This window comes from Neoarius graeffei, chromosome 13 (assembly GCF_027579695.1).
Source record: "Neoarius graeffei isolate fNeoGra1 chromosome 13, fNeoGra1.pri, whole genome shotgun sequence".
Taxonomy (NCBI): domain Eukaryota; kingdom Metazoa; phylum Chordata; class Actinopteri; order Siluriformes; family Ariidae; genus Neoarius; species Neoarius graeffei.
In genome coordinates, this window is record NC_083581.1 from 46,633,500 (window position 1) to 46,705,588 (window position 72,089).

General features: G+C 43.0%; 3 protein-coding genes across 7 annotated transcripts in view; all 3 read right to left on the reverse strand.

Annotated features, from left to right (window-relative positions):
- Positions 1–8,516: 8,516 nt before the first annotated feature.
- Positions 8,517–14,197, reverse strand: trappc1 (trafficking protein particle complex subunit 1). Its single transcript, XM_060936866.1, has 5 exons — positions 14,094–14,197; positions 9,531–9,629; positions 9,372–9,442; positions 9,160–9,298; positions 8,517–9,029 (listed from the first exon to the last, which is right to left on the reverse strand). Exons 2-5 carry the CDS (start codon positions 9,627–9,629, stop codon positions 8,901–8,903), a joined length of 438 nt encoding a protein of 145 aa, XP_060792849.1. The 5' UTR covers positions 14,094–14,197; the 3' UTR covers positions 8,517–8,900.
- Positions 14,198–23,053: 8,856 nt separating this feature from the next.
- Positions 23,054–28,056, reverse strand: LOC132896146 (platelet glycoprotein Ib alpha chain). Its single transcript, XM_060936867.1, has 3 exons — positions 27,963–28,056; positions 26,770–27,044; positions 23,054–25,268 (listed from the first exon to the last, which is right to left on the reverse strand). Exons 2-3 carry the CDS (start codon positions 27,041–27,043, stop codon positions 23,284–23,286), a joined length of 2,259 nt encoding a protein of 752 aa, XP_060792850.1. The 5' UTR covers position 27,044; positions 27,963–28,056; the 3' UTR covers positions 23,054–23,283.
- A 3,188-nt stretch (positions 28,057–31,244) lies between these two features.
- Positions 31,245–72,089, reverse strand: part of si:ch73-375g18.1 (kinesin-like protein KIF1C) — a 41,263-nt gene continuing 418 nt past the window's right edge. For 2 of the 5 annotated variants that reach the window (XM_060937882.1, XM_060937880.1), the window contains exons 2-23: positions 66,485–66,600; positions 66,235–66,311; positions 60,090–60,269; positions 59,830–59,895; positions 59,498–59,676; positions 59,219–59,330; positions 51,377–51,454; positions 43,772–43,837; positions 43,500–43,578; positions 42,464–42,542; positions 42,065–42,207; positions 41,825–41,982; positions 41,665–41,744; positions 41,490–41,565; positions 41,249–41,328; positions 40,635–40,729; positions 40,471–40,554; positions 38,533–38,704; positions 38,355–38,427; positions 33,424–33,522; positions 32,693–33,229; positions 31,245–32,581 (exon numbers count right to left, since the gene is read on the reverse strand). In XM_060937882.1, coding sequence (XP_060793865.1) covers positions 31,619–32,581; positions 32,693–33,229; positions 33,424–33,522; positions 38,355–38,427; positions 38,533–38,704; positions 40,471–40,554; positions 40,635–40,729; positions 41,249–41,328; positions 41,490–41,565; positions 41,665–41,744; positions 41,825–41,982; positions 42,065–42,207; positions 42,464–42,542; positions 43,500–43,578; positions 43,772–43,837; positions 51,377–51,454; positions 59,219–59,330; positions 59,498–59,676; positions 59,830–59,895; positions 60,090–60,269; positions 66,235–66,311; positions 66,485–66,587 — 3,579 coding nt within the window. In that variant the 5' untranslated portion in view covers positions 66,588–66,600 and the 3' untranslated portion in view covers positions 31,245–31,618. Of the gene's footprint in view, positions 32,582–32,692; positions 33,230–33,423; positions 33,523–38,354; positions 38,428–38,532; positions 38,705–40,470; positions 40,555–40,634; positions 40,730–41,248; positions 41,329–41,489; positions 41,566–41,664; positions 41,745–41,824; positions 41,983–42,064; positions 42,208–42,463; positions 42,543–43,499; positions 43,579–43,771; positions 43,838–51,376; positions 51,455–59,218; positions 59,331–59,497; positions 59,677–59,829; positions 59,896–60,089; positions 60,270–60,355; positions 60,589–66,234; positions 66,312–66,484; positions 66,606–72,089 lie in introns of those variants that run through there. The other 3 variants (XM_060937881.1, XM_060937879.1, XM_060937883.1) reach the window with 2 other exon arrangements.

A 72,089-nucleotide genomic window follows, 5' to 3' on the forward strand; every position in this document is an offset into this window, starting at 1 on the left:
CTTATCATTTGGTTCAATCAGTTGCACTTGATTAACCAAGTACCATGTAAGTATACATTTAACAAGGAAAACGAAGATCTATGTTATAAGATATACACACAAGATCATGTTGGTTAAGAAAAACAAAACTAAAATTTGGTTACTGAGATGGCTGATGTCAGAATCCGATGTCATTACTGTGTACCTTTGAATGTCTTTGACATAACATTTGTGCTTGGTAATTGCTCTTGATAGCTGTGTAGTCACTGTAGTGTGTTTGTCTGTATGGTGATTGGTGAACCATTTTGCATCACAGAATATGCCGCAGCGGTGCAGCCGCATGGACTCTGGGGCCTGTGATTGTATTGGCCAGACCAGTTGGTCTCCTAGTGGAAAATCCTTTAAAAAATGCTCTGGTTATAGCTGCAAAGAGGGGCAATTCCATACGAATTCTCATGGTTTTCCAATGTGATCTCCAACAAGTTCTTATACACTCACCAGCCACTTTATTAGGCACACCCATACACCTACTGTTTTATGCAGTTATCTAATCAGCTAATCCCTTGACAGCAGCACAGCGCATAAAATCATGCAGATACAAATCAAGCACTTCAATTAATGTTCAATTCAAACATCAGAATGGGAAAAATTGGGATCTCTGTGACTTTCACTGTGACATGGGTGTTGGTGCCAGATGGACTGGTTTGAGTATTTCAGAAATTGCTGATCTCCTAGGATTTTCACATACAACAGTCCATCAAGTTTACACAGAATGGTGCAAAAAACAAAGAACGTTGAGTGAGCAACAGTTCTGTGGGTGGAAACGCCTTGGTGATAAGAGAGGTCAGAGGAAAATGGCCAGCTTGGTTTGAGCTGCCAAGAAAGACATAGCAACTCATAGCCACTCTTTACAACTGCGGTGAGCAGAAAAGCATCTCAGCATTCAACAACAGAAGACCACATTGAGTTCCACTCCTGCCAGCCCAAAACAGGAATCTTAGAATCAAGAACAAGCTCCTATTAAAGTGGCCAGTGAGTGTATACCAACCAGCTATAACAATTAAATCACCTGCCTAATATTGTATAGGTCCCTCTTTGCTGCCAAAACAGCTCTGACTCACTGAGGCATGGGCTTCACAAGACCTCTGAAGGGTTGTGGTATCTGGCACCAAGACATTACACTGGAAAAAATTTAAAACTGAATTTGAAGCAAGGCAAGGCAAGTTGATTTATATAGCGCATTTTATACACAGTGGCAGTTCAATGTGCTTTACAGAGGTAAAAGCAAAACAGTAAACAATAGAAAATAAAATTACATAAAATAAAGGGGGAAGAAGAGAGAAAAAATAATAAGAATTAAACAATAGTAGAAATAAAATAATAAAATGAAGTAAAAGTTCAGTAAAAAAACAGCAGAATAAAATAGAATAAAAGTTAAGTAAAGTTTAAAACATGCAGAGACTGTAAAAGTTAAGTAAAGTTTAAAACATGTAAAGATAACAATATTAATCAGTTAGCAGAAAGCATCTGAGAACAGCTTGGTCTTTAGTCTAGATTTAAAGCTGCCAACAGCAGGAGCATTTTTGATGTCCTCTGGGAGTTGATTCCATAGCTGTACTGCATAGTAGCTAAAAGCTGCTTCACCACACTTTGTTTTAACAACAGGTTTTAACAGTAAATTTTGCTGCTGCGATCTGGTAGATGTGATTGGGTTAGGCCGCTGCAACATATCAGAGAGGTAATTGGGCCCTGTACCATTTAGAGATTTGTACACCAGCAGCAATGCTTTAAAGTCAATTCTGTAGCTTACTGGAAGCCAGTGAAGGGACCTTAGAATTGGAGTAATGTGCTCTCTTCTTTTTGTTTGTGTGAGAACTCTAGCCGCTGCATTTTGAACCAGCTGAAGTCGTTTGATGGTCTTTTTTGGCAGGCCTGTGAAAAGGCCATTGCAGTAGTCAACCCTACTAGAGATGAAGGCATGTATAAGTTTTTCCAGATCATTTTTTGACGCAAGTCCTCTTAGTTTGGAAATGTTTTTTAGGTGATAAAATGCCGATTTAGTGATTGCTTTCATGTGACTGTCAAAGTTTAGCTCTCTGTCAATGGAAACACCAAGATTTTTAACCATATCTTTTGTTTTAATCCCCTTTGTGTCAAGAATAGTGATAATCCTGAGTCTTTCATCTTTTTTCCCAAATAGAATTACTTCTGTTTTATCTGTGTTCAACTGAAGAAAATTTTGTGACATCCAGTTGTTGATTTGGTCGATACACTGGTAGAGACATTCAAGGGGGGCATAATCATTAGGTGATAGAGCAAAATAAATTTGGGTGTCATTGAGGAGAAAATTACTTAATACTAGTGAAATTATCTTGCTGCATGGACAGATTTTTTTATTTGATAAGACATCTTAGAATAAGTTGGTTGCAATCTAGAACTAGATTTAATAATCTCAGAATTGGTGTCTTCTATTCTTCTAATAGGAAATGCTAGATCGTTTCAACTATTTTCAAGATATTTTCACTTGGTAAGATTTTTTTTTTTTTTTGCAGTGTAGCAGCAGATCCTTTAAGTCCTGTAAGTTGTGAGGTGGGGCCTCTATGGATCTGACTTGTTTGTCCGGCACATCCCACAGATGCTAGATCGGATTGCAATCTGGGCAATTTGGTGGCCACGTCAACATGTTGAACTGTTTATGTTCCTCAAATTAGTCCTGAATATTTTTTGCAGTGTGGAAGGTGCATTAACGGTGGAATGGCTGGCTGCTCTATGTTCCAGGGCTCCGTCATGTCTGTGTTACCTTCTGGCTCTCCCTTTTAGTTATTCTGTCATAGTTAGTCTTGCCGGAATCCTCGCTTGCACTCAGTGCACAGTGTATACTGTTCTTAACCATTAGGTGACACTAGACATACCTAACAACCTGTGTTTTCTCTCCATCTCTCTCTGTTGAGTTACATGTCGATCCTGAGACAACAGTGATTCTGGCCTCTCCTACTCTTCGGACCTGTCTGATCCATCCTGATGCCCTACTTTTGGCTAGAGTCTCATCACATCAATCCTTTGGAGGATGGCCCCATATAGACAGTCAAAAGATAGATTTAGAAGATGGCTCTGGACACTTACAGTTTTGCTACGATGGTTTAAGACTACAATTGGCACGATAACTTTAGGACAGCAGTGGTCATGAATAGTTTTGCACTCAAGTCTCCATCAGTGAACAATTGATTACTTTAACAAAATAGACTTCATGTTAAAACTACAATGAATTTCCTGGCTGTACAATTGTATTTTGAGACTATATAGGACACAGTTATAGAAGCGAGTTATTTATAATCACGCTATCTGTTATCACCCAGATGAGGATGGGTTCCCTTTTGGGTCTGGTTCTTCTCAAGGTTTCTTCCTCATATCGTCTGAGGGAGTTTTTCTTTGCCACTGTTAGCTCAGGCTTGGTCATTAGGGATAGATTAATAAATTTATTAGGGATAACATTAGTTCATATGTTTAAAAGTCTATTTCTCTGTAAAGCTGCTTTGAGACAATGTCTGTTGTTAAAAGTACTATACAAATAAACTGACCTGACTTGACATTATCCTGCTGAAAAAGGCCACCGCCATTAGGAACATTGTTGCCAGGAAGGGGTGTACTTGGTCTGCAACGACGTTTAAGTAGGTGGTACATGTCAAAGTAACATCCACATGAATGCTGGGACCCAAGTTTTCCCAACAGAACATTGTCCAGAGCATCACACTGCCTCTGCCAGCTTGCCTTCTTCCTGCAGTGCATCCTGGTGCCATCTCTTCCCCAGGTAAGTGACACACACCCAACCTTCCACATGATGTAAAAGAAAACATGATTCATCAGACCACACAACTTTCTTGCACTGTTCCCTGGTACAGTTCTGATGCTCATGTGCACATTGTAGGCACTTTTGGCAGCAGACAGGGGTCAGTATGGTCACTCCGACTGGTCTGTGGCTACGCAGCCCCATACACAGCAAGCCATGATGCACTCTGTTCTGACACCTTTCTATCATAGAGATGAGTTACCGGTAGCTGGTCCTCATACTGAATAAATGAAGACTTGGTCAGGTGGAAGAGGAGAGACAATTAGTACCAGGAAGCAATCTGAAAACTAAGTAGACATATAGGAAATAAAGATGATGGTGTAACCCTACCACATCATAAAAAGCAGCTATAGTTCAGAACCACTGAACCAGTGACAGGGTCACGGGTATTGAAGACTTATTGATTCGCATGGGGCGCAAAGGTTAGCCCATATGGTCCAATCCTACAGAAGAGCTATTATAGCACAAACTACTGAAAAAGTTAATGCTGACACCTTTCTGTTTTAGCCAGCATTAACTTTTTCAGCAGTTTGTGCTGCAGTAGCTCTTCTGTGGGATTGGATCATATGGACTAGCTTTCATCCCCTCTTCATGCACGAATGCCACTCAGAACACCTTACCTGGCTCAATGCTTCATTGCTGTAGGCTTGCTTAAGTATTTCCATGATCTCTGTTGCTGATTCCCCAAGTTTGACACAGAATTTGATGTTTACTTTCTGGTCCATAATAAAATTGCAAATGTGAATGTGCATGTTGTCACAAAACACATGTGTAACACAGGTCCAGATGTTGACAGGGTGACATCATGTGACATACTGACTCACAAGAGTTACTGCTCGCTCCTACTGCATGTGCATGACCTTGCTGCATTTTGTTGGACTGCAACAGGAACAGTCCCAGAACTTTTTGATCACGCTTCGTATTTAAATTTAAAGGCACAGCCACAAATTGGCACAGCCATAGCCTGAAGATCAGAGAAGCAGCCTTGGACCTAAACTGTCACCGGTTTGATTCCCAGGACTGGCAGGAAAAAAAAAAAGGAGGGGGGGTTTGAATAAATGAGCAGCACCTTCTCCTCCTTCTGTATCATGGCTGAAGTACCCTTGAGCAAGGCACCTAACCCCCAACTGCTCCTTAGGTGCTGAAACATAGCTGCCCACTGCTCTGGGCAGGTGTGTGTGCTTATTGCTCACTTGTGCATGCATGTGTGTGTGTGTTCACTGCTTCAGATGGGTTAAATGCAGAGGAGGAATTTCGCTGTGATCATGGGCGCAGATAGAGGGGGGGACGGGGGGGATTCGTCCCACCCAGATTTAAATTCACCTCGTTCGGTCCCCCCCACTTATAGGGAGGAAAAAACATCTATGCTGTCTTTCTTTGCATAAGGCAAACCTCACGGAAAAATCAAAAGACTAATTACCATTCGGTTTATTGAGGTGCACAGCAGTACATACATAGTTGCAACTGCGCAGACTGCACAGGTTGCGAGCTCGAGCTTGGTTGCTATGGTTACCCACAACAAGTTTGACAGGCATATCGGGGACAGCTCCTCCTAGTTCAGGACCCCAACACAGCATGATGAAGGGTGCCAAAAGGCAGAAAACGATTGCATCGTTTTTTCAACAAAAAAAAAAACGACTAAGTAAACTGTGCCTTACTTTATCATATCACCTTGCAATTTTTTGATAGTCTGTTCAAAGTAATGTCGTAGTGAAAGTAAAATCGTACGGAGTAGAGAAGCCTTTCTGGTAGCCTCCTTCTTTCGGTGGCAGCCTGTAGATACAGTGCTCAGAAGGCAGTTTTAATGTTTAATCTGGCGTTCCCTGCCATCATTTCAGCGAGCATATTGTTTCATAAGGAAACTTTGCGAAGAGTTGTTGACTGACTGCCGCTCACGCAACACACAGGCATAGTTAGAAAGTCAGGATGCACTGGTTTACACTTTACACACACACACGTAGCCCAGCCTCTTGCTATGTTTAACAGTTGGAACTTAGCGGTTTTAAAACTAGTTTTGCAGTTTTGCAATTTCTGTGCGTGATGATAATGTATAAACTTTGGATTTCCATAGGCTATGTTAAAATGTTATCATTGTCCTGGCCTGCAGGTAGTTCCTGGTGATGGCAGTGAGGGAGGTGAAATAACATGTATACACACTACTGTTCAAAAGTTTGGGGTCACCCAGACAATTTTGTGTTTTCCATGAAAAGTCACACTTTTATTTACCACCATAAGTTGTAAAATGAATAGAAAATATAGTCAAGACATTTTTCTGGCCATTTTGAGCATTTAATCAACCCCACACATGTGATGCTCCAGAAACTCAATCTGCTCAAAGGAAGGTCAGTTTTATAGCTTCTCTAAAGAGCTAAACTGTTTTCAGCTGTGCTAACATGATTGTACAAGGGTTTTCTAATCATCCATTAGCCTTCTGAGGCAATGAGCAAACACATTGTACCATTAGAACACTGGAGTGATAGTTGCTGGAAATGGGCCTCTATACACCTATGGAGATATTGCACCAAAAACCAGACATTTGCAGCTAGAATAGTCATTTACCACATTAGCAATGTATAGAGTGGATTTCTGATTAGTTTAAAGTGATCATTGAAAAGAACAGTGCTTTTCTTTCAAAAATAAGGACATTTCAAAGTGACCCCAAACTTTTGAACGGTAGTGTATATTATATATACATATATACACAAAATGGAATCATTTGCTGACAGCTCAGTCCCCCCCAGTTCAAAAATCCTATCTGCGCCCCTGGCTGTGATTAAGTGTACATGTGACAAATAAAGGCTTTTTCTTTCTTCTTCAAAAGCAGCCTGTCTTATCAAAAAAAAGAACCAAGACATTTTTTTCAAGAAAAAAAAATTACAAAAGTATCTCATGTTATTTAAGAGTGGTGATGAAGTTCATATTACAGACATTCACCTAACAAAGTAGGGCGGCACGGTGGTGTAGTGGTTAGCGCTGTCACCTCACAGCAAGAAGGTCCGGGTTCGAGCCCCGTGGCCGACGAAGGCCTTTCTGTGCGGAGTTTGCATGTTCTCCCCGTGTCCGCGTGGGTTTCCTCCGGGTGCTCCAGTTTCCCCCACAGTCCAAAGACATGCAGGTTAGGTTAACTGGTGACTCTAAATTGACCGTAGGTGTGAATGTGAGTATGAATGGTTGTCTGTGTCTATGTGTCAGCCCTGTGATGACCTGGCGACTTGTTCAGGGTGTACCCCGCCTTTCGCCTGTAGTCAGCTGGGATAGGCTCCAGCTTGCCTCTGATCCTGTAGAACAGGATAAAGCGGCTAGAGATAATGAGATGAGAATGAGACCTAACAAAGTAAATGTTAACGGTATTGTGAATCCTGCAGCAAGTAACTTTCTAGAAAATTAGCATACGTCTATTACCTCAGCTGTTAGCATTAGCTAGTATTAATGGTGAAAGAATCACACAGAATGATTATTTTAAAAATACATTTCCCTCATCTGCAGTTTTGCCATGAACAGTTGGTAATAATCCCTCTTTTGGGAACAATTTCATCACCAGTCCCGCACTCTACTGGTCCAAGTTGGAATAGTAGTCAGACACAAAGTGGTTACCACACATGAAGAGGTACAGCAGACAACAGAGCAGTTCCCATGCTTAGCACGGTCTGACATAATGCTCGCAGGTCCTGCACTTGTGAGAAAAAAAATGGTGCACCTTCACAAAGGTGGTTCTCCCAAGCCATGGGTGGAGATATTCAGATAGGGGGTGGTATATTTTTAATGAGGTCCTCTCTTTATGTAAGAAGGGGAACCAAATTTGAACAGCTTGTTGAAGCTCATGTTTTCTGAAATAAGCAGCCCGAAAAACCCGACTCGACTGTCTTATTTCAAAGTTTGTGGGTTGGGAGGCACTCCAGATGCCCAAATATATGAACACAAGCACTGAACAAGTGAGTTTCTCATAACATGTCCCCTTTAAACTCAAATTCTTTCCAATGAATAGCACAGCTTGTGTGAAAATCCCCTTTGACAGCTAACACACAAGTCCGTGTGTCAAGTAGTGTCTATTAGGTGCTCATATCCTGTTTTAATGGGACGAAAGATTGATGCTCACTGGACAGCAGGCTTTTAATGCATTATTGAGCTACGCCCAGCAGCACAGCTTTACTGGGAGTGAATGGAGAGTGGGTGGGGGCGTTCTGCACAGAAAAACAAAATAAAACCAACATCTTGACGTATATTGGACAGTGTGCTCTTCGTTTGTCCTGCCTTGATACACGGCTTCTCCTTATGACGACTGGTGCTTATCCGTAGAGAGGTGGAACCTCTGCACCAACTGCCCATCAGTAAGTCAGGACTGACATCTCAAACGTTAACCGATAGTATCAGCACCAGTCAGAATCATTTGGAGCCTGCAGTAATGGTGTAATTTGTAAATATTGTTAAAAAAAAAAACCTAAGTATAAATCTGAGTATTTACTTTCATTTCTGAAATGCGTTGTTGATAAATCTAGCAAGCTTCCTTACAATCTTCAGTGAGCAGCTCAGCTGCTTTTTGCATTGAAATGGTAGATACGGTTAATATTGACCCGATTGTAAAAAAGTCTTTTGATGCTCATACTTATGAGGAGAAAAATAAATAAGATGGCAGACCCATGCCCAATTCAAAAAGCACATTTTAAAATAAACTTCCTTTGAGCCATCTGGGTACAGTAAGATTGATTGGCTGTGTTTATTATTAGTTTTAAACTCCAAACCCCTGTGAATGAGCGACATTGTTTACAACAAGCACACAGATAACAAACCTACTGCTTATGTTACATACAAGAGAAAATTATGCTTCCCCTATTTTAATAACTACAAGCCATCACTGGCGTGTGTGTAGCTTCTCCCACTGACAGACACACACGCGCCTAAACTCTCAATATCATTACTTTATCATCTGATCAGTCATCAACGTCCAGTGAAAACTGGTGAAAGAATAACACAACAGTTATTATATTTACAACCAATATATTTATCTTATACACAACAGTATATTTCTCTCTCTCTCTCTCTCTCTCTCACACACACACACACACACACACAGTGTTTATGCAGCACGGACACCGAAGAAAGGCAGTGCTCTGACGAATGAGTCGAGTCTGTTGGAGAACAGTTCACTCTGTAGAGTTCCTCCCAGCTCACACAGTGGGTTCTTCACTATACACTCCACATAGACCTGCACGTGCGCGCACACACAGAGTATTATGAGTTGTATAGGATTCGTTTCTGCACTGGCCAGACTCCTTGTTATTATTTGCATCATTCTGTTTTTTTTCCAGCTCACGTTACCACTCACACACACTCACCGTGCTATAGATTTGATGCAGGACATCTCTGCAGTTAGAAACACCCAGGTCTGTGTTCATCACCACTTTAATTCCTGTTGGAGTTTCATAGTAATGAAGTTTATAACGACTTGTCTGAAATGACACAAACCCATCCTTCCTGATGCACACATCAAGGTTAAGGAAATACACACACACACACACACACACACACACACGATGTTAAAGGATACATGTCGAGTGGAGACATCTTACTGACGAAGGAACGGATGGAGAACAGCATTCCATACATCAGCTTAAACTCCTAAAAACACACACACATACTAATAGATGTTACTCTGAATGTCTGAGTGTGTGTATGTGTGCCAGTGTGTGTGTGCACACGCGCTGACCTCCTCTTTAGAGATCCCTGCTTGTTTTTTGCGGTTCCACTCACTGTAGTGTAGGCAGGTTCCATTACGGTCAAATATGTACAGATTATACACAGTCATCTGCAAACACACACACAATGTTATTATGAACAATGACACCCAAACCATTATTTTTCTTGATACAAAAATCAAAGTTTAACTGGCTTTGACTAAACCTCCGGTCAATGTTGATCCTTACATAGACAGAGATGCCGTGTTGGCCTCTGGTTTGTACATCAGTGACGCCACCATATTGTTCCAGGAATGTTTTTGGTGTGAATGAATAAAAGTCAATGGTCGCTAAAACCCTGGACAGAAAATGATCAAAAATGCCAGACTCTTGTGCTGCATGGGGTTGTAAAAACCATCGACGGTAGAAACACGTTGTACTGAAATAATCTTTTACACGTAAAACAGAATCATTGTTTTTTGGTCTTTAATAATTACAATGTTATTTTGAGTGCAATTGTAACTCGGCCATGGCTGTAACCAGTCACAGAGTAAGTTAACATTACGCTAGTAACATTAGCTGTCGAACACTAATATCCTTCCAAGTTAATGGTGAAACTTTCAGAGTAACTCATTATAACTACTTTCTCATTACATAATGAAAGTAGACCTAAAAGTAAATGTAGAACATATATTATACTTATCGATTTACTGCAGTATTATTTTACCCATCAAGCTCGCACTAGGTGATGGTAGCCTTACTCAAATACTGTTTAAAAAAAATAAGGCAGTTTAGTGTCATGAATAGCAAACTGAGTCTCGTTTTAAATTTGGAGTTATACATCATTGTACTGGCTCAGGATTTAGCTACAACCCCGATTCCAAAAAAGTTGGGACAAAGTACAAATTGTAAATAAAAACGGCATGCAATGATGTGGAAGTTTCAAAATTCCATATTTTATTCAGAATAGAACAGAGATGACATATCAAATGTTTAAATTGAGAAAATGTATCATTTAAAGAGAAAAATTAGGTGATTTCAAATTTCATGACAACAACACATCTCAAAAAATTTGGGACAAGGCCATGTTTCCCACTGTGAGACATCCCCTTTTCTCTTTACAACAGTCTGTATTGGCCCTTTTCCACTACCCTTTTTCAGCTCACTTCAGCTCGCTTCAGCCCGACACGGCTCGCGTTTCGACTACCAAAAACCAGCATGACTCAGCTCGCTTCAGCCCTGCTTAGCCCCTAAAACTCGCACCGTTTTGGAGTGGGGCTGAAGCGAGCCAAACCGAGCCGAGTGAGGCTGGGGGCGTGAGCAGACACTCCCCTGTGCACTGATTGGTGAGGAGGAGTGTCCTCACATGCCCACACACGCCCCGCGAGCGCGCTGGGATCTGTAAACACCGTAAACCCGGAAGAAGGAGAATTACGAATTACGAGAATTTCTGAAGCCTTATGCGCCTCGCCTCATCTATACGCTCTTGCCAGTATCTGTCCGCATTGTCGGTGACAACAAGCCACAGCACCAAGACCAGCAACACTAACGACTCCATGTCCTCCATGTTTATTGTTTACTATTCGGGTCGTGAGACTACCGCTTAAAAGATCACTGATGTCACTGTTTGCGCTGCTTAACGACATCACCTGACGTCCACCCACTTTCGCTAACTCCACCCAATGTGTCCACCCACTTCCAGCCAGCACGGTTCAGCGCGGTTGTAGTCGAAATGCAACTCCAACAGCCCCGCTCAGCTCGACTCAGCATGGCATGGCTCAGCCCGACTCAGCCGCGTTTGTAGTGGAAAAGCGGCATAAACGTCTGGGGACTGAGGAGACAAGTTGCTCAAGTTTAGGGATAGGAATGTTAACCCATTCTTGTCTAATGTAGGATTCTAGTTGCTCAACTGTTTTAGGTCTTTTTTGTCGTATCTTCCGTTTTAAGATGTGCCAAATGTTTTCTATGGGTGAAAGATCTGGACTGCAGGCTGGCCAGTTCAGTACCCGGACCCTTCTTCTACGCAGCCATGATGCTGTAATTGATGCAGTATGTGGTTTGGCATTGTCATGTTGGAAAACGCAAGGTCTTCCCTGAAAGAGACGTCGTCTGGATGGGAGCATATGTTGCTCTAGAACCTGGATATACCTTTCAGTATTGATGGTGTCTTTCCAAATGTGCAAGCTGCCCATGCCACACGCACTAATGCAACCCCATACCATCAGAGATGCAGGCTTCTGAACTGAGCGCTGATAACAACTTGGGTCGTCCTTCTCCTCTTTAGTCCGAATGACACGGCGTCCCTGATTTCCATAAAGAACTTCAAATTTTGATTCGTCTGACCACAGAACAGTTTTCCACTTTGCCACAGTCCATTTTAAATGAGCCTTGGCCCAGAGAAGACGTCTGCGCTTCTGGATCGTGTTTAGATACGGCTTCTTCTTTGAACTATAGAGTTTTAGCTGGCAACGGCGGATGGCACGGTGAATTGTGTTCACAGATAATGTTCTCTGGAAATATTCCTGAGCCCATTTTGTGATTTCCAATACAGAAGCATGCCTGTATGTGATGCAGTGCCGTCTAAGAGCCCGAAGATCACGGGCACCCAGTATGGTTTTCCGGCCTTGACCCTTACGCACAGAGATTCATCCAGATTCTCTGAATCTTTTGATGATATTATGCACTGTAGATGATGATATGTTCAAACTCTTTGCAATTTTACACTGTCAAACTCCTTTCTGATATTGCTCCACTATTTGTCGGGGCAGAATTAGGGGGATTGGTGATCCTCTTCCCATCTTTACTTCTGAGAGCCGCTGCCACTCCAAGATGCTCTTTTTATACCCAGTCATGTTAATGACCTATTGCCAATTGACCTAATGAGTTGCAATTTGGTCCTCCAGCTGTTCCTTTTTTGTACCTTTAACTTTTCCAGCCTCTTATTGCCCCTGTCCCAACTTTTTTGAGATGTGTTGCTATCATGAAATTTCAAATGAGCCAATATTTGGCATGACATTTCAAAATGTCTCACTTTCGACATGTGATATGTTGTCTATGTTCTACTGTGAATACAATATCAGTTTTTGAGATTTGTAAATTATTGCATTCCGTTTTTATTTACAATTTGTACTTTGTCCCAACTTTTTTGGAATCGGGGTTGTATTTAGACGGGACAATGCGTATTAAATGAACACTGCATACATGAGATATGCAGTATAAATACACCGGAATTAGCAAAAATGCTAAATTCCATCACATGCAAACTCCACACAGAAAGGCCCTCGCTGGCCACGGGGCTCGAACCCGGACCTTCTTGCTGTAAGGTGACAGCGCTAACAACTACACCACCGTGCCACCCCCAAAATAAAACTTTTTGGCTTAAATGAGAAGCATTATGTTTGGAGAAAGGAAAATACTGCATTCCAGCATAAGAACCTTATCCCATCTGTGAAACATGGTGGTGGTAGTATCATGGTTTGGGCCTGTTTTGCTGCATCTGGGCCAGGACGGCTTGCCATCATTGATGGAACAATGAATTCTGAATTATACCACCAAATTCTAAAGGAAAATGTCAGGATATCTGTCCATGAACTGAATCTCAAGAGAAGGTGGGCCATGCAGCAAGACAACGACCCTAAGCACACAAGTCGTTCTACCAAAGAATGGTTAAAGAAGAATAAAGTTAATGTTTTGGAATGGCCAAGTCAAAGTCCTGACTTCAATCCAATCGCAATGTTGTGGAAGGACCTGAAGCGAGCAGTTCATGTGAGGAAACCCACCAACATCCCAGAGTTGAAGCTGTTCTGTACGGAGGAATGGGTTAAAATTCCTCCAAGCCGGTGTGCAGGACTGATCAACAGTTACCGGAAACGTTTAGTTGCAGTTATTGCTGCACAAGGGGGTCACACCAGATACTGAAAGCAAAGGTTCACATACTTTTGCCACTCACAGATATGTAATATTGGATCATTTTCCTCAATAAATAAATAAATAATCAAGTATAATATTTTTGTCTCATTTGTTTAACTGGGCTCTCTTTATCTACTTTTAGGACTTGTGTGAAAATCTGATGATGTTTTAGGTCATATTTATGCAGAAATATAGAAAATTCTAAAGGGCTCACAAACTTTCAAGCACCACTGTAGTTGGCATTATTTCCATGGACTTTAGATTACCGGATACCTCCTTTTTATTTTATTGAGCTGTCAAAATATTAGTGATATTTAAAGGCATCTTTCTAGGAAAGTGGTCACACCTTCTCTGATCATTTTCCTTTTATGTAGAACAATTGACCAAAATTAACTGGATTCTTCAACATTGAAAGCAGCACAAATTTGTTCCTATTTGTCACAGAAAGAAAATTTAAACAGAACTCTAAAGTTTACTTCAAGTCCTTTTCAGGGGTACCATTTGATAGGCACATTTTGTGGCACATATCTAATTAAAGCCATTTATTTAAAAAAAGAAGAAGAAACAAATAAAATAAATAACCGCTGAGTGAAACGTCATGAGCTTACATAACAGCGATAAAACTAATTTATATGGCTGCTTATTTCAGGGCTTGCGTGCATTAAAGCAACAAAACACATATTTACCTTGGATTTAGCTTTTAGCAGTTTACTGAACACTTCCGTCCTCCTGCATCAGGGTCCTTCATTAATGTCTAACATTCACCACCGCCTGTAGAAACACCATATTGTACCGTAATATATGAAACCTCCGATATAAAAAGTAAAACCAGAAAATTAACTACAATATTCGAACCGTTTCAACAGTTACTTATTATTATTATTAGTATTATCTTGTCCAAAACATATTTAATCCCTCAGATTTTTGTAACAGGCATAGAACTAGACACCTCTTCCCTTGTTGAGGACCCTAACAAGTCACTATCGTTAAAGCGCATGCGCTACTCTTAGTTCAGTTCTAATGTATGAGTGTTCGAAAATTGTTTTGGTGTTTTCTCAGAATGGTTCCTACAGAGGAGCAAGAGTTAAGCTTAAACAAGAGCCACTAAAGCTCTCAAAATATTCACAAAATGTCAGAAAACCAAAACAATTTTGTTTTTTTATTTCCTTTTCCTTTATTTAAATTGAATTTTCTGAAAGAAAGAAGAATAAAAAGCAAACTTTGATATACGCTCACAGTCCACTTTAATAGGGACACCTGCTGCAGTTATCCAATCAGCCAGTCATGTGGAAGCAGAATAATACACAAAATCATGCAGATACAGGTCAAGAGCTGCAGTTAATGTTCACATCAAACATCAGAATGAGGAAAAAGTGTGATCTTTGTGACTTTGAGCATGGTATGGTTGTTGGTGCCAGCAAAACTAGTTGAGAACAGACTTTACACAGACTGGTACAAAAAAAAAAAAACAACAACAACAACACCATCCTGTGTGTGGCAGTTCTGCAGGTTGAAACACCTTATTCATAAGAGAATTTTGAGGAGAGTGACCAGACTGGTCTGAGCTGACAGAAGTTCAAGTTCAAGTCAAGTTCAAGTCAGCTTTAATGTCAGTTTCTTCATATGCACAGGTCATACAAGGAAATTGAAATTACGTTTCTCTCTATCCCATGTAAAGACATAGACAAACATAGAACTGACATTAACAAGACAAACATTAAAGCGCAAGACAGGACCAATAACAGTGTAACAAGCAATAAGTAATAATAAAGTAATGATTAAAAAAATATATTGAAACATGGGCGGCACGGTGGTGTAGTGGTTAGCGCTGTCGCCTCACAGCAAGAAGATCCGGGTTCGAGCCCCGTGGCCGGCGAGGGCCTTTCTGTGCGGAGTTTGCATGTTCTCCCCGTGTCCGCGTGGGTTTCCTCCGGGTGCTCCGGGTTTCCCCCACAGTCCAAAGACATGCAGGTTAGGTTAGCTGGTGACTCTAAATTGACCGTAGGTGTGAGTGTGAATGGTTGTCTGTGTCTATGTGTCAGCCCTGTGATGACCTGGCGACTTGTCCAGGGTGTACCCCGCCTTTCGCCCGTAGTCAGCTGGGATAGGCTCCAGCTTGCCTGCGACCCTGTAGAAGGATAAAGCGGCTAGAGATAATGAGATGAGATGAGATGAGATGAGATATATTGAAACATTTAACATTTAGAAAAATAACCTAGGCTAAAGACAGGAAGATTAGAACAAGACTAGTATACAGTACAGCACAGTCCAGGGCAGTCCAGTTGAGGTTATCACAGTAGCAGCATTATGTAGAATAATGTGTTAAATAATAATGTGTAGCAGCATTCAGAAGCAGCATATGGTAAGTTGTTATCTCATAATCACTCTTTACAACCAGGGTGAGCAAAAAAGCCTCTCAGCATGTACAGCATGTTCCTATTAAAGTGGCTGGAGAATGTATGTAGTTATGGTCCAATATGGTATGACCTCAACTCTATTTAATTGCTAGTCTCCTCTTATTTCCATTTTTAAACTTATTTTTTAACATCAATTCTATCATGTTCTTTTTAAATTAGACTTTTGAAAATTAAAAGATTAATTAGAGATGTCATGGGTGTGTGAATACAGAACTGATGTTAAGAGACTTTACCAGTCAGTATAGGCATGTTGGGGGGATTAACTGTAAAGCCCCCTCCCCCATGTGCCTCACAGATGAAAGATACATCGCATGGATGCACTGGGACGCATCATCAGTGATGTAACCTGGAGTCATCGGGTGTTTCAGGTCTTTCAACATCATACACCCTCTCCCAGGCAACCCAGCCAGGGTTGATCAAACCCCAGCTTGCGTACCAGCAGCATTCGTCCACGGATCCGCCCTCTTAATCCAAAGCCACTTTGTGGCTTTTTCTGCGGCTTCTGCTGCATTCTTCGTGGCTTTTTTCTTTGCCTGCCCTGTGATACCCAGCATTGTAAATCCCCTGCAGAGGGACCGCCCTGCAAAGCCTCGGCAACCCACTTCCACTGGCTTACATTGGACCCGCCAGCCTTGCCTCTGGCATATGTCCACAAGCTCCTGGTACCTGGTGCGCTTTCTCTCGTTGGCCTTGTCCACACACTCTTCCCAGGGTACAGTTAATTCCAGCATGACCAGTTGCTTGGTGGATCTTGAGACAATGATTATGTCTGGCCACAGACACGATGGTACTATCTGGGCTGGGAACTTAAGCTGCTTGTCAAGGTACACTTCCAAATGCAAGTCGCTGGCAGTGGTGAGGAGGCCAACCTTTGGTCCTGAATGTGGGTGCGGCTTCTCACCGGCTCTCACAAAGACAATCCTCTTGGACTGGTGGTGGCCCTTGTTGTTGTGGCCCTTGTTGTTACACTGTCTGCAATTGCCTTAAGGACCTGGTCATGGCGTCAACGGTAGCGACCATCTCCCAGGGCTTTTGGACAACTGCTGAGGAGATGTTCCAAGGAACCTCTTTCACAGCATTGAGGGCAGGTAGGTGTTTCGCTCTTGCCCCAGACATGGAGGTTTGCTGGACTTGGTAAGGTGTCATATACAGAATACAGAACTGATGTTAAGAGACTTTACCAGTCAGTATGGGCATGTTGTGGGGATTAACTGTAAAGCCCCCTCCCCCAAACAAATGTGCCTCACTAATGTAATCTTTCAAATATTTTGTATAATTTGTTATTCAAAAATTGAAACACAATTGTTCCAGTGAACCTGAAAAAGATTATATTCTGTCTTAATGTTGATTGTTTTTACTGTTAAACAAATTGAACAATCACCACAAACAACATAGAATTACAACAGATACACCTTCACAATGGAGCATCTGTTGTAACTGGAAGTGTTAATGCAGAGACTTGGCATTCAGTGCACTCAGTGAACTGGAAGCCTACATTTTTAATTTCTGTGCCATACAATCTATAAAGTAGGGATGCTTAGCTTTTATCACAGTTCATGTGGGATATGGATAAGCTGCAACAGTAAGTACTTAAGTTAAAAAGCCTGCCTAATAGATTGATTTGTGGCAGTGACGGTTTTAGCTTGTATGGTGCCCTGGATGATCCCTGCAATGCCCCCCCCCATAAACAAACAAACAAACAAACAAACAAATAAATAAATCACCATTCTGCATTAGCTGTCATTTTTATTCTGAAATTTAGAGATTATATATGAACAATATCCAGGACATTGAGTAACACATTTTCCAGGATCTAACCCTAAATCATTGAATTGTTTTGATGCATTTGGGTACTTTTTGTTTGTGAATGTGTCGATATAATAAAAAGAAAATCACACGTTGGCTTGAAGATACTAAGTATTGTACTTCTTCCCACTCCTTTTTCGAACATTGTGCAGTGTATTGTAATGTCTTAGCTCTTTGTTATTTTATTTATTCTTTTTTTGTCACTTTCTCGTTTTCTTTCTTTTGTATGTACAAATAGTTACATACATTTTTATACATGTTCAAAATGTTCGAAATAAATAAATAATTAAAATAATAATAATTAAAAAAAAGTTTATCTTCTCATTTTGAAAAACTCTCATTTTTCATACGAAATACATCATGGATTTGAGTCACATATTTAAATAATATTGGCTGGCGTTGAGTGGTATATTGAAAACGAGTTCAATATCATGCTAGCTGAATGGAATATATCTGCTATATCACGAAAAAAAGCCAGTCAATATTTATTATTATTATTATTATTATACATACACATTCGATGGAACAAACCTGGTGGTTATGTTTGTTTACAAATGATCACAGTCGTTCACTAATGTGGAAGTTTTACGTGTAATATGTATCTTATGGCATTTTCAATTCACTGCGACAGTTTACTGCAGGCGGCACCAGCGAACAAAAAAAATGCTTCTGCGCATGTGCAGCAGAAATCTACTATTATATCATATCCACTACGTAATACACGTAGGATAAGCGATATGATAAGAATATTGCATGCTATCAAACCAAATAAATGAAACCCACTAGAAGGGAATAGAATACATATATGTTATTTACCAGCTGGGAGGTCCGTATGGTGAAATACCGTGACCAAGGTCTTGAAAGTACTGACCGAGTTCACGGTATTTCACCATATACGGACCAACCTTAAGCTGGTAAATAATATATTAATTTTTTTCTTTACCAAATTCTAACAGAAAACGAGAGAGCCCAAAAGGGAAAACCGAGCCGAGCCAAGCCGCCATTTTGAATCCTCATTCACGGCTGTAATGCAAATGGCTTCCTCCTCGGTATACAAGTGCACTTCCATGGCAGGAAAAAAGAAACTACATTTTGCCGCCTGTGTAGTCCCCTATTTATACAAAATTGAGTCACTCAGGATTCAGCCATGTTTTTGTTCGGCGTTAGCAAGTTAGAGGTTTTTAGCTTTCTCCTGAAATGTTTTATTTCTTTTTCCTCAGGGGAGTAAAACTCGCTTTCGCTGTGAACACTGTTGTTATCGCTATCCATGCTGTAAAATTAATGCTATTCTCCTGAGAAATGCTGGCAAAAATTTATAAGATTTTTGATAATCTTATAAATAAATTTTATTTAAAAAAAAGATAAATGTTGACAAAAAATGTTACTATGTTTGTTGTTGTGAATGAGCGAGTCGACTGGGGTCTGTACCGTAGGATACAGACCCACTTGCCAGCCAATCAGAGCACAGGATTTGATGGAAACCGCACCGTGAAAAAAATAAATGTTTTTATTCCCTCGATAAAAGTGTTCTGTATGTATAATAATTTCCAAACATTCTTTTGATTAACTTGCATAATTTTTTGTGTGGATGTGTCTATATAATAAATAGAACATTACACGGTGGCGCGAACATATGAAGTTTATCTTCTCATATTGAAAATATTTCACTCTTTCACTTTGCTCACTCCTGAAATATACATTCACCACGTGAAAATAAACTTCATATCTTCGCGCCACCAATATCCTCAACATCCTATCTCTCTCTCTCTCTCTCTCTCTCTCTCTCTCTGTGTACAGTGGTGGTTGAAAGTTTGTAAACCCCTTTAGAATTTTCTGTATTTCTGCATAAATATGAGCTAAAACATCATCAGATTTTCACACAAGTCCTCAAAGTAGATAAAGAGAACCCAGTTAAACAAATGAGGGAAAAATATTATACTGGGTAATTTATTTATTGAGGAAAATGATCCAATATTACATATCTGTGAGTGGCAAAAGTATGTGAACCTTTGCTTTCAGTATCTGGTGTGACCCCCTTGTGCAGCAATAACTGCAACTAAACGTTTCCGGTAACTGTTGATCAGTCCTGCACACCAGCTTGGAGGAATTTTAGCCTATTCCTCCATACAGAACCGCTTCAACTCTGGGATGTTGGTGGGTTTCCTCACATGAACTGCTCGCTTCAGGTCCTTCCACAACATTTAGATTGGATTAAGGTCAGGACTTTGATTTGGCCATTCCAAAACATTAACTTTATTCTTCTTTAACCATTCTTTGGTAGAACGACTTGTGTGCTAAGGGTCGTTGCCTTGCTGCATGGCCCACCTTCTCTTGAGATTCAGTTCATGGACAGATGTTCTGACATTTTCCTTTTGAATTTGCTGGTGTAATTCAGAATTCATTGTTCCATCAATGATGGCAAGCCATCCTGGCCCAGATGCAGCAAAACAGGCCCAAACCATGATACTACCACCACCATGTTTCACAGATGGGATAAGGTTCTTATGCTGGAATGCAGTGTTTTCCTTTCTCCAAACATAACACTTCTCATTTAAACCAAAAAGTTCTATTTTGGTCTCATCTATCCACAAAACATTTTTCCAACAGCCTTCTGCCTTGTCCACGTGATCTTTAACAAACTGTAGATGAGCAGCAATGTTCTTTTTGGAGAGCAGTGGCTTTCTCTTTGCAACCCTGCCATGCACACCATTGTTGTTCAGTGTTCTGATGGTGGACTCATGAACATTAACATTAGCCAATGTGAGAGAGGCCTTCAGTTGCTTAGAAGTTACCCTGGGGTCCTTTGCGACCTCTCCGACTATTACACGCCTTGCTCTTGGAGTGATCTTTGTTGATCGACCACTCCTGGGGAGAGTCACAATGGTCTTGAATTTCCTCCATTTGTACACAGTCTGTCTGACTGTGGATTGGTGGAGTCCAAACTCTTTAAAGATGGTTTTGTAACCTTTTCCAGCCTGATGAGCATCAACAACGCTTTTTCTGAGGTCCTCAGAAATCTCCTTTGTTTGTGCCATGATACACTTCCACGAACATGTGTTGTGAAGATCAGACTTTGATAGATCCCTGTTCTTTAAATAAAACAGGGTGCTCACTCACACCTGATTGTCATCCCATTGATTGAAAACACCTGACTCTAACTTCACCTTCAAATTAACTGCTAATCCTAGAGGTTCACATACTTTTGCCACTCACAGGTCTGTAATATTGGATCATTTTCCTCAATAAATAAATGACCAAGTATAATATTTTTGTCTCATTTGTTTAACTGGGTTCTCTTTATCTACTTTTAGGACTTGTGTGAAAATCTGTTGATGTTTTAGGTCATATTTATGCAGAAATATAGAAAATTTTAAAGGGTTCACAAAATTTCAAGCACCACTGTATAATATACATACCTTTAAGATGTCACCTCAATGAAAATAATATTCAATAATTTGCTAATTAGATTGTAATCTTTTTGCTGCACATTATCATGATGAAAGTGTGTGAAATTATATCTGATGTTATATAAGTTAGTTGGACAGAAATCAGAATATTGTCACCTGTGTATAATAGCATAGCAAGCAACATAGCAACTGAGGCTATCAAATATGTGTTATTCTAACTAGCCTATTTCATTACATGCATACTATTATATTCATAAAGAGAGGACATAACTGCATACCTTTATCTTTTGCATGTTTCTCTTCTGACTTTATTAATTGCATTAGTCCTTTCCAAAATTCGAGGTAATACAGTCCCCCCCACTCCCACTACCTTGGGCTTCCGGTGAGGAGAATCAACTCTCATTTGCGATTGTTTATTAGCCTACTGTTAAAGAAAAGTTATCTTGCTTGATAACGAGAGAAGGTTTTAACATAAACAAGTCTTGTGTGGTAACAGTTATGCTCACAAGTAATGTCTCTTTTGAAGCCGCCAATCCTTAATTTTCTTGATTATTAGCTGGATATACAAAAACTATTCTGTGCCAACAGCTCTGTGAAAGGCCGTTCTGATGAGAATATGTTGCCTGTACAATTCATGATTTATTACTCGTGCTTGGAGTTTTGGATTATCAGAGTTTAAATGTTTTCAGAGAGGAGAGAGAGATACTGATGGCAGGCCAAAAGGAGCAGGTCTGATGGAGGTTACACTTTATAAGTTATGCTCTTTCTGATTGAACTAATCTGTTGCAGTGTAAATGAACAACATTCTTAGGACCAGTAACTTGCCTAAGAAAGGAGATATTCTTGGTTGCAAAGCTTTTGCTCTGTGACTGCTGTAAGCTGATGGATAACATTTATATCAGTAGATTCATGCTAAATAAAAATTATGATGAAGTCTACTGTAGGGCCCTATGCTCTTTACTTTAAAAGTAATGACAAAGAGACATGCTAAGGTTAATTTTTATCCACAATGGGGAAGCATGCCTTGAGCCTCCCCAGTGATGGCTCAGCCCATCCATCCATTCATTATCCGTAGCCGCTTATCCTGTTCTACAAGGTCGCAGGCAAGCTGGAGCCTATCCCAGCTGACTATGGCTGAGAGGTGGGGTACACCCTGGACAAGTTGCCAGGTCAGTGCAGGGTTGTCACACAGAGACAAACAACCATTCACACCTACGGTCAATTTAGAGCCACCAGTTAACCTAACCTGCATGTCTTTGGACTGTGGGGGAAACCGGAGCACCTGAGGAAACCCACACAGACACGGGGAGAACATGCAAACTCCACACAGAAAGGCCCTCGCCAGCAGCTGGGCTCGAACCCAGGACATTCTTGCTGTGAGGCAACAGTACTAACCACTACACCACCGTGCGGCCCGATGGCTCAGCCCCTACGATAAATGTCTAGTGATGTTCCTGCCACTCAGTGTGGAGTAAAAAAAGAGAGGGGTTTTTTTTCCAGGAGAAAGTGTAAATAAACAATTTTTTACCAATTACAGAGGCTCCCTCATGTTTAATTTGCCAAGTGTGCAGATGTGAAGATCAGTGAGGTGGATTTACAGCTCCTTTTGCATGCTGATTTTGCTATTGCCTGTTCGCAGCGCATTTTCATTAGCAATGTCAATAAAATTATATTAAAATCTCACCACACCAAGTTTTTTCCACAAGTTGAAGTTATAAAATATGTCTTCTTTGTGTCTCAGCCATTTGAATCAAATTAGTATGTGTAATTTCATTCACTTATTTCAGCAGATTATGGCATCAGTAAAGTCATTGTTATGTAAATAGGCTACTGCCCTGAGAATATAAAAGGTTATAGAATCAGTTTGTCTACCATGATATAGAACATTCAGTGTCTCATGCAATTTTACATGATAAAATGTAACTAATATATAAGATGTATTTTTTAAAATAAAATTCAATTAACAGCTTACAAGAATTCAAGAATTAGGAAAAGGTTTTTGTTCTTATTGTTCAGTCATTTTTAAAGTAACAGTTACAGAATTAAATAGGGACATACATGAAATTTCTCATCAGAAAGAAGCAAAAGTGACTACTTCTATAAAAACACTTGACAAGCAAAACTCAGAAAAGTGTAATTCTCACCAAAGTAACAAAATTAGAAAACATTTTTAAAAAAATTATTATTATTGCAGTACACATTGTTGAATCAGTTGTGAGGACCTCATTCGAGTCTTTACCACTGGCTCAGGTCTGTCCATTGTAGGTGGAGCCAGAAAGACCACACCCTTCTTTCATGCTAATTAGAGATCCCCAGACTCCCTTTTCTCCTTCTCTCATGTCCCACTCACCCACCAGCCACTCTGTCTCTCCTTTCCTGTCCTCCATCACACTCCCTCTCTTCTCCCTGAGGATCAAGCTGTACCGTGTCTTTTCTCTCTCCGCTCCTCTCTCCTTTCTCCCTTTGTCTCTCTCTGTCAACCCCCAGCAGTTCTCCTCCACCTCCTTCCATCCTTCTATCTCTTCCTCTTGGCTTATCATCCTGTATAAAGTTTTCCTGAACACTTCCTCCCTGTCTTTGGTTTCCGTCTCTTGCTCTCTGTGCAGAGTCACTGCCGGCAGCAGGTCTATTTTAGACACAACATCAGTTCCTCTTTTCATTTCTTCATCCTCATTCCTCGTTCCCAATCTTCTCTCATTCACTTCACCATCCTCATCTCCTTTTGAGATGAACAGCACAGAACGGAACACTGGTTGAGTTTCTTGTATCATCTCCAGGGGTAAAAACAGCACTCTCTCATCTTCAGTTCTGTCCACTGTCAGTGACTCATCTGCTGTGAATTGGTATGCCCTCAGGATCACTCCTTGGCCACTGTGCGCTTGCCTTTTAATTGGTCGGTAAAGTGTGATGTAAATGATGATGAGCCAGAGGAAGAGCATGCAGGAGAAAAGGGCAGAGAAAATACACATTAGCAAAACAGTGATAAATAACCACCAGCACCACGGCACTGAGCGCTGGCCACCACCATATGCTGATAAAATCTCTCCTGCTGGCTGTCTCCCCATGGTAACTAAGTTAATAGTTGTTGGGTTATTGGTTGTTAGTGTAGTTGGAATAGGAGCAGCATTGGACTCAGCAGGCTTTGGTGTAGTTGGTTGAATGGTTGTTTGTTTAGTTGTAGTTTTTTCAGTGGTTGTTGGTGTAGAAGTTGTTGGTGTTGTTGGATCAGTGGTTGTTGGTATAGAAGTTGTTGGTGTTGTTGGATCAGTGGTTGTTGGTGTAGAAGTTGTTGGTGTTGTTGGATCAGTGGTTGTTGGTATAGAAGTTGGTGTTGTTGGATCAGTGGTTGTTGGTGTAGAAGTTGCTGGTGTTGTTGGATCAGTGGTTGTTGGTGTAGAAGTTGTTGGTGTTGTTGGATCAGTGGTTGTTGGTGTTGGTTGAACAGTTGTTGGTGTAGTACTTGATTTAGTAGTTGTTGGTATAGTGCTTATTGGTGTAGTTGTTTCAATGCTTGTTGGTGTTATAGTTGGAATAGAAGTAGTACTAGACACAACAGTGTTTGGTGCAGTTGGTTGAATGGTTGTTGGTGTCATTATTGGGATAACTCTTGTTATGACCTTCGGTTGGATGATGATTGCAGTCACTGCTGTGGTTGGTGCACTCGTTAGTGGAGTTGTGTGAGGGATGGGGTGTTGTGAGCTGGTATCTGAATTGCAGTAGTCATCCTCTGTCAGGTCTATTATAGCTCGTCCTTTAAGTGTGGATGGAGAAGAACACGTCACACTCTCAGGTTTATTCTCGGTGGTGGAGGGTTTACTGTGTACGTAAATGTTATGACTCTGATCGTCCAGGTACTGTTGCAGGTAACCCACCTGGCAAGTGCAAACCCAGTTATTTTCAGAAAGGAAGACATATGGTAGCTCAGGTTTTGAAGCAAAAAATTTGTCAGGAAGGTGCTGGATATTATTTCCTTGCAGGTTAAAATGCTTCAGGTAGGTGGAGGAAATGTACTTCAACAGGTCGGAGGGCAGGATGTACAGCTTGTTATGTGAAAGGTCAATGACCTCTAGTATTCGTAGGTTACTGAAGGTCGCACTGTCAAGGGACCTGATGGCATTTCCATCCAAATAGACCTCCGTAAGAGAGGGGGTGGACTTAAATATAGCCCTGCCCAAACCAGTCAGCGTGTTATTAGACAACCACAACACACGCAGGTTCTCCAACACAGGACCTAGGGAGACCAGGTGGAATTATGAATTACAATATTTACACAACTTATATGTATGTTAATCTGCTCTGGAATAAACAATGACCTAACAGATGTAAGTCTTCAGAAATGGGTATCTGGTTATTTAGCACAAATGTCTTTTCGCACAAGTATTTTAGCACAAATCTAAAGTCTTTTAGCACAAGTTCTAAAGTCTCTTAGCAAAACTCTATGTTCTTTAGCACAACTTTGGATTATGGTCACATCTTGCATTTAGAAGTCACAGCAATTATCTAAAATGTAAATAGCTCAGTAAAATAATTGAAATAGCTGTACACAGTTTTCCTTTCTTTCGACCTTTTCTCTTTTGTAAAAAAAATGTAAATAAAGAACAAACAAAAAGCTTTCTTTAAATTCTTATCTTGAAAATTTCGCTTGACTTTTCATTCTTTATCAAATTAGCAAATTGTAAATAATACATATGATATAATTTAAGCTTAGCACTTTAATAAAGACAAAACAAACCTGGAAGTTGGCTATAGCGGTGTACTGTGTCAGGGTACATGCTGTGTTAAATAATTTGGAGGGAGGATTGGTGACTAACATATGGGTTACATCAAACATGGCGGTTTCAAGATGGCGGAGTGGGGAAATACAATCGCTCGTTTTCAATCGGAATCTCGGCAACTTTCATAAAACAAGTGTTGCCAGGCAAAACAAACCTCGCCCGGCAGCACTTATTTTATACCTATATGTTGATAATGGTAATATTTCTCAATCATCATCTGTCAGGTTATAGTCCTATGAAAATGCATGACCTTGAGTTTGACCTTTCAAGGTAACTCAAGGTCAGAGATTATGGTGCCAAATGAAAGGCCATATGGGAGTTCCTATATGCTCATAATAGTAAACATCTGTCTATTGGCAACCATTTTTGAGTTATAATGGAAAATATGTTATTTTGACCGAAAGGTTGAGCTTTCCAGTGACCTTGACCTTCACCTTGACCCGATTACCCCCAAAATTTAATCAGGTAATCTACTGCCCACCTACCCTGAAAATTTGAAGTCAATCGGTGCAACCATCAAGACTCTAGATTGTTAACAGACAGACCACACTAATTACAATACCGTTGACTCCGTCATGGGCGAGGTAAAAATCCATCAAACATCTTTAAACATGATCAGTAAGTATTCATAATAAAGATTGTGTTCTTGGATATTGTGCAAAAGAACTTAGAGTTGTGCTAAGAGACTTTAGAACTTGGGCTAAAAGACTTTAGATTTGTGCTTAAAGATTTGTGTTAAAAGACTTTTTTGCTAAATAACCGTAAACCTTCAGAATATATCTTATTGGTCAGAGCTTTGAGGACATGACTTTGTTTCTCTTTAAAATACATTCAATAAAAAGAAAGAGTTCAGGAAACACAGATGTAGTTCATGTTCAGGTGTATGTTTGACTGACTGTTGAAATACATGGCTTAATACTCATTTACTTCAGGATGGCCACTTTCTTGGCCACTTACCTGATTGGTCAATGGTGCTGATCAGGTTTTGGCTCAGGTCCAACTCATGCAGTTGTGTGAAGATGGTGTATGTGGCCCAGGATAGAGAGACAAATGCATTCTGAGAGAGAACAAGTGTCTGGGTTTTAAGATCTATCCCATCAGGCACTGTGGTGAGACCCTGATTCACACAGCTCACACGAAGGCGGTGGTCTTTGTCTCTGTCACTGTGGCAACCACTGCTGGTTGTCACCATGGAGTGTTGAGAAACGAGGAAGAAGAGGATGAGGAGCATGCTGATGAGAAAAATGTATACAGTACAACAACAAAATGGTAAATATTCAGAATTTTAACAGTTAAAATAAATAAATAAATAAATAAATAATAACTAAAAAGGCTCCCACACTCACTCATCACTTTGTAACACTTTTGTTGTATTAAGTAATTTCTGTATTATTATCCATCCATTATCCGTAGCCGCTTATCCTGCGCAGGGTTGCGGGTAAGCTGGAGCCTATCCCAGCTGACTATGGGCGAGAGGCGGGGTACACCCTGGACAAGTTGCTAGGTCATCGCAGGGCTGACACACAGAGACAAACGACCATTCACACTCACATTCACACCTACGCTCAATTTAGCACGCGGAGGAAACCTACGCAGACACAGGGAGAACATGCAAACTCCACACAGAAAGGGGGCTCAAACCCAGAACCTTCTTGCTGTGAGGCGACAGCACTCACCACTACACCACCGTGCCACATGTATTATTCTCATTCTCATTATCTCTAGCCGCTTTATCCTGTTCTACAGGGTCGCAGGCAAGCTGGAGCCTATCCCAGCTGACTATGGGCGAGAGGCAGGGTACACCCTGGACAAGTCACCAGGTCATCACAGGGCTGACACATAGACACAGACAACCATTCACACTCACATTCACACCTACGGTCAATTTAGAGTCACCAGTTAACCTAACCTGCATGTCTTTGGACTGTGGGGGAAACTGGAGCACCCGGAGGAAACCCACGCGGACACGGGGAGAACATGCAAACTCCGCACAGAAAGGCTCTCGCTGGCCACGGGGCTCGAACCCGGACCTTCTTGCTGTGAGGCGACAGCGCTAACCACTACACCACCGTGCCGCCCACATGTATTATTATTATTAATAATAATAATAATAATAATATCATCATGGAACAGCTTTGTAAAGCTCTTACCTGAAAGTTGTGTTTCTCCTGCTGAGACGACACACACACTGAGCTTCACTTCTCACACTCCAATATTTAACAGCACTTTATCATGAACCACCACATTTCCTTTCATGGGAACAATGAGCTGTGTGTGTGTGTGTGTGTGTGTGTGTGTGTGTGTGTGTGTGTGTGTGTGTACAGTTTAAGTGCATGTGTTGTAATAAACTTGTGTGTGCACTAAGATGAGAGAGCCTTAGAACACACACTCATCATTTGCAGTGTAATGTTTCAATGTATAAATATATTATTCCCCCATATTGCTGAATTCTGGTTTGTGATTGATCAGAAGGTGTTGATTAATCTTCTATAACAGCAGCTCTGACAGTAGTGCAGCTGCAAATCACAGGTTTATATTAATGCCTTTGTCCTAAAATGCTATCGTTTCTACAGTAACAGCTAATTCACAGGGACTTGTACAGTGGACACTTCACATAAACTGATTGAAAAAATTGTTGACATGGCGAAGTTTATGTACCTTATGAACTTTCTTGTCTAGAAGTTCAGCACTTCATGTACCTGACTTTTGCATTCATTGTACGTCGCTCTGGATAAGAGCATCTACTAAATGCCATGTAATGTAATGTAACGTGTGGAAGGAGTCTCCAGGGTCAGCGCTTTGTAACAAGGGAGGCTGGTCGAGGGAACAACTGTTTACAGTTGCTATAACATAAGTGATTGTACCTTTGTGTTTTTCTATGTGTGGGTTTAAAGGATATATGCAGAACCTCATCTCATCTCATTATCTGTAGCCGCTTTATCCTGTTCTACAGGGTCGCAGGCAAGCTGGAGCCTATCCCAGCTGACTACGGGCGAAAGGCGGGGTACACCCTGGACAAGTCGCCAGGTCATCACAGGGCTGACACATAGACACAGACAACCATTCACACTCACATTCACACCTACGCTCAATTTAGAGTCACCAGTTAACCTAACCTGCATGTCTTTGGACTGTGGGGGAAACCGGAGCACCCGGAGGAAACCCACGCAGACACGGGGAGAACATGCAAACTCCACACAGAAAGGCCCTCGCCGGTCACGGGGCTCGAACCCAGGACCTTCTTGCTGTGAGGCGACAGCGCTAACCACTACACCACCGTGCCGCCTATGCAGAACCTTTATTTTTAAATACATTTCTGAGTGGATAGTATCTCCATCCTTGACTCTTGTATGCTGCATAAATGGGAATTAAAAAATATAAATTTTTGAGAGTTAAAATCGACTGCAAAGTTGGCATTCGAGCTGCTCTGCTGAGCCAGCCAGCCCTGAGTGCGTGACGTCACAGCGATAACCGGTTTTAAGGCCGAGGCCTTTTACAGCTATAGACCAAAGTCATATAAATAAAAATTTATGGTGAAAGTAAGAAATTCCATTACTGACTTGCTCAACTAAGACTGATTTGACTTCACTGATTGTGGGTTGACTCTCATTAAAACAGGATAGGTGTTATAACTTATGCAATATACATGTACATGCATGCATTTTCACTGATAAAACATAAAAGGCTAAATAATCAGATGAACTGAGACAATCACATTCTTAATCAATTTAAATAATCTTATACCGGTAACTTAAATACACAATACAAGTTACATGTATTAATCTAAATGCAGGTAAACAATGTGTTGTTTTTGTTGTTTTGTATCCAAATGAGAGTCGGAGCTTACCCGTCTGTGTTCTCGCTTCTTGAAGGCCGATCTTGTCACCAATTGTTTTGAAACAATCTGACTTTCAGTTGTTTGTTCGGTTCTCCATTCATTTGCTTCTTCCACATAAGGGTGAGATATTGCTGCTGAGGCAAGCATATCCAGCGGAGAAATCAGATGGCTGGTTCACTCATTCTCCATTTTGTCCATACTGAGTACTCCACCATTACTACTCGGCTCAGGTAATTATTAAAACCCGGGACGGGACGTCACCGGTTTTAGCAACAACCGCGGGTAGGTCACTGCCTGAGCAATAATATGTCATGTCCTGTTCTGTCCCAACAACCCTCAGCTCATGTCCCAGGAGAACTGGTGCAACTGAACTTACCTTCCTTTTTAAAAAATAATAAAATAAAATACAATACTTTCCTTTTCTTGTAGTTTTCTTTAATTGTTGATATTGCACCTGTTATGGGTGGCACGGTGGTGTAGTGGTTAGCACAGTCGCCTCACAGCAAGAAGGTTCTGGGTTCGAACCCAGCGGCCGGCGAGGGCCTTTCTGTGTGGAGTTTGCATGTTCTCCTTGTGTCTGCATGGGTTTCCTCCGGGTGCTCCGGTTTCCCCCCACAGTCCAAAGACATGCAGTTAGGTTAATATGGGATGGGCTGGGGTGCCCTTGAGTGAGGCACCTAACTCCCGACTGCTCCTCGGGCGCTGTTAGCATGGCTGCCCACTGCTCTGGGTATGTGTGTGTGCTCATTGCTCACGTGTGTGTGCATGTGTGTGTTCACTGCTTCAGATGGGTTAAATGCAGAGAGGAAATTTCACAAGAGTGTGATGAATAAAGTTGTGCTTTCTTTCTTTTTTCTGTTTCAATACAGGCTTAGAGCCAACGCTCCTCAACAGGTCAGAGGTCTCGTATGAGTCTTCAGTAAAATGTGCAGAGCAGAAGAGAGACCACTTCATAGGCCCCCAATGTGCCTGAGAACTTCTCGCAAAATGCGTCCAAATCTTTGCAGTTTGAACCTTCTTGGGCCATGAATGCAACGTAAATCCACCTTCTGTCGTGTTGCTGCACCCGCCAGCAACACATCTACATGGCATGGCGATAAATTAGCTCAAAATGGAGGATCGGCGTTGCAGTCAGCTCTGTGTTTTAGTATAGCGGAAATGGCGATGAGACCGATAGACTTCCTGCTGTGACGTTACGGACGTCAAGGTCATTCACTCAGACCGCTACCTATATGAATCACTTTAATCGTAAAAATTACTATATTAGATTTATTGTTAACACTTAAAACTATTCCTATGCCATTCTTGAGATCTCAAGGCATTTATAAACGAAAGTGAGGCCATGGTTCTGCGTATATGCTTTAAGATACAATATGTTTTCCAGAATATCCAGTTTCCTGACTGTGAGACAGATAAACACTACATTTTTGCAAACAATTATCTAAAAATATTCATCTCAAGAAACTGTAATTTTTGTGAAACTGTCCTGCAAAGACAAATAAATGCAAAAATTCCACACTAGTTCTGTAGGAAGCGCATTATATAGTGTGTACCCGATAGTGTACCCTACATAGTGCACTTCTGTAGAGAGCTATTTGGTTTCTGACACACACAGTTTTTATTTTTATTTATTTTATTTCATCACAAATCTGTGAAACACACACACAAAGTAAAAAAAAAAAATCAGATCCCACCATAAGTTCTGAGATCATTTATTTACTCTTTTTTTTTTCTTTTTCCATGTTTGGTTGTTTCTTCATTACTTGCTCCTTTTTTCCCTCTCCGTTTCCTTTATTCATTTACTTCACTTTTTCCACTTGCTTTTTTCACTTGGTTGCTTTCTTTTGTTCTTTTGTCTACATATTTATTCCTTTTCATTTCTTTTTATTTTTCCCCCATTCCTTAAATTTGCTTCCTCTCCACTTGTTTCACTCACTCACTCACTCACTCACTCACTCACTCACACAGTTAGATAGGTGTTTGCTTGTTCTCCAGGTCAGGTGCACTAAGTTGACGTCTCATGCGAGGGGGTGTGGTGTATTTTTGGTTCCGCCCCCAGCCACACTGGGCATATTCACTGTGTGTGTTGCTTGGCAGCCTGTGTGCAGTGGGCAGGGCCTGGTACATCAGAAATGGGCGGACACACTGCTGGGGTCGGTTGTGCTGATGCTGCTGGTTGCCATAGTAATCTCGGGGATCCCCTCTTGCCATAGGGCTTGGTGACCTTCGCTGATAGTGACTTTGTTGGTTGTTGCTGTCACCATGGTAATTGTGTCCATGGTGACTGACTGAACTGTCCACAGAGTTCCTCCTGTAGTGCCACTGCTGATGCTGTGGGAAGTGACTGTTGCTGGAGGGAGTGTGCATGCGCTGGGTTCCCATGGCAACTGGTAACTGGAACATAGATGGGAGGATGAACAATGGTACCTCATGGGCAGGACTGGGGATTGCTGATGGAACCATGTGATTCAGAGGTGGAGTGATATGATTTGTCGTGGAACGACGTTTTGGCCCCTCCCTCCTCTCTTCCTCAGTGGGTGGGGTTATATGATGGGCAGGGCTCCAAGAGTGCCTGTGCTGTGGGTTGCTCTTAAAGGGAAACTTCAGCTTACACTCGTGTGGAGGGATGAACCGCCCTGTTCCCGGCAGGTGAACCATGCTTCCTTCCCCAGCCCTGCCTCCACCCCCTGTCTGTCGCAGCTGTTTTGCAATTTGCTGTTGCTGCAGATTTTGGAATCGTGTCTGTTCCTGTTTAAGCCAGCGGAGTCGCCCCCTACGGAAGGCGGGGTCTTCTTCCATCAGATGCACAAGTCGCTCTTTATTAGACAGCAGATCAAGAGACACACATCCCTCATTATCATGGTCACGCCTCTCATTTGCCTCCTTGGCCTTTATTTTTCCGATTCCCTGATTCTCTAACGCTTCACAATCCTGAAAACACACACACACACAAATTAGTATGTTACTGCATAGTGGTGTGTCCATATTGTGTGTATATGTGTGTGAGATTGTGTGTGCATGCGGACAGTGTATGTGTATTACCTGTCGTACAGGCAAGACCCTCTCCATCTTCATCATCCTGTCTCTGAGTGCTTGTATCTCTTCGTCCTTCATGTTGTTTTGCTGCTTCACTTCCTGTAAAATGTCTGTCAGCTTCTCTAAGTGAGTCTTCAGCTCAAACATGCCACCTCTGTCCCTGACACCTTCATCACCAACTCCACCCACTCCACCGCTAACTCTGTCTTTTTCTTCTGTGGCCCCACCCACTGTGTCCCAGACTTCCTGGGCCACCTGCCTCCAGGCACCACCCCCTTCAGCCATACTCATTCCATGTATGTGCAGCAGTTCGTTCATCTTCATGATGGCCATGGCATTTATTTCCTGGCGTGTGTTTCGGAATTCTGCAAGCGCCACTTCATAACACACTTCCTTCACTGCTTGCAGTTGCAGGTCAGAGAGAGACATATGCTCAGGGTCAAACACACCCACACGTCGCCGCTGTGGGATCTGATATACACGCTGAGGCTCACGTCGCTTCCCACTGCTGGGCAAGCCACAGCGCTTAACTATAGACTGCACCTACACATACGGTGTGCGCGCGCGCACACACACACACACACACACACACACACACACACACACACACACACACACACACACACAAATGTTAATGTTTCCTGCAGCTAAATAAAGTCAAACAAACAAACAAACAAACAAACAAACAGACAGACAGACTGACAAACAGACAGACAGACAGACAGACAGATACACACCTTGCTAGCTGGTAGTTTCTCTCTGAGAGATGAGATGAGTTTCCAGCTCTCTTCACATGAACGCTTATCAGAGTCATCACCACTGTCTGAGTCTGCATACTACACACACACACACACACACACACACACACACACACACGCATTGTGCTTACCTGAAAAGTTTGTAGATTTAAGAGCCTCAAGGAACGTAAGGCTGGACATTATAACTGGCATCAAGCAACACTGGTGTATAAGCAAGTCCACCTCTGAAGGGCTCAAAAGAAATAAAATTAAGTTTTTGGAGTAGCTAGTCAAAGTCCTGACTTGAATCCAATTGAGATGCTGTGACAAGACCTTAAACGGGCAGTTCATGCTCGAAAGCCCTCCAGTGTGGCTGAATTGAAACAATTCTGCAAAGAAGAGTGGGCAAAAATTCCTCCACAGCGATGTAAAAGACTCAGTGCGAGTTATCGCAAACGTTTAATTGTAGTTGTTGCCACCAAGGGTGGCCCAACCAGTTATTAGGTTTGAGGGGACAATTACTTTTTCACATGAGTGAAAAAGTTTTGATTAACCCTTTACTTTTAATAAATGGAGTGATTATTTTAAAGCTGCATTTTGTGTTTACTTACATCATCTTTATCTTATATTAGACCTAGTTGGATAACCTAAAAGATTTAATTGTGACAAATAAGCAAAAATAGAAGAAATCAGCGGGGATACTTTTTCACAACATTGTATATACACACATGATTCTTGCTTTTGCCACAGTTTTGTGATAGTTTTACCACAGATTTACGAGAGGTTTTGCAGCAAATAAAGCGCACCTTTTGAGTTGTTCCAAGCCTGCGTCTTCATTTTCCCTTTCAACTCCATGTCACGCATGGTTTTTCACAATTTTATTATAGTTTTACCAGTTATGCCAAACTTCTTCCAAAGTTTTGCTACTTTTACCACAGTTCTGCTAGAATTTTATGAGAGTTTTACTAGTTTTACCACAGTTTTACTATAGTTTTACCACATTTTACCAGATTTACCAGTTTTATCACGGGTTTAGTTTTACCACAGTTTCACAATTTTTTTTTTTTTTTACCACAGGCTTCTAGTTTTACGACAGTTTCACAAATTTTACCACATTCCCAGATAGCAAGACAACACTGAAAATTTTATGTTTCATCTGAATCATCATGGTTGAGATTGAAATCTATTTACTAAATAAATGCTGGATCACCATTACAATACAGATGAAACTCGACAGTACAGTAATGTTAATGACAGTGACACTGGAATAACAATGATTTATAGTTGTCCTGATTATAATTGATTGAGCATCGATTTATAGTTGACCGGGAGACCATCATGTGAGAGACCAGTTTTACTGCACCCCACACATCTCATTTGTGAATCCATATCAGGGAAGCATGCATTTATTTATCTAATGCTTGAATGTTGAATTGTACCAAATCGGATATTAATATCTGTTTATAGTTTATTTACATCGTCTAACATTATACATTCATGTACCTTCACGATAATAAAATGCATACTGTTTTCATGAAATACAGTCCTCAGTCCAGGATTACATCCATCCATCCATTATCTGTAACCGCTTATCCTGTGCAGGGTCGTGGGTAAGCTGAAGCCTATCCCAGCTGACTATGGGCAAGAGGCAGGGTACACCCTGGACAAATTGCCAGATCATCGCAGGGCTGACACAGAGACAAACAACCATTCACACCTACGGTCAATTTATCCATCCATCCATTATCTGTAGCCGCTTTATCCTGTTCTACAGGGTCGCGGGTAAGCTGGAGCCTATCCCAGCTGACTATGGGCAAGAGGTGGGGTACACCCTGGACAAATCGCCAGATCATCGCAGGGCTGACACATAGAGACAAACAACAATTCACACCGACGGTGAATTTAGAGCCACCAACTAGCCTAACCAAAATCAGAGAGATATGCATCCATGAGCTACTTTACACTGATGTCTCAGCCCTTGTAGCAACTGACCCTGATGACATGCAAGAGATTGTTGATCGCTTCACCAGCGCTGCTTCTCTGTTTGGGCTTAGAATCAATGTGTCAAAAACAGAGATACTTTACCAGCCACCTCCGCACAGCACCTTAGCAGATCCTGAACTAGGTATACAAGTGAATGGCGAGGCACTGAAACTTACTGAATCCTTCACTTACTTAGAAGTGGGTAGGCGCATACAATCTGCGAACAAAGCCTTCGGTGCCTTGCACAAGCGGCTATGGTCCTGCCATGACATCAAACTCGCCGCTAAAATCAAAGTATACAACACTGTTGTTATCCCTGTACTGCTGTACTCCACAGAAACCATGATACTCTACCGAAAACACTTGAAGAAACTCACTCGAACCCAACTCAGACACCTGTGCCAACTCCAGGGCATTAAATGGCAAGATAAAATCCCTGATGTCGATGTTCTGGAACGAGCAAACACCATGAGTGTAGAAGCGATCATCACCGCCTCACAACTCAAGTAGGCAGGGCACATGAGAAGGATGCCAGACACTCAGCTGCCCAAGATGGTGTTCTATGGAGAGCTCGCTAGAGGAAAGAGGAACCAAGGAGGACAAAAGCTTCGTTACAAAGACGTACTTAAACGCCATAGGAAGACCAGCCAAATCAACCCCAACACACGGGAGAAGGATGCTGAGGACCGCAAGAAGTGGTGACAGAAAATCAGCAGAGCCAAGAGAGCTGCGGAGGAAAAACGGAGAGAATCGCACCTCAAGAAGCACCGAACGCGTCACATGTCACTGACAGGAACAAGCTTTCAATGCCACCGATGTAGATGTTTTTGCCGCAGAAATGCAGGCCTAATAGCTCATAGGCATGCCTGCAAAGAATAACTAACTCCCATTACACTGATGTCATCAACGAAATTGATGGACTGCCGAAGAAGAAGAAGTCGTCTTTGGACTGTGGGGAAACCGGAGCACCCAGAGGAAACCCATGTGGACACAGGGAGAACATGCAAACTCTACACAGAAATGCCCTTGTTGGTCACTGGGCTCGAACCCAGAAGTTTCTTGCTGTGAGGCGACAGTGCTATTCACTACACCACCGTGCTGCCCAGGATTACATCTTTGACAATAAAATTTGCATTTTGATTTTTTGCTAGTGAAATTATCCTATTACCAATGGAACTTGGACATTGTGCTATAGAGTCAGTATAAAGTGGTACTGAACACTAGCCTATATTATCACCACTATTGTAGCCTGTTATTTTGGTTATTACACACTTTGTACAGTACTTACGTGCTCAGTACACCATTGTGCAAGTTGCCCCGGCTTCTTACGCGACGCACCTTTTTCTATTAAGTGCAATTTCTGTTGAATCTTTTTTTTTTTGAAATTCATAACTTTATTTTTTGCTTCTTTTTAGTTTTAGATACCCTGACTCAGGAAATGGGGTAAGGACAGTCTCTGTATTTGCCTTTACCCATGCAAACAGTTCAGAAATGGCTCCACTATGAACCAGACTGAGTGGGTGTGACAGGATACAACACAGTGTAGGAGTGGATTCACAAATAATAAAATTAATCTAAGTAAACTTGTTTTCATAAACTACATAAATTTGTTTTTAACTGATGTAAAGTTGTCTGTTGTCTTTTATATATTAGATAAAACCTAATGTTTAATAATAGAGGGCTATAGATATACTTCATAACATTTATCCTGGCTGTAGATAAAGCAGGACATACTTTTTCACAATATTTTAAAGCATTAAAAGTAATTTGCTGTGGTTTAATATTGGTTGAAATACCATCGATGCCTTGTTGTTCTTTAGCTATGATTTCAACATTTCAATATTAACCAAGGGTGCAAAAGTGATTAAGAGCCAGCATTGGAGTTTGACAATGTTTCAATGAAATTAAAGTTGACAGAAAAATGTTGTTTTAACCATAGACGTCGCCAGACCCATTTTAGGGTAGCTCCAGCCACCCTATCTTATGGCAAAGCCACCCTATATTTTTTGCCCTTTTTTAAATTATTTATATTTTTATTTTTTTTCCCAAAAAAAACAAAGGCAGTAAAGCACTGAACATGAGCCATCAAGAACGCAAGTTAATCCGAACAACAGTTTCTGCTTGCTTATTTATTGTTTAATGCAATATTATTAATATCGTTATGATTCCTCCTCATTGGCTCTGTGTCAAGCGTCACGTCGAGTGGTAGGCTAGTAGGACTTAAAAAACTACGCGGGCATTCTGCAGCAGGCGCTGTGCGGGTTTCCACTGAGTTGGGTTTGTTAGCTGGTGAAGTTGCTTCAGCAAGCAATTAAATGATGAAAGCAATTTTAAAATAGAATAGAAATGGTGGGAAGTGTGTCCCCAAGGTGTGATGCTCTTGAAATAATGAATTGATTGACAGCCTTAGTAGGCGCTCTGAAAAATGTTCGGCGCGCGCTGCGCGCGCACAATACCTTTTCTCCTCTGGGTGCTAAGCTACCCCTGTCTCTCAAACCTAGTGACGTCCCTGGTTTTAACATAGTTTCAGTGATTGTTTGCTATCTGGGTTTTTACCACAGTTTCAAGTTTTACTATATGTTTAACGCAGGGTTACTTGTTTTATCAGTTTTCCTACCATACTTTTACTACAGTTTTGCAACTTATACCAGCCTTTAACAATATTGACTAGTTTTAACACAGTTTTACCAGTTTTACTATAGATTTTACCACATTTTTATCAGTTTTACGAAAGTTTGACCAGTTTTTACTAACTTTATAAGTTTTGCTAAAGTTTTATCAGTTTTATGAAAGTTTGCCTCTAGTTTTACCACCGTTTTATTATTACTTTCACCACTAGTTTTACAACAACTATACTAACGATAATTAATACTTTTAAGGCTAAGGTGATTTGAAATACTTGACCTTGTAAGTATTTAAAATAAGATTTCACTAAAACACACACTCACCAGTCTCTGCTGCTCAAGCAGAAGGTCAGCTTCCTCTTTCTCCTGACGGTATTGAAGCTCCATGTCATTCAACCTGGAGAAATGAGAGAGTCATGAGAAAGAGAAGGACAAGATCTGGTTTGTTTGAAAATCTCTCTTATTTTTGTTATTTTGATTATCTCTCCATCTATGTGTCTACCTCGTCTCCTCATCCTCTCTGATTTCGATCCCTTGTTCTTCCATCAGCTCCTGCTGTGTGACGTTACACTCCCCCTGCTGGACAATAGTGGTGCCACGTTCCCTCTCCCTCTTTGCCTGCTCTGGGTGATTAAAACGGAACACGTGGCTCTTCCCTAGCACCACACGATCACCTAATACACACACACACAAACATTGCAAAATATAACCACATAACATAATACAAGCATATGATTTTCATACATAGAACTACTAACCCCATTTCCAGAAAAGTTGGGATATTGTCCAAAATGCAATAAAAACAAAAATCTGTGATTTTTAAATTCATCTGAATCTTTATTTAACTGACAAAAGTACAAAGAAAAGATTTTCAATAGTTTTACTGACCACTGTAACTGTATTTTTTAAATACAAACAAAGTTAGAATTTGATGCCTGCAACACACTCAAAAAAGTTGGGACAGAGGTAAAATAAGACTGAAAAGTTTATAGGACGTTCAAGTAACACCATTCTGGAAGATTCCATAATAAGCAGGTTAATTGGTAACATGATTGGTTATAAAAGGAGCAGCACCAAAGGCTCAGTCTTTGCAAGCCAGGATGGGTCGTGGCTCACTCATTTGTGCCAAAATTCATGAAAGAATTGTTAGTTAATTCAACAAGAAAATTTCTCAATGCAAGATTTTAAGTCTTTCAAAAGCTACAGTTCATAATATTGTGAAAAGATTCAGGGAATGTGGAGACACCGCAGTGCAGAAAGGGCAAGGTTGGAAACCACTGTTTAATGTGCGTGACTTTCAAGCCCTCAAGCATCACTGCCTGAGAAACCGTCATGCTGATGTGACAAATATAGCCACACGGTCTCAGGAGTACCTCAGAAAACCATCATCACTTAACACAGTCCACCGCTGCATCCAGAAATGCAACCTGAAACTGTATTATGCAAGGAAGAAGCCATTCATCAATTCTATGCAGAAACGCTGCCGATTTCTCTGGGCCCGAGCTCATCTCGGATGGACCAAAAGACAGTGGAAACATAATGCTGTGGTCAAATGAGTGTACATTTCAACTTGTTTTCTGACATCCGGAAAACTGGATGTCAAGTTCTCAGTGCCAAAGGTGAACACAAACATCCAGTTTGTTGTCAGAGAAAGGTGCAAAGGCCAGGATCTGTGATGCTATGGGGTGCATCAGTGTCCACGGCATGGGTGAGTTGCATGTGTGTGAACGTACCACTGGTGAAGAGACATATACTGGGATTTTAGAGAGACATATTCATCAAGTCAATAATCTCTTCCCAGGAAGTCCATGCTTATTTCAGCAGGACAATGCCAGGCCTCGTTCTGCACAGGCTACAACAGTGTGGCTTCATAAACACAGAGTGCGTGTGCTTGACTGGTCTGCTGCCAGTCTAGATCTGTCTCCTATTGAGAATGTATGGTGCATCATGAAGAGGAGAATCAGACAACAGCGACCACAGACTGTTGAGCAGCTGAAGTATTGTATCAAGAAAGAATGGACAAAAATTCCAATTACAAAACTGCAACAATTAGTATCCTCAGATCCCATAGGATTTAAAAGTGTTATTAAAAGGAAAGGTGATGTAATACAATGGTAATAATGCTTCTGTCCCAACTTTTTTTGAGTGTGTCTCAGGCATCAAATTCTAACTTCATTTATATTTACAAAATACAATTAAGTTGGTCAGTAAAACTACTGAAAATCTTTTCATTGTACTTTTGTCAGTTAAATAAAGGAATTAGCAAATCACAGATTTTTGTTTTTATTGCATTTTGGAAACTTGCATTTCCCAACTTTTCTGGAAATGGGGTTAGTAAAACATTTACTGTATATCTATATTAGAACAGAATGTTACACACACACACACACACACACACACACACACACACACACACACACACACACACACACACACACACCTTGTCTGAGTACTGTTGATTCTGTAATTAACTTGCCGTTGACATAACACTCCGACCCTTCTAATGGCTCCAGAGTTACGACAACTGAAACACGGCAATTTTCAATTAACACAGATTGTGTGAAACAACTGTGTATTTAACACTGAAACCACACACATATTTACTCTCTCCATGGTTGTCAGTATAGCTGTGAAAGACACAATGTTGTTCCATAATGAATGGCCCACTGAGCCTGATATCCACCTCCTTCTGACCGACCCTGATAGACACACAAACACAGGTCTTTAGCCACACCCTCACCCACACCATTAAGACACACCCCTTCTCAGTCTTAAAACCCATCCCTCTAGTTACCTGCATGTCTGTGAAGATTCTCAGTCATCCAGGTACATAGTAATCTGTGGTTGGTAGAAGAGAGCAACTGGACTTGCTTGAAGATTCTTGAAAACGTTTCACCTCTCATCCGAAAGGCTTCCTCAGTTCTGTCTGACTAATAGGGAGTATCAGGTATTTATCCTCTCATGGATCATAAATACCTGATACTCCCTATTAGTCAGACAGAACTGAGGAAGCCTTTCGGATGAGAGGTGAAACGTTTTCAAGAATCTTCAAGCAAGTCCAGTTGCTCTCTTCTACCAACCACAGATTACTAGTTACCTGCTGCAATATCTCAAGTCATATACCTCCATTTATCCCTCACTGATAGGCCACACCCCTCTTTCTTCCCCTTATTGATAGGCCACACCCCTAGATACCCCTCTAACACACACACACACACCTGGTAACTCCCTCTTTAATGTAATACAGGAGACACTCAGCCATCAGAGGATCTTCATTCAGGTTCACCAGGTGTGGTGTCTGAGCACACACACACACACACACACACACACAAACAAACAATGTATACAAATATATACATGCACATCCACACACATACAAAGGAAACATAACTGTAATTAAAGTACACAAATGAATATGAATGTGTGTACATGTGATTGTGTATGTGTCTGTCTACTCACTCCTTTAGGTGAGAACACACCAACAGTTCCTCCGTCCTCTTTAATAGACATACCTATTTCAGCTAATAGAGTCTCCCTGCCAAGGAAACACACACACACACACACACACACAGAGGTAGTCCGACTCATTGTACTTTAGAAATATATAAACAGAGAGTTTACCTCTGTGTGTTACCTCTCCAAACGCATAGAATTGGTTTTTCGTAGTTTTTCCTCCCAAGTTTCATTTAAATCAGCAATAATCTTCTCTGTTTCCTGCACATACAAACACTCTCATTCTCAAGCCACACCCCTTTGCTTATCTTCAATGTATTAAGTCACACCTCTCTGCTTACCCTCAGTCTTTCCATTGCCTCCTCCTGTGTGATCTCATCCTGATAAACTGAGGGGTAAATATCTTGGGAGGAGGCATGGGCTGTGATTGTTGGAGCACTTTTAGGGGCAAAGTCAGTGGCTAGTGTTGAACAGGTACTGTTATTATTCACCTCCGCACCTGCCAAAGAGAAAACACAAATGACCAGGTGTGTTTGTAAGTACTAGTGTGTGTACAAGTGTGTGTTTATAAGTGTGTGTACCAGTGATTAGCTGGCTAAGACCCTGTGCTAGCAATAGCTCTCGGAGTTGGTTCACTTCCTCCTTTAATTCTCTGATTAGCCGTGCGTTTGGATCTTCATTGATCACGGCATTACAGCGAATCTGTTTTGCACGGTTGGCATACCTACACACAGTCACACACACGCGCACACACACACACACACACACACACACACACACACACACACACACACACACACACACACACACACAACTTAAAACAAATACACCAAAAACAGGTGAAGAATGGGTGTGGCTAAAGACTCCATGTAAGTATCAAATGCATTACACATGAAATTTCACTTACATGCTGAAAGTGTGTGTGTGTGTGTGTGTGTGTGTGTGTGTGTGTGTGTGTGTGTGTGTGTGTGTGTGTGTACCGTAGTGTACTGAGCGTTTCTTCATAGTTGATGTCTGCAGGGCTGAGAGCAGCAATCATAACAGTGCGTGAGTTACCACCTGTAACACACACACACATTTGTAAAATATATAGCACACACATATGGCCCTTTTCCACTACCCTTTTTCAGCTCACTTCAGCTCGCTTCAGCTCACTTCAGCCCGACACGGCTCGCGTTTCGACTACCAAAGAACAGCACGACTCAGCTCGCTTCAGCCCTGCTTAGCCCCTAAAACTCGCACCGTTTTGGAGTGGGGCTGAAGCGAGCCAAACCGAGCCGAGTGAGGCTGGGGGCGTAAGGAGACACTCCCCTGTGCACTGATTGGTGAGGAGGAGTGTCCTCACATGCCCACACACGCCCCGCAAGCACGCTGGGATCTGTAAACACTGTAAACCCGGAAGAAGGAGAATTACAAATTACGAGAATTTCTGAAGCCTTATGCGCCTCGCCTCATCTATACGCTCTTGCCAGTATCTGTTGGCGTTGTCGGTGACTACAAGCCACAGAACCAAGACCAGCAACACTAACGACTCCATGTCCTCCATGTTTATTGTTTACTATTCGGGTCGTGAGACTACCGCTTAAAAGCTCACTGATGTCACTGTTTGCGCTGCTTAACGACATCACGTGACGTCCACCCACTTTCGCTAACTCCACCCAATGTGTCCACCCACTTCCAGCCAGCACGGTTCAGCGCGGTTGTAGTCGAAATGCAACTCCAACAGCCCCACTCAGCTCAACTCAGCCCAACTCAGCACGGCACGGCTCAGCCCGACTCAGCCGCGTTTGTAGTGGAAAAGCGGCAATATACAGCCATACACACACACACACACACACACACACACTTTTAAAACGCATAGCACACACATATACAGCCACACACAAAACTGCATAGATAATGTTGTTAAACACACACACAGACACACACGCACACACAGACACACACACACACACACACACACACACACACACACACACACACACACACACACACACACACACACTGCTCTCTCACCAAGATTCTCCTTCAGTAACCACGTGAGGACTGAGTCTCTGTATGGGATGTAGTCTGATTTCTTCTTCTTGCTGTTTTGCTACACACACACACAGACACACACAGATAGATAGATAGATAGATAGATAGATAGATAGATAGATAGATAGATAGATAGATAGATAGATAGATAGATAGATAGATAGATAGATAGATTTGTTGAAAGGTGTGTGTGTGTGTGTGTGTGTGTGTGTGTGTGTGTGTGTGTGTGTGTGTGTGTGTGTGTGTGTCACCATGTCACAAAGTGCAGATATGACCTTCCCCAGTGTAGTGAGAGATTTATTAATGTTAGCTCCTTCCTAAAACACACACACACACACACACACACACACACACAAAACATGACTCACTGTTCACCTGCTCACTTCAAGTCCATCCCAAACTACACTTTATCACTATCTAGGGTTCTTACACTTCTGTCCAATGCTAGCATTTAGAACACAGCCTTTAATTCAGATGGTAATTTGTGTTTGTGGCAGATTCTACCGTAACTGGATCCATTAACCACTTGCCCACAAAATAAGAAATTTTTCTTGTCCTTTTTTCAGTGAGGTAATATTTTCAAGATTGAAAATATGGTATTTGGTCTTCTAAAACAGCACGTCATTTAAAAATACACTGAGTATATCAATAAAAGATTTTTAAAGAATAAAGTTCTATTTCTTTGACATATCTGACAGACATAACTCCCATTTTAAAAATCACTTTCATTATCCCTGTTGCTATCGTCAGTGAATTTCTGTCAGATGACCTGACGATAGACTCAGCCATTATGGATCTTTGGTAGTTATCATGTGGAAGCAGGCTTTATAATGTTTGGGTGTCAACAGATAGAGTTTAAATAAATTAACAGCGAAAAAACTATTTCGTTCACGAGAGAAGCCCACAGTTATTTTTAAAAAATGCTATCGTCAGTCTGTCAGTCAAATGCATCTGACGATAGCAAAATTCAAGCTCTCACCACGCACATGTTGACTGATGCAAAGAGGAAATTCTACTGCGCATGATTTTTGTGACAGCAGACATTTACTTCCGGGCAAGACTTGGAGTTCTGACAGCTAGATTTCATCAAATAAATCAAGGTAAGATTTTCTGTCAGCTATCCTGTCGATAGAAATTTTTGACGCTAGAAACATTGAGAATATATTTGTGCATTCATATTTAAATTTTTCTGGAGGAAAACTATCGTAAGTTGAGATAAATCAGAGCCACTTGATTTACCTTGATCCTCCTCTTCTACGTCTTACGACGATGTAGTTGAGGAGATGACGGGGAAGAGAGTCGTCTTCTGACTCGTATAATCCCCCACTCAGTGCTTGAGGAACCTGTCCAGATGCCCCTTGAACTGGTTGATATCTTCTGACATCACTGCTTCTGTAGGAAGTCTGTTCCAATCGTTGACAATTCTTCTGGCAAAGAAGTATTTCCTTACATCCAGTCTGGAATGCAACTTAGCTATTTTGTAGGGATGGTGCCTTGTTGTCCTACTATGTTCGATAGTAAATATTTCTTTGGGATCTATGCATTCCATTCCTTTAAATATTTTAAACACCTCTAGAAGGTCCACCCGTGCTCGCCTTGTCTCCAGTGTAGTAAGATTTACTGCCTTAAGTCTAGACGGATAGTCTAAATGTCCAATTCCAGGGATCATTCGGGTGGCTCTACGCTGTACACTCTCCAGAAGGTTGACATCTTTCTGCTGCCATGGACGCCATGCTTGAATCACATAGTCCAGGTGGGGCCTTACAAGTGTTTTGTACAAAGTTATCACCGTAGCTTTGGTTTTGTACTTGATAGACCTTGCTATCATACCCAAGATGGAGTTGGCTTTCTTTGCTGCTCTGGCGCAGTGGGAAGCTACATCCAGTTTGTCGTTGATGAAAACACCTAAATCCTTCTCTTCATGAGAAGTTCCAATTGGTTCATCTCCCATAAAGTAGTCATATTGTGGGTTGTTGTAACCATAATGCACACATTTACATTTGTCAGCGTTAAATAGCATCATCCACTCCTTACTCCACTGGAATAACTTCCTCAGGTCCGCCTGTAGTTTTTCAGCATCACGGTATGTTGCAATGCACTTGAATATCTTAGTATCGTCTGCAAACTTCAATAGTTCACTACAGATTCCTATATAAAGGTCATTAATGTATATAACAAAAAGAACTGGTCCTAGTACTGAACCCTGTGGTACTCCACTCCTCACTGGCATCCACCTTGAGTAAGAACCATTCAGCACTACTCTCTGCAGTCGTCCAGATAGCCATGATGATATCCACTGCTTCACTTGCCCTGTTATGCCGTGAGATTCCAACTTTAAAGCCAGTCTCTTGTGGGGCACTCTGTCAAAGGCCTTACTAAAGTCTAAGTATATTGCATCTACTGGAATTCCCTTGTCTACGTAGTATGTTACTTTATCCAAGTACAGTAGTAGATTTGTGAGGCATGATCTACCACACACGAACCCGTGTTGTGATGAGTAGATTAGTTTATGGGTCTCTAAGTGTGTGACTATGGCATCTCTTATTATAGATTCCATAATCTTGGATATCTGCGAGGTCAAACTGACAGGTCTGTAGTTGCTTGGTTGGGTCTTCTTCCCCTTCTTATATATGGGTGAGACATTTGCTCGTGTCCAGTCCTCTGGTACCTCCCCCTTGCACATACTTTCTGTGAATATTATGCTCAGAGGTTCCGCTATTACTGGAGCTACTTCACGTAACACTGTAGAGTACAGATTATCCACCCCTGGCGCTTTATATGGTTTGAGGTTATATGGTTGTTCTACTTTCTTGAGAACAACTTCCACAGAAAAATTTACATTTTGTAGGCATTCTTCGACTGTTTTTTGAAATATCTTCACTGATTCTGGCAAGTTCTCTACATCTTCATCTGTGAATACTGAGCTAAAAAAGTTATTTAAAATATCAGCCTTCTTAGCCGAATCTGTGATAATATTTCCGTCCTTGTCTTCTAATGGCCCAATACCATCTTTTGTTTTGGTTTTTGACCGAGCATAAGCATAGAATGACTTGGGATCCTTTTTAATATTGTCCGCTAGTTTCTTTTCAAAATTTCTCTTTGCTCTGTTTATCTCATTCCTGGCTTTATTTAGTTGTTTCTTGTATATCTCATATTGTTGTACTGTCCCCAGTTTCTCTATATCGCTTCCACTTATGGTACATTTTGCGTCTTGCTGCCTCGGCATGACTTGTCATCAGTGTGCGAAATACCCATCGATATTCGGGGGGGTCCCCATCTCCGAATTTTTGCGCAAAAATTTTTTTCTTCAATGCAAAGTTGTAGGCCTATATTACAGTGCAGACGCAATAACAAATATCTGGCGCGTTTACAAAAGCGACTGAATAAATGATAAAGGTTTCGTCACGCAACCGGTGCACTTGAAAGCCTGCAGTGTGACCAATTGTATGACACTATTTAACCATCCATTTAGCGATTACGATCATTTAGAAAGATACGTCTTTGTGCAAATACAAATTCAAGGTGAAAAAAAAAACACCACAGTGGATGCTACAGACAGCCTACAACAAGCCACACAGCACCACGGCGGGTGCGCTCTTTCTCTCTCCTCTCTCTCGCACACACACACACACACACACTCACGCACACACACAGGCCAACGCACACACATAGGCCTTAAAGTCAAGCCAAGAGTTACGGTCTTTCCACTCTTCCACCTGTTTCATTGTCCAACCAGTCGGCAGGTCACTTGTGCTAGCAGCACTGACTGACATTACCTCAGCACCTGCTGCTTCTTCGGAACACTCGGCGAGAGAAACGGTCACGGACTCGGCCTCATCTTGTTCTTGACAGGGAGGGAGATTAGGCTCTTCTGTTGGCTCTTCTCTTCTACCAGGGAGTGTGCCCACTGCAGCAGCAGCTTCATCTCTCAGTGCCACCTTTTTAGATGTGATGAACCCAAAGTGTGCTAGTGATGCACTCTGTAGCTTTCGCTTGCTAGCCATTTTCAATACGGTACTCAACTCAACTCTATTACCTCTATCGTCTGTTTGGCGCGTGCACCTCAGCGCATGGCTAATTTACATACGGGCACTAGACAGCTGGCTCGCTTGGCCAGTGATTGAATTCTGAATAGGCCTATGGCATTGTGAGCTTAGAAAACATTTTAATGACCATTAGTAACAATAATATGTACTATTATAATTTTATTTTATTTATTTTAACGAAATTTGAGACCCCCCCCCCCACAATTTAGCATTTGAGGCTTTCAGGGGGTCTCATGGGTTAATCGGGAGGGTCGGACCCCCCCCCCCCATATTTCGCACTCTGCTTGTTATCCATCTTGGTTTCTTCTTTCTTCTTTTGGTCGCTATGGGGACGAATTTCCGGACTGCAATATCCATGACTTCCTTAAATATACTAAATTTGTCATTTACTGACTGGCTATTAAAAGCATTATTCCAGTCGTACTCGTTTAAATACTTTTTCATTCCTTCATAATCTCCATTCCTGTAGTCGAAATATGTTACTCTCTAGTCTTTGATTTCTACTGACACAACTATATCACACAGAATTATATTATGGTCACTGAATGGCTCACGTATCCTTATGTTGTCTATCATGTTTGGCTCGGATGATAAAATTAAATCCAGTGTGTTTTCACCTGTGGTGGATTCGGTGGTATGCTGTGTAAGGAATAAGTCCTGGGTGAGCTCCAAGAAACTTTTTCCCTCGGCAGCTGCTTGGAGATGAATCCAGTCGATTGATCTATGATTAAAATCACCCATTATGACTACATTTTTATGTTCATTACATGCTCATCGCATCAATGCATGAAGGGCTTCTTCTCTCTCCTTATTAGCTGATGGACTATGATAACATACTCCCAGTATAAACGCGCCTTTGACAGTATTAATTTCACACCACAGAGTTTCTGTGTTCTTTGTCTGAGATAACTCATCACACGATATATATTCAATATTGTCTCTTATGTATATTAAACAACCACCCCCTTTTTTACCTACTCTGTCATTCCTGATGGTGCTATAGTCTTCTAGACTAAGTTCTGCATCTAAAATGTCCTTGTGGGCCCATGATTCGGTTATACATACAATATCTGGATTCTCTTCCAGAACATAGCTTTCCATAATATCTAGTTTATTAAATATACTCCTCGCATTAACTTGCATAGCTTTTAGCCTATTTATAGTAATAAAATTCTTGGGAGGTTTGTTATTGTTACTGTCATTTGTCTGGTTTGTATTTATTGTCTTTAAGTTTGATATATCACTTACTAGTTCCTTGTTTGGTAGTTGTTTTCTTTTATTCTTGTTTGTTACGTGTTTCTTTAACGTTCTTTCTTGAATTTCACCAGTCTGAGGTTCCATGGAGGGCCTCTGACCTTGTATACATAGTTTAAATCAGTTTTGTTTTTTTCTTTTGCTTCCGCAACCTTTAACTTTATCATGTCCCTCTCTTCCTTGGTGTAATCTGGGGTTATACTGATATTCTTATATTTTGGTTCCGCTTCAGCAAGTCTGTTTACTGCTTTCATGATCAGCTCCCGCTGCACTTTGTTTTCAAGTATAATTTTCATTGGTCTTGCTTGTCTTGTGGTCCCCTGGCTTGTTCCATTTTCAATCTTCTTCCCCAGCCTGATTATGTTCCTTGTTTTAATTTGTCCCACTTCCAGTACTGTTTCGCACAATGTGTTAAAGAACTCTTCATCTTCCTTCTTCCTTCCTTCTGGATTAGCTGCCTGACTTTCTCCTGCCCGATATATTATTAAGTTGGATTCTCTTGATTCCCTTTCGTCTTCAGCTTTTTTCTGATATTCCATGGCGTCTTTTACAATGTTTCTGAAGTTGGGAATTGGTGCTGTATTTCCACAGTCAGCCCAAGTCTTCTTTACTTCTTTCGGTACTTCTTGAGTGAATTCGGTGAAGTATAGTTTAAGTTTCTGCTCCAGCTTGCTCTCAAGTTCCTTCATGTGTTGCTCAAGAAGGACCCCACTCATGACTGTCTCTATTTTCTTCTCAAGCTTAGTCTCAAATTCCTTCATGTATTGCTCAAGAAGGGATCCATTTGTGGCTGTATCTAATTTCTTCTCAAGAGTATCAAACTTCAAATCCATTTCTAACATAATTTCCCCGCACCAGTTTTTCTTATCTTCAGCTTCCATTGCACACGCCGGGCATCTCCAGAAGCAATCTGGCCGATGTAAAACTGAGTACTCATCTGGCGTCATCTCTATGCATTTGATACAGTAATAAGATGGACAGTTGTCACATCCTAACACCATGTCAGAATCATTAACAAAATTTATCCCACACTCATCGCATACCCAGCCAGTATCATCTTGTGAGTTCTTTACACCCTGCCCCCCACGCCTCTGTTTGATTTTACCTTTTTGGTTGTCACATTTCGACGATTTTTTTCTTGCTTCATGTGTATACCTTTTCAACCAACTGTTCGGCATTGAACGTATTCCTATTCATCCCCAATTATTACTCACTTGTTTACTACCTGTTGCTCTCAACCTAAATTATACGACTACTCTTCCTGCGTTTGACTCGCGGATGCAAGTTGCAATTCCCAACCTCCAACCAGTAAAAGCCGAAGAAAACGGCCCATCAACTTGAAATTCCTACTTATCAACTTGGGCCAGTCTTCTCAACTACGGGTTCCTTCCCTCGACTTCGAATGTCGAATACGCCGAGGTCGAAATTGACGTCATTCCAACCTAGGCAACTCAAAAGCAGCATCTTTGCGACTTGCGACCCTTTCAGCCGACAGGCCATTTCAATGTGTTATTTCCCCGCGAAAGTGACACAGTCATGTCTATCGTCACTGTTCTGACAATTATTGTTGATATTTCAATTTTGAAAATAAATTTTATCTTTTTTATTTCAATATTTTATTTTATTATTTGGTTCTAGTGATGAGGTATTTAATATTATTACTAAATTTGTCAGATTAATAATGTAAGAAACAGTTTTGTTGCTATTGTCATCTAGAGTGTCTGTCAGAATATGATGGTAGACGTTAGTTTGTCAGATTTTGATGATAGAAACCGATGTGTTTCGATTGTCATTTAGCATGTCTGTCATGTCAGGCTTTTATTAATTAGTTACCAGGACTACTGTCCTAAAATTTACTGTGAATGTCCAAGACCCCAAATGCTACTAGAAAAACTTAATAGAATGATCAAAATAATCAATTCAGCAATTTAAGGAGATGGGACTTAACTGGCCTCTGTTATGGTAGAATCTGCCTTATGCCATTCTGTTCTCTAATCCTAGATTCTTAATTAATGCTGTAGCAAAATAAACAAGGAATAAGACCACCACAGAAACATGCACACCTTCAATATGTAGTAGCAACGACTTCATGAAATTTTTCAATGGCAAAATTGAAAATATCAGACAAAAATTTCAAACTATTAATTTGAAGAAAGAAATCTGATAAGTAACCCTTTAGATAACAATATAACTGTATCAGATCAGTGATTAGAATGTTTTACTCCCCTTAGAGAAACTGACCTATCTTCATTAATTTCCTCATCAAAATCTTCAACTTGTGTACAAGATCCCTGACCTACATGACTCTTCAAACATACAATATCAGAAGCAATTGAACATCTTCTACAAAATAATACATTTTTCCCTTAGAACTGGCTATGTACCTACATTCTTTAAATTAGCATTTATGAGACCCCTGATTAAAAATCTGACCTTTACCCCTATCAGTTGTCCTATTTTTACAGCCAAACGCTTGAAACTTGGGAATCTGTAGGGTTTACAACAATGTCTCGTGTTAAAAATGCTACACAAATAAATTGATTTGACTTCTCTGACCTTTAACCTTATGCCCTTTGCTCCAGATGAAGCTGCTCTCTCACTGCCCGCCAAGTCAACCAGACTGATCTTACTGACCTAGAGAGAAAGAGAGAGAGTTGTCAAATCAAATACACAGAACAGCAAAAAGCAAAATGCAGACAAAAATCCTGTGACATGATCAATCCATATTGGAAGGCCATGCATCAGAAAAAAACAGCACTACTACAAAACCTTTAATGACATGGAAAATGGACCAGAAACAGTTTTGAGAAACGTGGAATGATATTAATACTGAACAAAATCAGACCCTTCCAATACAGAACGGACAGACATGGAAAATTTCCTTTGAAAATATTTTCAAAGAATTTCCACAAAAAGAATTTCTCACATATAACCAAAAAGAAATACAAGATAAATTAGAGCTCCTTGAATTAGCTTTCAAAATTAATCAAAACCTAATTAATCTCAAAATTATCTTAAAAGAAATAACGTGTTCTCTAAAACTTAAGAAGTAAAAAAGCATGTGGCCCTGACAGCATCAGGACAGAAATGTTGAAGAACAGGTCCTGTTCATGATCGTTATTAAAACTTTTCAAGCTGGCTGCTTTCCTGACCTCTCGGACTGGGGCTTGTATACCCAATTTATGAGAGTGGAGATAAATTAGATCCCAACAGCTACTGGGGCAACTGTGTGAGCAGTAATCTGGGGATGGTTTTCTGCTGTGCCATTAATGCCCAGATACAGGCCTTCCTTAGGCTACGGTCACACTACAGCTCACAGTGCTTTGTGATGGATTATCTATGAAAACAAGGCGTTTGGTAGCGATGCTTACCCGAGCTTCAGAAAATATTCCCAAACCCATCTGTGAGTATTCACCGCTTAGTTTGCTGACAAAAACATCGCCACCAAATTTCAGTGCAGGCACTGAAATTTTTCGCAACATTTTTGGCCACTCACAAGGCGAAGACACACCAAAAAACAACTCAAAAAGCTCAGAGAACATTCACCGTGCATTGCACGATTGGTGGCAATGCTATCAATTTACAAACCCATCGCGAGCTGTAGTGTGACCAGGACCTTACAGAACACAGTGTCCTGAGTAAGAATCAGATGCCTTTTAACCAAATCATCGCACTACTGAACACATTTACACCTTACACATCCTAATCAAACATCATGTTCACCAAAAAGCAAAGCGAAAATATTTACATGTTTCATTAGCTACATTTACACGCACACATTTTTTACATTTGGAATGAATTCATTCCGATCCGTGATTCTGAACGTAACATTTAAATGAAAGCGATCAAACGGATGTGTGCGTGTTTATATGTCCCAAGCGTACAAACAGAATAGAATTTCTGACATGTGCACAATCCCGCATAGCTGGCTTATTCTAAGCCTAGGTCACAACCGGACGTACGATTTTTTGGCCGTGCAGTTTTTGGCGTTTCCCAAATCACTGCATTTTTTTTGTTCGTGGAGAAAGACGCACGTTGGCCGTAAGTTTGTCTTGCAAACTGAAAAAAACGTAAGCGCCCGTAGAGTTTGTTTGACATGACAAAGAACCTCTGCGGCCGGTCTGCGGCCAGTCTACGGCTCGAAAATCAGCACGTCACACGCGTGCCCTCCATGCGTTTCTTGCGTTTTTTGCATGTAGACCGGCCGTAGGAGCACGTATGGCCGGTTGTGACCGAGGCATTAAAGATCAGCGTGGTGAGTATTTTATCCAACCTTATCGTGTTTCTTTTATATACTTTATTTAAACAACAATTGGAAAGGACCCCTTCTCCTCATAGAAGTGCTGAACAGGAGGAGGCGAATACAGGATAATTTGTTTCGAAATGCTGTCCTGTACAGAGCTATATCATTGCTGCCTATTCCAAATTGCTAGAAAACAGACACCAGTTCACTACTGGAAACTGCCTTCGAGCACTCATTATACTAGAACTACATAGGACTGAAAATCAGTGCCTCAGAAAACTTTGATCTGGAAGTGAATGCACTAAGACACTGATTCTCAGTGCTTCTCCTGGGGCCCCCTGCTCTGCATGTTTTCCATCTTTCTCTGCTCCACCTACCTAACCAAACTCATCAGTGGCACTTTTGATTAGCTGAGCACACCTGATTTAACCAAGAGGATGTTAATCACAGGGCGGCACGGTGGTGTAGTGGTTAGCGCTGTCGCCTCACAGCAAGAAGGTCCTGGGTTCGAGCCCCATGGCCGGCGAGGGCCTTTCTGTGTGGAGTTTGCATGTTCTCCCCGTGTCCGCGTGGGTTTCCTCCGGGTGCTCCGGTTTCCCCCACAGTCCAAAGACATGCAGGTTAGGTTAACTGGTGACTCTAAATTGACCGTAGGTGTGAATGTGAGTGTGAATGGTTGTCTGTGTCTATGTGTCAGCCCTGTGATGACCTGGCGACTTGTCCAGGGTGTACCCCGCCTTTCGCCCGTAGTCAGCTGGGATAGGCTCCAGCTTGCCTGCGACCCTGTAGAAGGATAAAGCGGCTAGAGATAATGAGATGAGATGAGAGATGTTAATCACACTAATTTCAGTCAGGTGTGTTTAGAGCAAGGACAGATAGAAGATATGCAGGATAGGGGGGCTCCAGGAGTAAGACTGACAAACACTGCACCAAGACAAAAAGCATGAACAGCTTTTTATTCATCCATCCATTATCTGTAGCTGCTTATCCTGTCCTACAGGCTCGCAGGCAACCTGGAGCCTATCCCAGCTGACTATGGGTGAGAGGCGGGGTACACCCTGGACAAGTCGCCAGGTTATCACAGGGCTGACACATAGACACAGACAACCATTCACACTCACATTCACACCTACGGTCAATTTAGAGCCACCAATTAGCCTAACCTGCATGTCTTTGGACTGTGGGGGAAACCGGAGCACCCGGTGGAAACCCACACAGACATGGAGAGAAATGCAAACTCCACACAGAAAGACCCTCGTTGGCCACTGGGCTCGAACCCAGGACCTTCTTGCTGTGAGGCAACAGTGCTAACCATTACGCTTTTTATTCATTCAAGAAAAATATTACAAAATAGACATTCCAATTAGAATTTGGTGTAAATTCTCTGACAGTGTCATTGCACCTATTCTCATGTATGGATGCGAGGTTTGGGTTCCATTCAGTACGTACAACTACACTAGATAGGATAAGTCCCTGAATGCAAAGTTCTGTAAAAATATCCTAATAGTTCAAATAAACTAATCAATGCATGCAGGGCAGACTTATTATAGACTTGATTCTGTCTGTACAAAAGAAATCGAAAATTTTGGAAACATCTCAAAAGTAATGAAAACACACTGCAGTATGAAGCACTGAAAATCCAAGAGGTCAGTCCTAAAATCAGTCCCCTCTCTCAGCTAGTCCTCAGATTAACAGACTAAACCCTATCACATTAACCCCTAACACAACAAACCCCAACACTCTAATCACTAACACACTAACTACTAACCCCTAATACACAGCAGTCTCAGACCAGGACTGTTCACCAAAATATACTCATTATCAATATTAGTTCCTCCAATCCCTGGGGGACAAAGGGCGGCAAGTCCTCTCCATCGTCTTCTGTCTTGGGCGGCGTTGTTTCCCTCTTCCCATATGAGTCCCCTCACCGCCAAGTGCTCTCTAAATGTTGACCTCCATGTTGTCTTAGGTCTGCCCCTCCTGTGTCTTCCATCTGTTGGTGACTGTGGCAGCGGGGGCGTGGTCAAGCGTCGGTCTGTGACCGGAGGGGTGGAGTCAGGGAAGGTAAGTGGCAGAATCACTGCACCTGATGTTAATTAATGTGTTTGTGTGTCTTCCCCAGTGACCGCGCCCTATTTAAGGAGAGAGAGCGAGAGCAGAGGGAGCTCTCTTCCCGACCAGACGACTGATGTGTGTGCGTGTGTCTGAGTGTCTGGGAGAATGTAATGCTGAAAAGTGTCACAATAAAAAGAGTTTTGTGAACTCAGTTCTGGCCTGCCGTCCTTCTGTGCTCCACCCACCCATACGAACTGTCACAGTGGTGCCGAAACCTGGGGGAATGAGCACAGAAGAGAACAGCCCCATGGAGTCCTCCCCCTTCGCAGACCTGATCCATGCCCTCACCACGGCCCAACAGAGCCAGCACCAGGCGCTGCTTGCCCTCCGAAAGTAGCAAGAACAATGGTTCGAGGCCCTGGTGCTGGCGCAACAGGAAGATCATCGGGCGTTCCGGCACCTCCTCGCGTCGGCGGGGTCCACCAACTCCACCGCCGTTGGCCCTTCCCCCCTCACCCTAACAAAGATGGGCCTGCAGGACGACCCCAAGGCCTTCCTCACACCCTTTGAGCAGGTAGCAGAGACCTCGGGGTGGCCGGTGGAACAGCGCGCGGCGCGCCTCCTCCCCCTGCTAACGGGAGAGCTGGCCGCGCTACAGCTCCCCGCCGACCGCCGGCTGGCCTACGCGGACCTTCGCCGAGTCGTCCTCCAGCGTGTGGGGCGCACCCCCAAGCAACAACGTCAGCGCTTCCGCACTTTGTGCTTGGAGGAAGTCGGCCGGCCGTTCGCGTTTGGCCAGCAACTCCGGGTTGCCTGCTGGCAGTGGTTGAGGGCCGACAGCCGCGACGCCGAGGGACTCATCAACCAGGTGGTACTGGAGCAGTTCATCGCGCGTTTACCAGCAGGAACCGCAGAGTGGGTCCGGTGCCACCGCCCGGCGTCGCTGGATCAGGCAATCGAGCTGGCGGAGGACCATTTGGCGGCTGTCCCGATGGCAGGACAGCAGACAACCTCTTCTCTCCTCTCCTCTCTCTCTCCCCCTCCTCCTGTGTCTCCTCCTCGCCCCATTCCCCCACCGCGGAGGCGGGGGCTGGCGCCACCCCAGCCGGCCCGCCGCACCCGCGGTGCCCTCCCGTTTCTCCCTTCTGTGTCTGTCTCTCCCCCCCTCAGGTGAGTGAGCCCCAGAGCACTAGTGCAGAGAGGAAGCCCAGGCCGGTTTGCTGGCGCTGCGGGGAGCCGGGCCACCTCCAACAGCAGTGCTTGGTAATGGAGATGGGCACGGTGGTTCGGATCCCCAATGCGCCAGGAGCCGCCCTCGATCAGGCTGGAGCGTATCGCATACCGGTGAGTGTCCAATATCAGGCGTTGGTGGATTCTGGTTGTAATCAGACCTCAATCCACCAAAGCCTGGTGCAAGACGAGGCATTGGGAGGAGCACAATTGGCGAAGGTGTTGTGTGTGCACAGGGATGTTCACAACTACCCTCTAGTGTCAGTCCACATTCTTTTTCGAGGGGAAAAATTTATAGTAAAGGCGGCGGTTAATCCTTGCCTTACCCACTCGATAATTTTGGGGACTGATTGGCCGGGATTTGGGGAGTTAATGAGGCATCTAGTGAAGAGTGAGTCCTGCCATAGTTTAACAGGGGGAGGTCCTGGTGTCGCGTTGGTGGGAGCAGCTGTCACAGAGCCGTCTACATCATCTCCGCGTCAGAGTGAGGAGCCGCCGGCTCCTCCTCTCTCTATTGGGGAATCCCTCGTAGATTTTCCATTAGAGCAGTCACGAGACGAGACTCTGCGGCATGCGTTTGACCAAGTGAGAGTAATCGATGGTCAAACGCTCCAGCCAAACGCCACCCCATCCTTCCCCTACTTCGCAATTATGAAGGATAGATTATACCAAGTGACGCAGGACACTCAGACTAAAGAGCGAGTCACGCAGCTTTTGATTCCAAAGAGCCGCCAGGAATTGGTATTCCAGGCAGCTCTCTTTAATCCCATGGCTGGACACTTAGGGCAGGATAAAACACTAGCCTGAATAATGGCCCGGTTCTATTGGCCAGGGATTTGCGGCGATGTCCGTAAGTGGTGTATGGCGTGCCGTGAATGCCAGTTAGTAAACCCAGCAGCCATTCCAAAAGCGCCTTTGCGCCCTCTCCCATTAATCGAGACCCCGTTCGAAAGAATTGGGATGGATCTCGTCGGGCCATTAGATCGGTCAACACGAGGGTACCACTTTATATTAGTTCTGGTGGACTATGCAACGCGATACCTGGAAGCGGTGCCTCTTCGCAATATCTCAGCACGCAGTATTGTGGAGGCACTCTTCCGCGTCATCTCCGGAGTTGGAATCCCGAAAGAGATTCTGACTGACCAAGGTACCTCGTTTATGTCACGTACACTGAACGAACTGTATGGGTTGTTGGGTATTAAGCCGATCCGCACCAGCGTGTATCACCCACAAACGGACAGTTTAGTTGAACGGTTCAATCGCACCCTCAAGAATATAATTAAAAAATTCGTAAGTGAGGACGCACGTAATTGGGATAAATGGCTCAAACCCTTGCTATTTGCAGTGCGAGAGGTCCCCCAAGCCTCCACAGGGTTCTCCCCCTTTGAACTGTTATATGGGCGTAAGCCGCGCGGCATTCTAGATGTGCTGCGGGAAAATTGGGAGGAGGGACCTTCACCAAGTAAAAATGAAATCCAATACGTTATTGACCTGCACGCAAAACTCCACACACATCAGTCGTCTGGTTGGGGAGAGAGCTCCCTCTGCTCTCGCTCTCTCTCCTTAAATAGGGCGCAGTCACTGGGGAAGACACACAAACACATTAATTAACATCAGGTGCAGTGATTCTGCCACTTACCTTCCCTGACTCCACTCTCCGGTCACAGACCGACGCTTGACCACGCCCCCGCTGCCACATACCCCCACCGCCCGACTCAGGCCGGGCGGCCGTCTGGCCTGCAGCCGACTCCCCCGCCCTTGACGGGAGAGGAAGTCCGCCACAACCATCCACGCGCCCCTCCAGTGGCTCCACCGCATGAAGGATGCCAACACGCGGATCACCCGTTGGTATCTGGCACTCCAACCCTTTAACTTCAAGGTGATCCACAGGCCAGGGGCGCAGATATTCGTGGCGGACTTCCTCTCCCATCAAGGGGGGGGGGAGTCGGCTGCAGGCCGGACGGCCACCCGGCCTGAGTCGGGCGGTGGGGGTATGTGGCAGCGGGGGCGTGGTCAAGCGTCGGTCTGTGACCGGAGGGCGGAGTCAGGGAAGGTAAGTGGCAGAATCACTGCACCTGATGTTAATTAATGTGTTTGTGTGTCTTCCCCAGTGACCACGCCCTATTTAAGGAGAGAGAGCGAGAGCGGCGGTTAGCGCTGTTGCTTCACAGCAAGAAGGTCCGGGTTCGAGCCCCGTGGCCGGCGAGGGCCTTTCTGTGCATGTTCTCCCCATGTCCGCGTGGGTTTCCTCCGGGTGCTCCGGTTTCCCCCACAGTCCAAAGACATGCAGGTTAGGTTAACTGGTGACCAAATTGACCGTAGGTGTGAATGGTTGTCTGTGTCTATGTGTCAGCCCTGTGATGACCTGGCGACTTGTCCAGGGTGTACCCCGCCTTTCGCCCGTAGTTAGCTGGGATAGGCTCCGGCTTGCCTGCGACCCTGTAGAACAGGATAAAGCGGCTAGAGATAATGAGATGAGATGTTTCACTGCTGAGTTTTTGTAGCTAAGTGGAATCATTCTCATGGAGCTCATGAACTTTCCAAAGCAAGCCACCTCCTTCATGATCACTTGTTTTTAATGAAATGGGGCATGTTTGAAATGACAACTTACATGGCAGGGGCAGATAGAGGGGAAACATGTATCATGACTCCTTTTAGCCATATTCCACTTTCAATGAATCTTTCGTTTTTCTGGAACACCACCACAGCTTTATTCATTAAGCAGGCAGAGTAGGTGTTCTTACACCTGACCTCTTTTCCCACCACTAAGAAAGACTATGTTTAAAAGTCTTGCCAGATTTTTTACCCACACTTCCCAGTCCTATATGTCAACCCCCAGAACGCGCGCGCGCACACACACACACACACACCTTCTCAGTGGTGAGGTTGGTGATGAGGTCTCGGCGGCGTTGACTGAAGATGAGTGTAAAAACAGCGTGAGATCGACTGCTTGCCTCATTCATGTTCGTTGCTGCCACCGTACTACACAGACACACACAAATAGACATTTACTCATCAGTGTTTCGAAAACACAGTGTGGAAGATCTGTAATGATTTCAGTACTGTGTGGAAAAGAACTGGACTTAAAATTTTAACAATGAAATTAATCATTTAAATATTTTGAATTATAAAATGTGTGTGTGTGTTACCGTGCTCTGTTCCCACACTGCATCAGTTCAGTGATATCCCTGTAGTTGGACACGGCATGTGTGGTCAGATCCTCCACATATGGTCCGAGGATGGGATGCTCACGCACGCGCAGTCCAACAACACACACAGGGCTTAGCAGATCACACACACGCTCACAGTAAATCTCCATGTAGGAGACCTGACAAACACACACACACACACTGTTCACTGCATGAGATAAAATAGTAATTGTGTATGTGTGTATAATAGATAGATAGATAGATAGATAGATAGATAGATAGATAGATAGATAGATAGATAGATAGATAGATAGATAGATAGATAGATATACCTCTACTGAGTATGACAGATCAGGATCTGTGTTCTCCATGATGCGATTAAATAGATCTTCACACATCTGCAGACCAGAGCGCGTGCACACGCACACACACACACGCACACACACACACACACACACACACATATAACGTGGAAAGTAAACTGGATTATTTCATTCTATTGTAGTTATTTTAATTAATGTGTTCATATTCAGCCATTAAACACTGAAAAACACTACTTTAATTATTATGTGTGTGTGTGTGTGTGTGTTACCTGTGGTATGATGCCCTGTTCTTCAGGCTCCGGTTTTCCCATCATTGTGTACGATTTCCCCGCTCCAGTTTGTCCATAAGCAAAAATACACACATTATACCCTTCAAATGCATGAAGTAACATCTGTTCTCCGATATCCAAATACACCTGCTTCTGAGAAATAAACGCAGGATCATCCTCCTGTACGCACACACACAAACACACACACAAAAATGGGAAATATACTAATATCACACACACAACAGAAAACAGGGAAAAGGACTTACTGTAGTGTGTGACCAATAGGAATAAGCCATACTGTCGTGTATGACCAACAGGAACAGAGACATATATGTTCTTAAGGGGGAGATTCCAATTGTCGGGCAAAAACACATAACAGCTGTGGGATCTTTGAAGGGAGACCAGAGGTTGTTCTGTTTGAATGGAATCCTTTGGAGAAGTACCCTGACCAAACTTCTACTTTGTGAAAATATTTGGTGTGATAACAATTAGATTACCTCTGTGATTACTTTTAACAGCTTATCCATAGACTAGCAAATTATGATGCCACCTAATAAGATCTACATTACAATGAAAGCATGAATGTTTTGTGAGACAAGTGACAGTTGGACGTGTTGCAACAGATGGAACCCTTTACAGCAGCTCTACACTGTAATGTAGCCTACCACATATGCACAAACTTTTTGCCTAATAAACATAAAGATAGTTAAAAATAACTGACCTCATTAACCACATCAGGAATCTCTACTGCCTTGTGCTCAAGGCTAAAAAATCTGCTCTGCGTTATGACAAGAATAATTGTCGTAAATGTTAGGAGAACGTTGGGTGATGTCAGAAAACTGATACCATTGGCTCACCATAATTTCATGATCTCATCATGTGACTCAAGCTCAAGCAAGTTAGCTATTACTTTTTCATCAATGGGAAAACTGCTAAGATTGCTATATCCCTTTTTTAAGACACAGTTGTGGCAGCGGGGGCGTAGCCAAGCGTCAGTTTGTGAATGGAGGGCAGGGTCGGGGAAGCTGTGTGGCCAAGTCGTTACACCTGTTGTCAATTAATATGTGTGTGTTTGTTGCAGTGGAGCATAAAAGGAGGGGGACAGCAGAGAAGAGAGCCCCCTGAAGCAGAACATGACTGTATGTGTACATGTGTGTTCTAGAGTGAGCAAGTGAAGCTGAAAAGCGAAAATAAACGTGTGTGTAAACATTATCTCCCACCTGCCGTACTTCTGTACTCCACCCACATCAGGGAAACTGTTACAGTGGTGCCGAAACCCGGGAGTACCAAAGGGAACCAGCCCCATGGAGTCCTCGCCGTTCCATGGCCTCACTACCACTCAGCAGAACCAGCATCAAGTGCTGACCACCCTCCGGAAGGAGCAGGAACAATGCTTCGAAGCCTTGGTGCTGGCCCAGCAGGAAGATTGCCAGGCGTTCTGGCACCTGCTCACATCGGCGGGGTCCTCGACCACCACCACAGTGGACCCTCCCCACCTCACCCTTACGAAGATGGGCCCGCATGACAATCCGGAAGCCTTCCTAGCACTCTTTGAGCAAGCAGCTGAAGCGTGGGGATGGCCAGTCAAGCAGAGCGCCTACTTCTGCTGTTGACTGGTGAGGAGCAGCTCGCCACGCAGCAGCTCCCTGCTGACAGCCGACTCATATATGCCAATTTTCAGCATGTTGGCCGCTCCCCGGAACAACAGCATCAGCGCTTCCGGACACTGAAGTTGGAGGAGGTCAGCCAGCCTTTCGCATTCGGCCAACAGCTCCGGGACGCCTACTGGCGGTGGCTGAGGGTGGATGACTGCAATGCCACAGGAATCATCAACCTGGTGACACTGGAGCAGTTCATCGCGTGAGTTCCGGGAGGAACGATGGAATGGGTCCAGTGTCATCGCCCAGCGTCACTGGAACAAGCCATCAAACTGGTGGAGGACCTCCTGGTGGCGGTTCTGACAGCAGGAGGACGTATAGCCTCTTCTCTTTTTCTCTCTCCTTCCACCTTCCTCTCTTCTTCCCTTCCCCACCCTGTTCCCCCCACTGGAGAGGTGTGGGCTGGCTCCCCCCCAGCCAGCCCGACGCACCCGTGGTGTCCTCCCATTTTTCCCTTCCGTGTCTATGTCTTCTCCCCATCAGGTGAGTGACACCCATAACACCGGTGCAGAGGGGAAGCTTGGGCCGGTGTGCTGGAACTGTGGGGAGCCAGGATATCTTCAGAGTCAGTGCTCTGCAATGGAAGTGGAAGTGGTGGTCTGGATCCCCGATGCGTCAGAGACCGCCCCTGATCGGGCCAGAGCGTATTGTATCGTAAGTGTGCAAGGGGATACGTATCACGCATTGGTGGATTCTGGCTGTAATCAGACCTCAATACACCAAAGCCTGGTGCAAGGTGAGGCACTGGGGAGAGCACAAGTGGTGAAGGTTCTGTGTGTGCATGGGGATGTTCACAACTATCCATTAGTGTCCGTCCACATTCCGTTTTAGGGAGAAAAGCATAGAATAAAGGCAGCTGTTAATCCTCGTCTCACCCACTCACTGATTTTGGGGACTGATTGGCCAGGGTTCAAAGAACTGATGAAACACATAGTAAGAGGTGGGTCCTGCATTAGTATGTCATACTGTCACAGAACCGTCTACGTCAGCACCGCGTCAGGGTAATATGAGGAGTGAGGAGTAGCTCACCCCTCCTCCCTCTCAAGGGAATTCCCTTGAGGATTTCCCATTAGAGCAGTCACGAGACAAGACTCTGCGTCATGCGTTTGACCAAGTGAGAGTAATCGATGGTCAAACTCTCCAGCCAAGTGCAACACTGGCCTTCCCATATTTTGCTATTATTAAGGATAGGCTGTACTGAGTAACGCAGGACACTCAAACCGCTGAACTGATAACCAAGTTGTTAATCCCAAAGAGCTGTAGGGAACTCATATTCCATGTGACTCACTTTAATCCCATGGCCAGACATTTCAAAAAAGTCAAAGTCAGTCCCATATACGTTTTCGTACGTACGTTGGGGAGTGCCTGGTAGATAGCACACTCTGTCTAGGCCATGGCATGGTGAGGTAGGGTGGCCAGTTCCTTTCCTCACCGCCTTTTAACTTCCCCAGTGTTTCCACCAGGTCCCCATTCACTGCTGGGTGGACAGGAGGCGAGCCCCAGATCACCGTCCGAGACGAGGCTCAAACTGGGGACCGTTCGCTTAGTGGTCAAGCGCTCTAACCACTTGGCCACTTCGCCTCTGCCAGACATTTAGGGCAGGATAAAACACTACCCCGAATAATGGCCCGGTTCTATTGTCCAGGGATTTGCAGGGATGTCCGTCGGTGGTGTGTGGCATGCCATGAATACCAATTAGTAAATCCCGTGGCCACTCCAAAAGCGCCTTTGCACCCTCTCCCTCTAATCGAGACCCCTTTTGAGATAATTGGTATGGATCTCGTCGGGCTATTAGATCGGTCAGCACAAGGATATCGCTTTATTTTAGTTCTGGTGGACTATGCAACGTGATATCCGGAAATGGTGCCTCTCCACAATATCTCAGCACGCAGTATTGCGAAAGTGCTCTTCCGTATTATCTCCTGGGTCGGGATTCCTAAAGAAATCTTGACAGACCAAGGCACTACACTTTGTCACACACACTGCGCGAACTGTATGGGTTACTGGGAATTAAGTCTATCTGCACCAGTGTCTATCACCCACAAACGGATGGCTTAATGGAACGGTTTAATCAGACACTCAAAAACTTAATTCAGAAATTTGTAAGTGAGGATGCATGTAATTGGAATAAATGGCTTGAGCCCCTGTTATTTGCAGTATGAGAGGTCCCGCAAGCCTCCACAGGTTTTTCATCGTTTGAGTTATTATATGGGTGTAAGCCACATGGCATTTTGGAGTGCTATGAGAAAATTGGGAGGAGGGACCTTCATCTAGCAAGAACAAAATTCAATACATTCTCAATCTGCGCACAAAAGTCCACACCCTCACGCAGTTAACCCAGGAGAATTTACGGCAGGCACAAGAACATCAAGTCTGGCTGTACGACAGGGGCATGCACCTTAGAGAGTTCACACTGGGAGACAAGGTACTCATATTATTGCCCATGTCGAGATTCAAATTAATCACCAAGTGGCAAGGGCCCTTCGAGGTCACACGGCAAGTCGGGGACATTGACTATGAGGTGAGGCGAACGGATAGGAGCGGGGTATTGAAAATCTACCACTGTAACCTGTTAAAACGTTGAAACGAGGGGATCCCCGTGGCGTTGGCATCGGTAGTTCCAGAGAAGGCGGAGCTGGGGCCTGGGATAAAAAAAGTAACATCTCAAGCCACTCCGGTCCCTTGTGGAGACCACCTCTCACCGGCCCAATTCACGGAGGTGGCCAAGTTGCAGAAGGAATTTTCTGGCATGTTCTCGCCCCTTCCCAGCCGCACCCACCTCATAGAACACCACATTGAGACGCCCCCGGGGGTGGTGGTGCGTAGCCACCCTTACTGCTTGCCCAAACACAAGAAAAGGTGGTCTAGGATGAACTCAAGGCCATGCTCGAAATGGGCATAATTGAGGAGTCCCACAGTGACTGGAGCAGTCCGGTATTCCTGGTTCTCAAGACTGACGGGTCGGTCCGGGTCTGTGTGGACTATAGAAAAATCAACGTGGTGTCTAAATTTGATGCATACCCAATCCCTCACATTGATGAGCTGCTTGATCGGTTAGGCGCTGCTCGCTTTTATTCGATACTGGATCTAATGAAGGGATATTGGCAGATCCCCTTGACTCCTTCTATCCCGAGAGAAAACAGCCTTTTCCACACCGTTTGGGTTACACCAATTTGTCACTCTTCCTTTTGGGTTATTTGGGGCCCCCACTATGTTCCAGTGGCTCATGGACAAGATCCTCTGCCCTCACACCGCCTACGCGTCAGCGTACCTCGATGACATCATTATTTATAGCAATGATTGGCAGCAGCACCTGAAACACCTTAGGGCTATCCTAGAGTCACTGAGGTGTGTGGGTCTCACAGCTAACTCAAAAAAGTATGCAATTGGGTGGGTGGAAGTATGGTATCTGGGTTTCCACTTGGGTCATGGGCAGGTATAGCCCCAAATTAACAAGACTGCAGCGATTGCAGCTTGCCCAAGGCCCAAGACCAAAAAGGGGGTGAGACAGTTCCTGGGGCTGGCTGGCTACTATCGTAGGTTCATACCTAATTATTCGGATGTCATCAGCCCGCTAACTGATATCACTAAAATGGGAGCACCAGATCCGGTCCAGTGGACGGAGCAATGTCAACAGGCTTTCACAAGAGTAAAAGCTACACTGTGTGGGGGGCCACTTTTACACTCCCCTGACTTCTCTCTCCCCTTTATTTTACAGACAAACGCATCAGACAGAGGGCTGGGGGCCGTTTTGTCTCATAAGGTGGAGGGTGAGGAGTGTCCTGTACTGTACATCAGCCACAAGCTCTCGATGCGTGAAAGCAAGTACAGTACCATCGAAAAGGAGTGTCTGGCCATCAAATGGGCAGTCCTCACCCTCTGATACTACCTTCTGGGGCACCCTTTCACCCTCTGTTTGGACCACACGCCCCTCCAGTGGCTCCACCGCATGAAGGATGCCAACATGAGGATCACCTGTTGGTATCTTGCCCTCCAGCAGTTTAAATTCAAGGTGGTCCACAAGCCGGGGGCGCAGATGGTGGTGGCAGACTTCCTGTCCAATGGGGGAGGGGAGGGGGAGTCCGCTGCTGGCTGGACGGCTCCCCAGCCTGAGTCGGGCGGTGAGGGTATGTGGCAGTGGGGGCATGGCCAAGCATCAGTTTGTGAATGGAGCGCGGGGTTGGCGAAGATGAGTGGCCAAGCTGTTACACCTGTTGTCAATTAATGTGTGTGTGTGTGTCTGTGTTTGTAACACTGATGGTGGAGCATAAAAGGAGGGGGAGAGCAGAGAAGAGAGCCCCCAGGACCAGAACACAACTGTGTGTGTACATGTGTATGTCCTAGAATGAGCAAGCGAAGCTGAAAAGCTTAAATAAACATGTGTGTAAACATTATCTCCCACCTGCCGTACTTCTGTACTCCACCCACATCAGGGAAACTGTTACAACAGGTTTTTGTAGTGTGTGACCAATAAGAACAGGACTTACTGTAGTGTGTGACCAATAGGAGTAGTCGAAGGTGAAGCTCTTAGCAGTGTGTTTTGGCTGTTTCGGGTTGCTGATGCCTGACAAGAAAAGATCATTTTTTAGAACGTCGAGATTCAAGAACATATGATTAATTAAAAGTGTTTTTGTTTGAATTAAATTCAACACATAACAGTTTCAAGGAACACATTAAAGACCACACGTGTGTGTATGTTCGTGTGTGTTTGTTGTATGTGTGCGTGTGTATACTCACATGTAGTATTGCCCTGCATGTGTATTACACACTTGGCATCTCGACTTGTCTCTCGGGAGTTAAAGGGTCTGACTCGCACTGCCACCTTGACAGAGGCAGCCATGTTGCTCCAACACCTTTTCTGACATGGCCAATCAGAGAACAGAATCACACACAAAGGCAAAAGTTCACCACAGATACTGCTAATATGCGGCTCAGTACTGACTCTATTTGCCCTCCAGACCTGCCTGTTCCACCCTGGTGCTTTACTTCTGCTTGGAACCACTTCCACCTGAAAGTCACTCACTTCTGCTGAGTATGGCCCACACGGACATCCTAAAGTCTGCCTTGAGGTTGCTGGGTATAGTATCCAGACATGCGAAAGATGGCTGTGGATGTTTTTAATTGGATAACCTAAAGACTCCAGATGCTCAACACAGTTTATGCTCAAGTCCTAATTATTATACAGCAGAAAACTTCACTTGGATACTATATACTTAAAGTTAAAGCAATAATGAAATCATTAACTAAGGTTCCTGTCAACACAAATAACACTGTTTGATTTGATGGTATACAGTTACAGAGGAGAAATGAATATCACACTATCCGGTATTACCCAGATGAGGAGGGGTTCCCTCAGGTCTGGTTCCTTTCAAAATTTCTTCCTCATGTTGTCTCAGGGCATTTTTCCTCAACACTGTCATCTCTGGATTGCTCATTAGAGATCAATTAATACAACCTCAAATCAGAAAAAGTTGGAACAGTGTGGAGAATGCAAATTAAAAAAGAAAGCAATGATTTCTAAATTTACTTTCACTTCATTGCAGACAGTATGAACCAAAGATATTTCATGTTTTGTCTGGTCAACTTCATTTCATTTGTTAATATACATCGATTCCTGCATTTTATGCCTGCAACACATTCCAATGAAAGTTGGGACGGGGCAATTTAGGACTAGTAATGATTTGAAGCAGGTGATTGTAATCATGATTTGGTATAAAATCAGTATCCAGAAAGGCCTAGATTTAAGGAGCAAAGATGGGCTGAGGATCTCCAGTTTTTCAACAAATGTGTGAGAAAATAACTGAAATGTTTAAAAACAATGTTCCTCAATAAACTATACAAAGGGATGTGGATATTTCACCCTCTACGGTGCATAATAATATTAAATTATTCAAGGAATCTGGAGGAATGCTGGTACATAAAAGGCAAGGGTGCAAGCTTAAGCTGAGCACTCATGATCTCCAATACCTCAGATGGCACTGCATCAAGAACCATCATTCATCTATAGCTGATATGACCACATGGGCTCGGGATTACTTTGTCAAACCTTTGTCAAATACTACATGTCATAAGCCTGTCGGGAACATCGAGGTCCTGATCCAGTCTTTTACTCCACTCCTTGGTTTTCTCTGAGCCTTCCCTGCGCTGCGACCAGCACACCTGTCTTTCATCAGCTCATCTATGGCTCTATATTATACTTTCTCTCAGATTCTCTCAGCACAGGACTGTCTTAGCCTTATGCCATGTTTATACCTGTTTTTGCTCTAGTTTTGCTTTGGACTCTATTTTTGCTATTTTGCTGCACGCTTGGTGATTCCTCTGCTCTCCCTTTTGGATTACTCTGCCTTTTTGTTTTTGGGACTGTGAGCGCATTTCTTCTGCCGCGTGTGTGCTCTGGACTCTTTACTTTTGCGCTGCAAGCTTTTTCCTGCTGCAGGGTTACACTCTGGATTTTGTGACCTTTTTTCCTCTGTTTCCATGCTCGTCTAGGACTTCAACACTTCCTGTTTGGCGCTAGCTCCCGTTCCCCTCATTTCTCCATTTCAGATTTTTCCTGGCTGCTGCTGCTCTCTCAAAGTGCTTCACGTTTCAAGATTAAAGATCTTTCTTCTCCACCCCTGTGCACGTGAGTCTGCTTTTTGGGTCTAGTCAGCTCCCACTGCCATTTGGCCCATGACACTACAATACGGAGTTACATCCAAAAAAGCAGTTAAAACTTTACTGTGCAAAAAGGAAGCCTTAAATTAACTGTGTCCAAAAGCACAGTTGACTTCACTGGGCTCGGAGGCATCTGGGATGGAACATCACACAGTGGAAACACGTATTGTGGTCAGACAAATCAGTATTCAAGGTCCTTTTTTGAAGAAATGGACACTGTGTGCTCCGGACCAAAGACAAAAAGGACCAGCCAGACTGTTATCAGCAACAAGTCCAAAAGCTAGGGTCTGTCATGATATGGGATTGTGTCAGTGCCCATAGCAAAGGTAACTTACATTTCTGTGATGTCAGCATTAATGCAGAAAAGAACACTGAGATTTTGGATCAACATATGCTGCCTTCAAGACAACATTCCAGGGATATTTCAAGAAGACAATGCAAAACCACATTCTGCACACATTACAAAGATATGGCTGTGGAAGAAGAGGGAGCCTGAGAGTGTAAATATTAGATTGCATTATTTTGAAGCTGAATAATATGCGGGCGGCACAGTAGTGTAGTGGTTAGTGCTGTCGCCTCACAGCAAGAAGGTCCGGGTTCGAGCCCCGTGGCCGGCGAGGGCCTTTCTGTGCGGAGTTTGCATGTTCTCCCCGTGTTCGCGTGGGTTTCCTCCGGGTGCTCCGGTTTCCCCCACAGTCCAAAGACATGCAGGTTAGGTTAACTGGTGGCTCTAAATTGACCGTAGGTGTGAATGTGAGTGTGAATGGTTGTCTGTGTCTATGTGTCAGCCCTGTGATGACTTGGTGTAGTCCGCCTTTCACCCGTAGTCAGCTGGGATAGGCTCCAGCTTGCCTGCGACCCTGTAGAACAGGATAAAGCAGCTAGAGATAATGAGATGAGATGAATAATATGCTAATAACAAATGAATATTAGAAGGTTATTGATCATAAAATAAATGGTAATAAGGGCTGAAAAGTGGAATAACCTTGTAAAATATCTGTCTGTGTAAAACCTATCTCACTGATTGTGTATAAGGTGATGGCAGGATGGCAAAGGGATTTGGAAGTTTATCTGTGTCCTCATGTCCTGCACATCATTCCCAAGTTCTCAGTCACATAAACATGGCCGTAGCCAGCTATGAGGCCACCGAGGTCCAGACCTCGGTCATTTTTAAGAGCTGAAAATACATTTGTACGCTAAATATTCAACTGGATAAAAAAATAAAGAATAACATTAAAACATCTCCGTAAAAAGTGTGTTGTTAATTATGTTAAACGTTGATTCTGTCTTCTGTATCTGTTTCGTGCGTGCGTTTCTGAGACCAAGAACACAAAAACGAATGAGTGCACGACTCGGGGGAGGAACGCAGTGCAGGAGACACTTTTTTTTTCATAGTAACCATCAGCGCACTTTCATGAAGCTGTTAAATTTACATTTTCGAAGCAGCGCAGTTGTAGCCTACCTTGTTTGTGATTTTAAAAATAAATCATTCGATAAGCCAAAGCAACAGAGTGGAAAGTTTCAACTTATGTTTGCCTTGGATAACTTTGCCTTGTGATATTAGAGAGGGTAAGAGGAGCTTGGTGGGATTGGGTCCTCTGCGTCTGTATCTTGCATGCGTGGGAGAGCAAGAACAGAAAAAAAAAAACAAGATAGGGCAGGCTATGACAGTGTGCGAGTGCGACCCCCAAAAGAACACAGTTCTAGACATTGCAAGCGCTCATTCTAGAGCGTGTGCATGGTAACCATCAGCGCACTTCCATAAAGCTGTTAAACTTTAGCCTACAGGTTTTCGAAACAGTACAGCTTTGTTTGTGAACTTTAATAAATCATTCGGTGAGTCAAAGCAATATTTGTAAGAAGGGTTCTGACTTGATTTTGCTGTGGTGTAAAGATAAAAGGCTGACAGTGACACATGTAGAAATTATCTGGACATGGCTCTGGCCTTGTAGTAAAGGTTGAGGTTTTTATTTAAATAGGCTATAGGCCTCGATTTGGATAACGAGTGTTTTACAAAGCTAGCCTACACAACATCAGACAGCACTGACTGAATTAAAGATTATTATATGGTCATTAAAAATAGTGTCCAAACATTTCAAAGGAGAATTTAGATTGGTTATTAATAAAGATATAGCCAAGTGTCTTTGCTTGTTATATCAAACATATCTCTTATGTTTGTATTTGTTTATTTGCATTGGGTTAAAAACTTAAAATACATGCTTCATACTCATTTTAATGCTCATTAAATACTCATTTAATACTCATTTGGCAAGATTTCAGCTCATTAATAATAATTCTAATGTAATATTACCTATTCCCCAGAAAACAAGCTGCAGAGAGCAAGGCAAACATCTCATTCATCTCATTATCTCTAGCCGCTTAATCCTTCTACAGGGTCGCAGGCAAGCTGGAGCCTATCCCAGCTGACCACGGGCGAAAGGCGGGGTACACCCTGGACAAGTCGCCAGGTCATCACAGGGCTGACACATAGACACAGACAACCATTCACACTCACATTCACACCTACGGTCAATTTAGAGTCACCAGTTAACCTAACCTGCATGTCTTTGGACTGTGGGGGAAAACGGAGCACCCGGAGGAAACCCACGCGGACACGGGGAGAACATGCAAACTCAACACAGAAAGGCCCTCGCCGGCCACGGGGCTCGAACCCAGGACCTTCTTGCTGTGAGGCGACAGCGCTAACCACTACACCACCGTGCCGCCCAAGGCAAACATGTCAGTTCAAACATCATTAAAAGTAATTTCAGGAATAGATCTCTTGTGCGACGTGTAATTCACCCATTTCATTTAAATATGTCGAAAAATTTAAATGCTGGCTATGGCCCTGCACCTAAACTGTGTTATTCTCAAAGTGTGGTCTTCAGCAGGGTTCAAACTCAGCTCCCCTCTTCCCTGCTGTCTCTCTCTACTCGGAAATCACAACGGAATTATAATTTAACACGTCTATAAATGAGAGTTTGGACAAAGTGCAGGGCTTCTGAACTCTCAGAATTATTTATCAAGAAAGACAATGTGTTTGCCTTCACGCCCGGTGTTTTTGTTATGAGGTGCCAATACATTTGCCACGTATGAGAAATGCTATTATTAAGAAAGAAACCCTGATTGAACTATGATCTCCAGTTGTTTGAGTGTAAAATGTGAATCGACGCGTGTGTGTGTGTGTGTGTGTGTGTGTGTGTGTGTGTGTGTGTGTGTGTGTGTGCTATACACCATGGGCGGCACGGTGGTGTAGTGGTTAGCATGGTCGCCTCACAGCAAGAAGGTTCCGGGTTCGAGTTTGCATGTTCTCCCCGTGTCTGTGTGGGTTTCCTCCAGGTGCTCCAGTTTCCCCCACGATCCAGGTTGACGTGGGGCGGCCTTGGGCTGAGGTGCCCTTGAGCAAGGTACCTGACCCCTGACTGCTCCCCGGGCGCTGTAGTGTGGCTGCCCACTGCTCTGTGTGTGTGTGTGTGTGTGTGTGTGTGTGTGTGTGTGTGTGTGTGTGTGTTCACTGCTTCAGATGGGTTAAATGCAGAGGATGAATTTCACTGTGCTTGAAGGGTGCATGTGACAAATAAAGGTTTCTTCTTCTTCTATTCCCTGTGTGTGTGTGTGTGTGTGTGTGTGTGTGTGTGTGTGTGTGTGTGTGTGTGTGTGTTTGATTTGAGCAGGGTGACAGGAC

Coding starts and splice junctions, on each gene's coding strand:
- trappc1 (XM_060936866.1), bottom strand. CDS start 9,629: ATGACTGTGTATAATCTGTACATATTTGACCGTAATGGAACCTGCCTA. Junction 9,299..9,371: donor AAGATGTCTCCACTCGACAT/GTATCCTTTAAC, acceptor TGTGTGCATCAG/GAAGGATGGGTTTGTGTCAT. Junction 9,030..9,159: donor TGCATCAAATCTATAGCACG/GTGAGTGTGTGT, acceptor GCGCACGTGCAG/GTCTATGTGGAGTGTATAGT.
- LOC132896146 (XM_060936867.1), bottom strand. CDS start 27,043: ATGCTCCTCATCCTCTTCTTCCTCGTTTCTCAACACTCCATGGTGACA. Junction 25,269..26,769: donor CAGCACCATTGACCAATCAG/GTAAGTGGCCAA, acceptor TGGTCTCCCTAG/GTCCTGTGTTGGAGAACCTG.